At 40.2% G+C, this 72,089-nt stretch overlaps 2 protein-coding genes across 2 annotated transcripts; one reads left to right on the forward strand and one right to left on the reverse strand.

Annotated features, from left to right (window-relative positions):
- The first annotated feature begins 555 nt into the window (after positions 1-555).
- On the forward strand, positions 556-7,987 carry LOC109209347 (protein ECERIFERUM 1-like). Its single transcript, XM_019372605.1, has 10 exons — positions 556-644; positions 1,172-1,395; positions 1,485-1,717; positions 1,836-2,055; positions 2,547-2,922; positions 3,015-3,122; positions 3,430-3,630; positions 4,872-4,964; positions 6,176-6,349; positions 7,688-7,987. Exons 1-10 carry the CDS (start codon positions 585-587, stop codon positions 7,850-7,852), a joined length of 1,854 nt encoding a protein of 617 aa, XP_019228150.1. The 5' UTR covers positions 556-584; the 3' UTR covers positions 7,853-7,987.
- Positions 7,988-41,254: 33,267 nt separating this feature from the next.
- Positions 41,255-42,301, reverse strand: LOC109209350 (RING-H2 finger protein ATL2-like). The gene has a single exon (XM_019372608.1). It carries the CDS (start codon positions 42,159-42,161, stop codon positions 41,721-41,723), a length of 441 nt encoding a protein of 146 aa, XP_019228153.1. The 5' UTR covers positions 42,162-42,301; the 3' UTR covers positions 41,255-41,720.
- Positions 42,302-72,089: the final 29,788 nt, after the last annotated feature.

Genomic DNA, 72,089 nt, shown 5'->3' on the forward strand with positions numbered 1-72,089 from the left:
AAAGAGAAATTATATATAGAGCAGACTTGAAGCGATAAGGATAAAATATTAAAAGACAAAACGTATTCTAAATGAGTTGTAATTTTTCTTCATTCATTATAAAGAACGACAACTCCCTATATTTTTTATACATTACTTCTTGTAAAATATTAACTCAACATTGACGGAGGCAAACGAGAAAACAATAATAATAAGATTTGTGGACTTATGTGATGGTAGATTACTTTTCCTAATTTTTATTTTACAATTCAAACACATTATGTAGTATATATAAGAAAGATAGAGATTTTCTCAAAATCGTATATTCATGAATATAGGATAAAACGCGCAAAGCGCGTACCTATGACTTATATATATCACAAAAATTGGTAAGAATTAAGAAGTTTCACAAGACTGGTAAAATTGAGAACAATGTTGAGAAGAAAGATTAGCTTTCCTTTTTCTTGTATTAGTCAAAGTTTGTGGAAAAGCTGACACCTAGTATACCAAATAGTTTTGTCATTTAATTTTAAGCGTCTATATATTTGCCCATTTTGCATTAAGCTAACCATTTCAGTCACAAGGAGTTGCAAGCCAGAGAAAATATGGCTACTACTCCTGGATTTCTCACTGATTGGCCTTGGAAGCACCTCGGAAGCTTTAAGGTACCAATCATTCATGAATTTCTTTCACTGGTTCTGCTATTGTACTCTGTTGGGCTAAACTGATTCAAATATATTGTAATATTATTAGTTAGTTTCGATCAAACTTACATGGTTTTTCCAAAATGTCTCACATCATTAAAAGTATCCGATACCTTATAAATTGCTTGTTGTTTTATTTATGTTTTCACTTTTCATGTAAGAATTTATTCACAAATATCCAACATACTCCTTCAAATGGTATAGATTGAATTTTACGCAAATAGTATCGACTTATTATCTCAACTCGACTATTAAAATTTGGGTCTTGGAATCGTGACTCTTTAAATAGATTTTTCTTTTTCATTATTTTCAAGTGATATCTGCTTAGCGTATATATGCATTTTATCATTAAATTCAGCTACCATGTCAATACATAGAAGTTAAACTCTTAAACAATTATAACTTTTTATTATTACAATATCATATTAATTTATTTGAATATTAACATGTATAATTTCTTCTTTGTTTGTGATGGGGGATGATTAAAGTACGTGATTTTGGCTCCATGGATAGCTCACAGCGTTTATTGTTTAGCAACGAAAGAGCAAGATGAGAGAGATTCCACCAATTTGCTCATAGTTCCTTTTCTACTCTCAAGGATGGTTCACAACCAGCTGTGGATTAGCTTCTCTCGTTATCGAACAGCCAAAGGCAACAACCGCATTGTTGACAAAGGCATCGAGTTTGATCAAGTCGACAGAGAAAGCAACTGGTCTTTTCTCTCTCTCTCTCTCTCTTCCATTTTTTTAGAGAATGATCGATTTGTGTAATACTAACTGATCATGATATTAATTCTGGCAGGGACGATCAGATAATATTGAACGGGATTGTACTTTATGTGTTTAATACGATGACTTCAGCAGCTACAAACTTGCCATTGTGGAGATCAGACGGTGTAATCATGTCAATTTTCCTTCATGCCGGACCTGTTGAATTTCTCTATTATTGGCTCCACATAGCCTTGCATCATCATTATCTCTACTCTCGTTATCATTCTCATCATCACTCTTCTATTGTAACTGAGCCCATCACATGTAAGAAAATGACTTATTTTCTGAAAAATATTTTCGCCCTACCCTACTAGATCTGGCATAAATTCTTGAAATGGGGTTTTAATTTCATGTTTCTTTGTTTCTTGTTTGATGTTTTCAGCTGTGATTCATCCGTTTGCTGAGCATATAGCATATTTCCTGCTATTTGGTATTCCAACATTATCAACAGTGTTCACGGGGACTGCTTCCCTGGCTTCTCTCTTTGGCTACATTACTTATATTGATCTCATGAATAATATGGGGCACTGCAACTTTGAGTTCATTCCCAAGTGGATTTTCTCCATCTTTCCCCCTCTCAAATACTTGATGTATACGCCCTCGTAAGTCCTTTTTCATTCAACCCCAATATTATTCCATATATTTTGGCATGCCACGAGCACAACCGGAGGCCGGCAGAGCTTATATGCTATTGGTTCAATTAAATTCCGTATTTTTCACGATATATATATATATATATATATATATATATATATATATATATATATATATATATATATATATATATATGTGTGTGTGTGTGTGTGTGTGTGTGTGTGTGTGTGTGAAAATTTATTAAAATTTCATCAAATATGAAAATTCTTGTGAGCTTGCGGCATGGCAAAACTAAGGTCTCTAGAAAACTTGTTTTGATTGAAATTATTTGCTAACTACGTCGTTTGTTCGATCCTCGAACATATTATTGCATCCGTGTCAGATCCTTCATTATAATATATTTTTAAAAGATCCAACATTAGTGTGGATCAGAGCAACGTAGTTTGCTAGCTAGTCCATCTTATGATTGACAATTACATTGTTGACATTGATTTATCAGGTTTCACTCCCTGCACCATACTCAATTCCGAACAAATTATTCGCTCTTTATGCCATTCTATGACTACATCTATGGGACCCTGGACAAGTCTACCGATTCACTATATGAAAAATCACTAAAAAGGCAAGAAGATTCAACAGATGTGGTACATTTGACACATTTGACAACCCCAGAATCCATTTACCATCTCAGGCTAGGATTTTCCTCACTGGCCTCAATGCCTCAAAACAAAAAATGGTACATTTGGTTCATGTGGCCAGTCACTTTGTGGACTATGATCACCAACTGTTTCTATGGACGCACTTTCATTTTGGAGAGAAATAACTTGGAAAAGTTTAAATTTCAATCTTGGTCCATACCAAGATACAATTTACAGGTTATAATACATAATGGAATAATTTTCAATTTCAGATTATAGGTTTTTGTTTTTATTTCTTCTAAGATAGTGCTAATTTTTTTAATGGGCAGTACTTATTGAATTGGCAATCACAAGCTATTAACAGCTTGATAGAGGATGCTATATTACAAGCAGAAGAAAAAGGTGCCAAGGTCTTAAGTCTTGGCCTTCTAAACCAGGCAAGTCAAAGTGCACCTAGTTTTTCTCTTTAATAGAGGTATTGCTTGACGCGAGTTGATTTCTTGAATGAATTTAACTTATATACACAAACAAGGTAAATAGTTTTTATATTATTTGAGTACTTTAATTTATTATAGCAGTTACCCTATCTTATTTTTCAAGATTGCTGATCCTTTAGACGGTTACTTATTACTATTTTTTAAGTGACATGATAGTACAAAAACTCTTTTAGTGTATAGAAGCTAAACTCTGATTGAATTTGTTATACAAATTTTTTTGCTTAATAAGCATGATCTTAATTTACAGGGCGAGGAACTTAACAGAAATGGAGAAATTTACATAGAAAGACACCCTAAAATAAAGATCAAGGTGGTGGATGGAAGTAGCCTGGCAGTTGCTGTTGTGCTAAACAGCATCCCTAAAGGAACAACAAAAGTGCTTCTCAGAGGAAACCTCACTAAAGTTGCCATTTCTATTGCTTCTTCTCTGTGTCAAAGGGGCATCCAGGTATGCTTACCCTTTTCACTATTTGCTCTTTGCTTCCTTCATTATATTGAAAAATAAGTTTACCTTATATACATTGTTAGCATATATAAAGAATGTATAGACTATTAATGTATTTTAAATTATTCTTTATTGTCAGTAGGTAATTTGCCTTACTTTAAGCTAATAATTCCAACTTCTGAAGTTGTGGTTTAATTTAAGTGATTTTTTATACTATCAATGTATAAAAGAAAACTAAAAGAGAAAATATCTTCTTTTTTTTTTTTGGGTAATAGAGATATTTATCAAGAAACATGTATTAAGAGTCATTACAAATTGGGATAATTCTACACATAATTCCTAGTTTGTTCTTTCTAAAAGTAGAAACAACAAAAGGAGGTGGAGCAAGATAATGTATTAGGCTCCTAAAAATATCTAAATTACATCTATTTTTAGCTCCATTTGCTTCTCTAAACATATACTTTAATGGTTGGTTGCCTGCTTCATTTAATAGGTATCTGCAATCGTCAATCAAATTTTGATGAAGGCTAACATTGTTAGATGTGGTTTGCGTATCCTTAGTAATTCTACTATATCCTCAAATGGATATAGTTATCATTAGTAACAACTAATCTTTAAATTGGCTGGCACGACTCACTTAAACGCTCATGAATTGGCTAAACAATTCTTGATTGAAGAAGTTTTATATTAATGTGTTGAGTTGTCCTACATCGGAGGGATTTGAGGTCCTTGGTCTCCTTATATGGCTTGGGCAATCCTCACCTTACAAACTAGCTTTTGGGGTTGAGTTAGGCCCAATGTCCATTCTTATCATAATGATTACGTAGCTTTCTCAAGCATGTATTGTCATTCTTCAAACTGGTTGTGCCAACTCACTTAAACTCTCGTTCTACTGGTCATGCCATGTGGTGAAAACTTTCTGTATTCTATGACCTATAAAATGTTAATCAATTCTTGCTTGACGAATTTATTTGATATTACCTCATTCATGAATTGGATAACCTAATTCTTGTTTGGTTAGGAACTGAAATTCCGATTACATTAGTGCGGCCAAATTTTATTTATATAATATTGATGATCACCAACTATAATCCGTCATACACGCACCATATTTAAAGAGTGGAGAGATGATAGGCTGACATTTTGGTTGATTTTTTAAATTGTACAGTTCTTCCAATTAAATTATCATGTTCTTCGACTTTTTAATTTCTTTTGTTAATCGATCTTACTATTCTTAATATCAGGTGGCTACTTTCTACAAAACTGACTACGAGAAACTTAAACTTGCTACTAGCTGTCAGGGTAATTTCGTGCTGTCAAAGACATTTGATCAGAAGGTAAAATTTTCCGAGTCCATTATTCAAATGGTCACTCAATTATCCCAAATTATCTCCTAAAGTCATTTTTCTTTCGTTTATAATAATAAAATCACTGAACTTTGCCTATTGCACTCAGAAGGTCACTCAACTAGATTTTTCCAATTTTGGATTGCCAAATACCTATTTTACCCTCTAAATTATAAACATTTATCTTCTTTTTCTTTTTTAAAACTTTTTAATATTATAATTTTTTTTCTTTTTAATTTACATTATGGACTTACCTATAATGTATATAATGATGGAATAACAAGATAATGAGCATAGTAAAAATAATAATTAGAATAATTTGTTAGTAATAAAAATTTTAGTATTAACAAAAAAAATTCAAAAATTTATTTACACAATCCAGAATGAATGAAAATAAAGGTTGTAAAATATATATTCTATGTACGTAATATAAAATAATTATTCAAATAAAGGTATTTTTATAATATATATTATATATTCTGAAAATTATGCTCAATTATATTATCGTGTATATATATATATATATATATATATATATATATATATATATATATATATATTCCACGTACGACTTAACATAGCATATTTTACCCTACACAGATAGTCCCCCTGCTTTCCGGTGACAGAACTTGTGTCGTCGGATAGAAACATAATAATATAATTGAGCATAATTTTCAAGAATATATAATGTATATTATAAAAATATATTTATTTAAATAATTATTCTTATATTACATGCATGGAATATATATATATTTTACAACCTTTATTTTTTTTTCATTCTGAATTGTGTAAATAAATTTTTGAATTTTTGTTGTTAATACTAAAAAGTTTTAAAAAAATAAAAAGAAGATAAATCTCTATAATTTAGAGGGTAAAATAGGTATTTGGTAATCCAAAATTTGAAAAATCTAGTTGAGTGACCTTCTGAGTGCAATAGGAATAGTTCAGTGACTTTGTTATTACAAACGAAAGAAAAGTGACTTTAGGAGATAATTTGGGATAGTTGAATAACCATTTGAGTAATTGACTCAAAATTTCCCTCTGCATCTCTTTTCAAAGTTCTTGTTTCCTTTTCTTCTTATTATTCTTTATAAGTATGCAAAGTAATTAATTTTTGCGTGGGAAAAAAACGACTAGTACGAATATTTGACGCTAATATTTTCCGATTTACATATTAAGGGTTATTAACGTGTTAATAGATATGGGTAGTTGGAGATGGATTAACAGAGGAAGAGCAAATGAAGGCAGCAAAAAGGACACTTTTCTTCCCATTCTCGCAGCTGCCTCCTAAAAAAGCTCGCCACGACTGTTTCTATCACCACCCTCCTGCAATGCTAGCTCCCTCTTCTCTACAAAATTTGCATGCTTGTGAGGTTTGTGAAGATTAACTTTTGTGTTCTTTCTATTTACATTTTATAAATGGATTTAAGTTTAAAAAATTATATTATCCATGTACATTTACTTGTTGTAGCAGGCAACCAACTTATCTTTCACGTTATTAGTTACAATCATTATAGACAGATTACCTGTAGTTAATCTAATGATGTGTAAGCATTCTTTTACTCAATATATAAAGTTGATGTCTCTAAAAAATAAGACAGGTTACTTATTATAACATATTTAGATGTACTACGGCCATCTCCCAGGCTGCACCAAATTTTGCACCAAATTCAAATTTGGTGTAAAATTTGGTATTTTTTTGTTCCAATGGAACACCAATTCTTGCACCATTATAGTGCATGAATAGTGTTGCATCATCACATCAAATTTGATTTATTATTATTTTATTCATTTTTTTTATTTTTTGGACTTTTAATTTATCATATATTGTGTATGTAATTAATTTTTATATTAAGATCTTTATAATTTTAATTTTATATCCTATTTTTTTGATATATTAATTTTTGTATATATTATATTTATATAAAATCGTAAGTTAATTTTATTATTATTATTATAATTATATAAAAAGATGCACGTGAATGTCCAGCTCCTACGGTAGAAATGGCAGTAGATGAAGATCACCGATTTGAACAATTTTTAGCTCGACACAAAAAAATTAAGGATAAAGATGCGCATTTCGCACTTCGTAATGCATTAATCAAGCATTTATGGGAGAATAGAGGCGAAAGTTGAATATTTATGTGGTACTTAAATTAAATTGACTATGATGTAATATTTATTTAATTATCTTTTATCAATGATTTCACTTAAAGTTGATTTATCCTTTAAAATAATTTTATAATTAATGATTATATAAGTGCTGAATGTGAATTATATATAATGAATATGGAAAAAAGAAAAAAGATAGTATTTGTTTGAAGGAAATAAAAAATGAAATTTAAATAGAAGATAATAATATAATATAGAAGAGAGAGAAGAAATATTATTTTTTGGTGTAAAAAATGGTGTAATGGTTGGAGTAAATTTGGTGTTACACCATTTTTGTGTGAAATTTGGTGTTAGGATTGGAGATGGTCTAACACTATAAAATTTTAAAAGAAGCGAGGTTACTTACGATAATATATTAAAATGAATTGATATTTATTAAGTAAATTTATAATGTCACTTCTTTTATACATTTCTTCTTCTATATCATCATCAAAAGCTTNTTCTTCTATATCATCATTCAAAAGCTTTACAGGCTTGCTTTCTCTATTTTTTTTTTTTTTTTTAAAACATATAACATTTTGAAGTATGGGAACTTGCAGAATTGGCTACCAAGAAGAGCAATGAGTGCGCCAAGAGTGGCTGGAATTGTGCATGCCTTAGAAGGATGGGACGTACATGAGTGTGGAGACAAGATGATTGACGTTGACAAGATTTGGGAAGCAAGCCTCAAGCATGGATTCAAACCTTTGGCTTTTGCTGAATGAGATAAAACAAGAAATTTATCATCTTTAACTATAAATTAAATAATCTAAAACTGCGATCGAGCTTATGCCTTATCTATTTCTTGTACTCTATATGGTTTTTTGTCAACTAAACAATACAAATGAAAGTTACTTTGAGGCCCTCCTTTTTTATTACAGCTGCATTATCAAGTTGTAATTAAGTTCCATATGGACGATAACTTCTTTGTTTTCCCCTCAATTCGTTGGTGTTACGTCAACTCGTCTAATAATTAGACAGCCAATATTTGAACTCTTGGGGCAAAAAATATTGTGGTTTTCCGTTGGGAAATTTTCATAAAGCACTGTCTTTTAGTAGTAATTAGTCATCTATAGATACCATTTGCTATATTACGGATTATAGATACCTTTTCTGTGGTTATAAGATGTATTTGATGTATTTAAGCTATTGTATTCATGAATACAGTAGCAAAAATAGGCGTGAATCAGGGAATTCTAGCTAATCAGTTGTTGTATTCGAGTTTATTCGACTGTATTCATGGAGTAAAACATGGGATTACAGCCGGACAGACTATTGTATTCGACTGTATTCACGGCGTGAAATAGGGGATTACACTGTTTCAAAATGAAAAGTGAATCAATTAACATAATAGACTCCTAATATAACTCAACAAACTCAATTATAACACACAAAAATTATATTTTCAGTTATAAAAAAGATTCTCAACCGAAAAATACCTCAAAAATATAGCGATCTTCAGAGAAATTATATAATACATCTGAATACATAAATTATATTAATTAAAAAACATATGAATACATTCATGGCATATAGCGAGATAGTGAATACAATAAAATACATAGAATACAGCGGGATACATTGAAATACAATGGAAAAAAAAGACAGTGAATACAATGAAATACATGGAATACAATGAGATACATTGGATTACAATGGAAAAAAGACAGTGAATACAATGAAATACATGAAAATACATTGAAATATATTAACAGAAAATCAAGTTGTTCAGCCCCAAACTCCGTCGTCTTTGTTCAAGAACAAACCCTAATTTCCGGCGAGTCCGCTGTCGAGCAATGGTGGCCAAGGAAAAGCCCAAGTTTCTCTTGTCTGGGCCAAAGAACAAATTGCGGCATCAATGCTCCAGTAATCAAATGTTAATGACAAGGAAATTAAGCTTCAATTTTCATTTTCTCGTGTAAGCTTAGCATAGCAATCTTGGATCGCAAATTTGGATGAAGAACAAATTGGACTCACATTCTACTATACGAAGAAGATCGTCCTCGTTCGACAAATCGAGCAGAGGGCAATTCTTTATATATAAAAACTCAAGGGAAGCCTGAGATCTCCTGAAATTCCATGGTCGAAATCAACATCTCTGAAGTTGGCTTTGCACAAATCCGGTGGAAGGAGGAGGAGATCGGAAATTTTAATGGGATGGGGGAAGAGATTGAGATGTATCAAAGTAGGGAGAGAAAGAAAATAGTGTAACTGATTAGCGTATTTAGTGGCTTAGGATTAGGAGGTAACCAAAATTAAATATTTTGCTATAAACCTTAAAAGGTATCTATAGAATATAATTTTTTTAAATGGTATTGTTTTAAAATAAATAAGGTGTTAGCCTTTGCTATAGAAGATAAAAATTCCTTTTCCGTTTACCATTAATGCGGGTAATGTTATCAAGTCAAACGTTAAAAGCTGAATACACATGCGACCCCCCCTTTTTTTTGAACACCTAAATTAAGGGATTTGCCAATACCTAAACTCAAATGGAAATGTGTCTATTAGCTGGACACAAAACTAACAATCTTCTCGGCCAAATATAATGTGTGACTCTCACACGCGATGTCGTGGCAAATATAACAAATCGATACACGACACATGGGAAGTATAAAATACTCCCCCTCGTTCCAATTTATATGAAAATGTTTGACTAGGCACGAAGTTTAAGAAAAAAAGAAGACTTTTGGAATTTGTGGTCCTAAATAAAAAATAGGGTGCCCAGAACATTTGTGTGGTTATAAAAGCTTTTCATTAAGGGTAGAATTTTAAGTTTAAGCTAAATTGTTATCAAATTTAGAAAGGGGTTATTCTTTTTGGAACGGACCAAAAAGAAAATAGGTTCACATAAATTGGAACAGAAGGAGTATATTTCTTGCCAAAAAAAAAAAAAAATTCCAGATCGCCTCCTTCTCTCCTATTATTCACTGCCCACTTCCCCGTCCCCCGACTGCCCCAGACCTGGTCTTCCTCTTCTCCAATTCAATTTTTTGATCTTTGTAAAATTTTGTGCAGTCATTCTTGTCGAGAAGATTCAGTTTCTTATGCAATTTGGCCGTCTAGGTTTTTTCTCTAAGAGCGTGTTTGGAAAGCCACCTTGAAAATGGATTTGGATGTAATTGGGTGTAATTACACAGTTTGGCATGTTTGTTTGGCCAAGTAATTACTTGATCAGCATGGAATTTGGTGTAATTGGAGGGGTGTAATTACACTCTCCAATTCTCAAGGGGGAGGTGAGAATTGGTGGTAATTACACTCTGTAATTACAAGGTTGCATTTTAGTTTCTTTCTTTTTGTTTTCATTTTTATTTATTTTCTTTATAACTTTTTATTTCTATTATTTTAATTTTTTAATTTTATTTTTACTTTTTAATTTCTTTTAAAATTTTAAATATATTTTTCTTTGTATATTATTTATTTCATCTCACACGGCTCCTAAGTGATAAAAGAAAGAAGAACCCATTTTTTTTTCTTTTTTGATTACATTCTCGCGTATGTATAAGACCGAATCCATTAGAAATAATGAGTAATTAATAACTTGGCATATCATGAATGATGCAATTAAAGTGGAATTCTGTTGTTGAATATGGTTATAAGCTTATTATGTTTCCTACTCTTAAGTTGCAGTGGGACTTACTATTATTATGTTGTAATTTGACATATTAAACTATTTTTTTTATTTTTGGAATCGCGTTATATTCATGGTTCCAATTTACTTGTTTTAGTAGTATTAGCTCACATTGCATGTTGTTCATGTTTTAGTTAGAATTGATAGATTAGTTTTGCCAAATATTTGAATAATGTTATGACACTATATTTATAAATATTAATTTATTTTATCAATCATGAATTCCATGATATTCTTACAAAGCGTATATTTTTAGTTTTTGTAAGTATCTAAACTAAATATTATTAATTTAAAAATATATATATATATATATATATATATATATATATATTATTTTAACAATATTAGTTATAAATATATGATTATTAATTAATGTATAATCACGAAAAAATATACATNCTACTAATTAATGTATATTCACGAAAAAATATACATCTTAAATACCAAATATAATATCATTTATACTTATAAAAATTTATAGGCATATGTTTATTATATTAATTTGTATGTTTTGATAATTACTTAATTTAAAATTTAATCTAACTGTGTAATTACACTTGTGCAACCAAACAGTATACTTGTAATTACACTATGACAAACAAACATGTCGTCGTAATTACACAACCGTGTAATTTCTAGGCTGTGTAATTACTACCCTAGTAATTACACCAATTCCAATTACAAGGTGGCTTTCCAAACAGACTCTAAAGGTCACGTCTACCCCGTCAAACCTCGATGAAAGGTAGTGAAGACCTTCTCTAAATTTTTTGAAGAGGTGATGAATAGAGTCATATGAAGCCAAAGAGCTGTAACATTTTCAGTAATAGAGTACTAATATATATAATAAAGAAGGAATCCGGTTGAGACCACTATATACGGTCAAAATCAAGGAGCCCGATTTCGAAGTCTTAAATTGGGCTATGAGTCCGAGTCCGGGCAACTCGAAGTGGAGGCCGGAACGGACCAAAAAGGAAATAGGTTCACATAAATTGGAACAGAAGGAATATATCTTTTGCCAAAAAACACCCGGTATAGCCAACGTAACTGTCTTAGCATGACAGTCCAGAATAGCATGGCACGGAGATAACCAATCCATGCCCAGAATAACGCCGAAATCAACCATGCTCAACAGTAACAGATCAACTCGGGTCTCTAGATCCCCAATAGTCACTAGGCAAGACTGATACACATGGTCTACAATAATAGTATCACCCACCGGGGTAGATACATGCACAGGTAAGGCAAGGCACCCACGGGTCGTACCCAGGTGATGAGCAAAATATGAAGACACATAGGAATAGGTAGAACCGGGATCAAATAAGACAGAGGCATCCCTGTGGCAGACTGAGATAATACCCGTGATAACAGCATCTGATACAATAGCGTCTCTCCTGTCTGGAAGAGCATAGAATCGTGCCTGGCCACCACTCGATCGGCCTCCCCCTCTGGGGCGACCCCTAGCTGCCTGACTCTCACCCCTAGCTGGCGGGGCGGGAGTCCACATGTGCCCAACCTCCCCGCACTCATAGCAGCTCCCGAGTGTTGGGGAGTGGGACTGAAGGTAACCCCGCGCATCAGGGTGACTGGCTGACGCACTCGGTCTGGAGGAACCCTGAACAGATGGAGCTCGTGATGAACCCTGAGCTGGAAGAGCGCCGAGGGATGGCTGACTCTGCTGATAACCATGATGACCTCTGCCGGAAGATGACCCACGATACTCAAAGCGATCTGACTGAGGAGGCCTAAATGAACGACCTCTGCTCTGCTGGAACTGACCCCTAGACGGAGTACCACTGAAGCTACCAGAACCTCGAGGCCTCTTGGCCTCCTTCTCCTCTCTGTCCTAACGGCGAGCCATCTCAATATCACGAGCAATATCAACTGCATCCTCAAAGGAAATACCCAGAACTCTCTCTCGAGTCATCAGAACACGCAGGTGATAGTTAAGTCCATGTACAAACCTCTTGATCCTCTCTCTGTCGGTCGGAACTATCCACGAGGCATGACGGGCCAACTCAGAAAATCTCGCCTCATACTGGGTCACAGTCATGTCTCCCTGTCGAAGCCACTCGAACTGTCTACGCAGCTCCTCCCTCCGAGACTGCGGTACCCACTTCTCCAGGAAGATAGTGGAGAACTCCTGCCATGATAAAGGCGCTGCACCTGCCGGCCTACGCCGCTTATACGACTCCCACCATGTGAAGGCAGCCCCAGTGGACTGAAATGCGGTGAATGCTACCCCGCTGGTCTCCAAAATCCCTGTTGTCCGAAGCATACGCTGACAAATGTCCAGAAATCCCTGGGCATCCTCGCCCTGAGCACCACTAAAAAATAGAGGCTGGAGCCTACTGAACCTCTCAAGACGACGTTGCTCGTCGTCTGGCATAGCCGGGACCACAAAGTCCTGAACTGGTGCGACTGGTGTTGCTGGTGCAACCGGCTGAGCTGGAGCTGCTCCCTGTGTCTGTAAACCCTGCATAACCTGCTCCGGTCTGTGAGCGGCGGGGGTCTGACTGCCTCCCCCGTCCTGAGAGGTAGCCGCTGTAGCAGTGGCTGAAACTACCTGGGCTAGGCCAGTGTAAACTGATAGTATCTGAGCCAAGGTCTCCTGGAGACCCGGAATCATAATGGGCACTGCCGGTGCCTGTACAGGTGCTGCTGGAATGTCTGCAGTTGGGGCCTGATCCTGAGCCGGAGCAACTGGTGGAGCAACAGGTGCTGCCCTCGCGGCTCTGCCCCTACCACGACCACGACCGCGTCCACGGCCTCTTGTGCCCTCAGTAGGTGGTACCGGGGGGCGTTCGTCTCGTCCTGTAGCCCCTCGCCATCTGCGAGAGGATAAAACACAGAAATTTAGTTCCCGGATCAACAAAATCGCACGACAAGAATTTCAAGAATGTGAAGTTTCCTAACGGTTTTGCAGCCTCTCGAGGATAAATATAGACGTCTCCGTACCGATCCGCGAGACTCTACTAAACCTGCTCATGACTCGTGAGACCTAGTAACCTAGGCTCTGATACCAACTTGTCACGACCCAATTCCCACCCGGTCGTGATGGCGCCTCTCGTGAAGACAAGGCCAGCCAACACGAACAATCAACACTACTTTTAACAATTTCTTAGCATAAACAGGTTTAAACCATAGATAGTGATTAATCACAAGTGCGGAAATAAACGTAACATAACGGGGAAAAACCATCCCAAACTCAGCCCGATGATCGGGGTGTCACAAGCCACGAGCTACTACGGAGTTGATGGAACTACTACAAGTCTGAAAACATAGTCTGGAGATGATTAAAAATATGCAAAAGATAAGGAAGAAACGGGGCTGTGGACGTCGACAGCTACCTCGTCCCTCCTAGTCCGCCTGGTCTGGAAGGAAATCAGCGCTCAGGTACGAACTCATCTGTGCCTGTCTCTGCACACATGGTGCAGGAAGTAATGTGAGTACTCCGACCCAGTGAGTAATAAAAATAAATAACGACTGAGAACATAAAATCCCACAATGGCACAAATAATGCTATCTCAAGCAGCAACATCAGATAAACAGTAGAAAACAGTGAAATATAGTAAGAAAAATCTTTTTGAAAACAATCAATAAAACAAGTATGCTCAAGTATGGTCAGCCATTGTTACCTGACCGGTCAGCCACTGTTACCTGACTGGTCAGTCATTGTTACCTGACCACACACGTATAATAGTATCATTGTTACCACTGTTCAATATTTAATCACTCTAGATGGGTACCCGCGCTCACTGTGGGTGTGCAGACTCCGGAGGGGCTCCTACAGCCCAAGCGCTATCAACAAGGCCTGAAAGCCTGAACAATATCAATACGAGGCCTGAAAGCCTCCTCACAATGCACTCGAGTCCTGAAAGCCTCCTCACGTCACTCAACATATCTTCACATATGGCCCTCGGCCTCAATCAGTCCAAAAAAATCAACAGCCCCTCGGGCAACAGTAAAGCAATTCAGCTCAAACAATAGTTCAAATATCAGTTTAAAACTCCAAGTTTGAGTAAATATGGCTGAGTTCAAGAAACAGCGTGAATCACATGGACTGAGTTCAAATAATATTTCAAACCGTGAGAAAAACAGTGATGATAGTTCATAAAGAGTTCAAACAGTCGGCAATAAGCCCCAAATATGGCAATAAGCCCAAATCATAGTGAAAACAACAAGTCATTGCTAATACGCGGTAAAATATCATCCGGACTGGACCAGGTCACAGTCCCCAATAGTAAATGACCCCGCGCTCGTCATGGAGCGCGTGTCTCATCTCAACATAGCACCAAGTCGTGCAAGTCCGGGGTTTCAAACCCTCAGAACATCATTTAAAATCATTACTCACCTCTAGCCGGCCAAAAGTCTAGATCTCTATGCCTTTTCCCCTCGAATCGACCTCCTCGTGCGTCGAATCTGATCAAAAGCACAAGGAATACATCACAATAGTCAAATGGGTCATAACCCAATCGAAAAGACTCGAAAAATATCTAAAATCACGAAGTTGGCAAAACCCGAGCCCCGGGCCCACTTCTCGAAAAATTACGAAATTCACATCACCGGATTCCTTGTCTCGCCACGAGTCTGTACATATAAAATTCATCAAAATCGGAGTTCAAATGCCTCTTCAAATTCCAATTTTTCATTTCAAAAACCAAGCCCTAGTTCTTCCAATTTTTACCCAAGTTTCTAAGAATTAAAGGTTGATTCTCCAACAAAATGATGTTTCTAAGTCACGAGACTTACCTCCAATCAATTCCGTCAAAATCCCCTTCAAACTCTACCAAAAAGCTCTCAAGGTGGTTCAAAAATGGTGGAAAATGGCTAACCTTCGCGGAACAAAATGATTTAAAAGCCCTACTGACCAGCAGTTATTTACTCTATGCGAACGCGGTCAAACCTCCGCGTTCACGATGAAGAAAATTAATTTGACCAAAAATTACTCTACGCGAACGCGGTACCCAATCCGCGATCGCGATGCTCCAGGACTTATAACTACGCGAACGCGTTTCACAAACCACTCCTCTTACGCGAACGCTGTCAGCTCCTCGCGAACGCATTGAACAACTTAGGCAGGGCCCCTGGCCCCTTCTACGCGAACGCGATGACACCCACGAGAACGCGATGTACTGGCAACCCATCTCTCCGCGAACGCGTTCTACCCCTGCGAACGCGATGACCAAATCTGGGCTGCACCTGCTGTGAATTTTCTGCAGCAAAACTTAAGTCCAAACTTCCCGTTTAATCATCCGAAATCACCCCGAGGCCCCCGGGACCTCGACCAAAAACACCAACCTACCCCAAAACATCATACGAACTTGTTCCAATCATCAAAACACGTCCAACAACACAAAATCATCAATTCACCACGGATTAAAGCCTAAGTTTATCAAATTCTTCCGAAACTCACATTCGATCAAAAACCCAACCAAACGACGTCCAAATGACCTGAAATTTTACCCGCACATCCAAAATCACCTAACGAAGCTACTGCAACTCTCGGAATTCCATTCCGACCCCCGGATCAAAATCTCACCTACCAACCGGAATTCGCCAANAAATGCTAAGTTTGCTGAATTTTTGCATGCTACATCATAAATAGTTGCATGACTAGACCTCTTGTTAAGAAGATTCCCTATGAGTCACTTAAAGGGAGAAAGCTAAATATATCCCATCTTAGGGCATTTATATGCAAGTGCTTTGTGCACAATAATGGCAAAGACTCCCTAGGTAAGTATGATCCCAGAAGTGGTGAGGGAGTATTCTTGGGATATTCTTCACATAGTAAAGCTTATAAGATATACAATAAACGAACTATGTGTGTAGAAAAAATGTATATGTTATTTAAAACTAACATTCTTTCTGAGAATCAGGAACAAGATAATGAAGAGATTGGGCTGATAAGAAATTCAAATGGTGAAACCATAGCCCAGACTGAAGCTGCAACAGAAGAAGGAACATGTGATGGAACAGGTTCTTCCACCGAGGGCAACATGACAGGGGGAACTGACTACAGAAGAACTGATCCTCAAACCTCGAGAGAACCTGTCCATGAACCTATTCCTTAGTAACAAAACCAGGAAGAAACATCTAAAGAAATTGACACTCCTATGCAACATCCACAAAATTGGATATAGATGAACCTGGTTCATCTGTTGATCAGAAGTTGTATAGGGGAATGATTGGTTCTCTTTTGTATCTTACTGCTAGTAGACCTGACATTGTTTTCAGTATAGGTCTTTGTGCTCGATTTCAGGCAAATCCAAAGAAGTCCCACTTGACTGCTGTCAAGAGAATATTGAGATACTTGAAAGGCACCACTGACCTTTGCCTTTGGTATCCAAAAGGTAGGAATTTTAACCTAGTGGGATATGTTGACGCTGATTATGCAGGTTTCCTTGTGGATAGGAAGAGCACCTCAGGTATGGCACACTTCCTTGGTTCATGTCTTGTGTCATGGGCTACCGAAAAGCAAAATTCAATGGCCTTATCTACTGCTGAAGCTGAGTATGTTGCTGCTGCTTCATGTTGTGCTCAATTGTTGTGGATAAAACAACCATTATTGAACTTTGGAATTGATGTTGGTTGCATCCCTATTTTTTTGTGATAACACTAGTGCTATTAGTATGACAAAGAACCCGATTCATCATAAGAGAACTAAGCACATAGTTGTTAGGCACCATTTTTTAGGGACAACTATGAGAAAAGCTTGATCACTGTGGAGTTTTGTGCTACTAACAAGCAAATTGCTGACATCTTCACAAAAGCCTTAAGTAGAGATCACTTTGAGAGGAACAGGTTGGAATTAGGGATGATTAAGATCACCTAAAAGGACCAGTTCAAGGTTAAACGAAAAAAAATGAAAAAAAAAATTGGTTAGAAAGTCTGTGAATTGTGTATAAGTAGATTAAATCTTGCTCAGTCTCATACTTTACATAGTATACTCTTGTGCCATGTGTTAAAATGACTCATTAATCTCTAACGATATTTTCTCTATTTTTGGCAAATTTAGACTCACACAAGAGAATTATCAGTGAAGAACCTGGTTCATCAAGATAACATGGTACGTTTTCTACACCTTGCATAGTTTGAAATAACTATATTTGGATCATGAGAAGAGTCCTACCAAATACCAAACTCCTTTTGGACTTATCAGTTACAAGTGAACCAGTCTCGTTCAAAAGAGTCACAACCGAATGGAAGTACCTAGATTCTAGGGATACACTCCGACATCTCTTCAAAACTGAATTTCAGTTTGATTAAACTTCTAAGAGTCTGAAAAGCTGTAGTTACCCCATCAATTATTCCTCTATATATTTAACAGCTTTAGTGTATTTCTTACTTCATCTCTCTCAAGCCGTCAAAAACTCTCATTCTTCTTTCATCTTCCAAACACAATCTAATTCTCTTCTCTTCCATACCCTAGCCTAGATATGTCAAACACCTCTGAAAATCCTTCATCACCACCACAGGAAACCACTTTCACACTTTCTACCACTGCTTCAACCACGCCAATCTCTAAGAAGAGTAGAGTAAAGATGTTGACTCGTAAGATTGTCGCTGAAGGAGAGCAGATCAAGAAAATAAACAAGCAATTGAAAGCATGTAGGGAAGAAGAATCCTAGAAATGTGAAGATTCATTTAAGTCTGCTACTAAGGGAGAAGAGATTAGTTCTTCCGAAATTGAACAGGTATCTTCTGATTCTAAAATTACTCTTGAGATAATTTCTGAAGTTTCTGCAAATTTGGAGAATAGATTTGTACTGGTAGGATCTATAGAAGGTGTTGAGACTACAGAATCTGGAGAAGTTGGTGGTAAAAATAAAAAGGGAAAATAAAAATAGAGCAAGGGTGCTAGGAGTACTGTGAGGGGAAAGGATACAAGAGTGGTTGATTCTTCACCCACTCATGTTGGTCTAACAAAAGAAACAGGTGCAATGGTTGTTTGGGGAGAGGAATTTACTGAAATAGAAGAGAGTGTGAGCAAAACAGGGGGAAGTGGGTCTGGCAAAGCTGCTGAGGGGTTAGTTCAACTTGGGAAAAATATAGATGAACCTGTTCCATCTGAACAGGAAACCCTCTTGGACCTACTAATAGGGTTATCAATGGTACCAAAACTCATGCAAGTCCCTATGGTTTCATTCTCACAACTGTACTTGCACATTTCAAGGTACAAGCAAGGATCGTTTCGGGGTTAATACTCTGCTTGCTTGCGATTATGAAGTCAATGTCATTCCTAATGAACCTGGTTCATCTAAAAGGACACCTATCAATAGCAAGGTCAGAGCTCTATTACAGGAGAGTGAGGCAAAGGATGCTGAGATAACAAGGCTGAAGACACGATTGGTTGAGGTACAATCTGAGAGAGATGTTCTCAGAACTGAACTTGCAAGGGAAAAGGAGAAGAATGATGGAAATCTTCAAGACATGCTGAAACTTCTCCTAGCAAATAACCCAGCCCCTACCTCTTCCAAACCTTAAATCCTAGCCTAGTGTAGATCAACCAGTGACCCAATTCGAGACTTTTTGTTTCTTTTGCTCATGTTTTCAGTATTTTTATTTCTTCTTATGCTTTGTGGTAGAATCTTATCAATCATCAATGAAATTCACTGTTTTTGCTTAACTGTTTGTTTATATTTCTTTGATGGTTTAAATTCTTAGCTTGATCTATGATGATTAATTCATGATTGCATTTGAAGTAGCCCCAGTGGCCATGAGTAAGTTTTAAAATCTGGTTATCTCACATTTTATGCAACTTTTCGATGATGCCAAAAGGGGGAAAAAGGTTGTGCTTTACACTTTGAACAGTGATGTTTATAACCTAATGTACACGGTCCTTGATGATAACTGATAAAAAGGAAAAATGTTTCTAATATTGTATTGATGTTGAGCTGAGTTGAAGCAGGGCCTGAGCTTATGAAAAGCACAGAGTTTGTCATCATCAAAAAGGGGCAATTTGTTGGCCCAAGTAAAGGTTAGTTTTGAAGATTGACAAAGGAACTCAGGATGAACCAGGTCCATCACTCAGGTGCACAAAAACGGGCAGATTCGAGCATGTGGGATGCACGTGAAGGAGATAAGCTTAACTTGGTGTATTTAATATCTCCTGATCGAAAAGGTTGCATAATTGATAAGGAAAAGGACTCCTTAATCAAAGAGAACACTATCCAAGATAGGGAAGGAGTTAGAAGTTGAAATCAACTAGAACTCTTCCACCAAGGAAGAGTTGCATCAGAACTCTAGTTATTTCTTCATCTACTAACTCTATAAATTGTAGGATGTTCTCACATTAATGTGTTGCACAAAAACGTAGAAGTTAAACGTGAATTGAGAGCAAAATAGCAAGGCTTTTGCAAGCAGTTCGTGTGTGATTCAAGTGTGCAAACCTGAAGCTACATGAACCAGATTGAAGAACTAGCTCCATAAAGAGTTTTATGTATCTTTCTTTATTTCTAGTTCAATTGTAGTAGGTGTTTTCATATTGTACCTTTCAGCTTTATCTAGAAGCGATTGTAATAGGTACTTTAAGTATTCAAGTTAGAGTTAACTTGAAGGTGTCGCAACAGTTGAGGCTGTTTGCTACACTGGGATTAGAGTTTAATCCTTAGGTTTACAAGAGTTTTGTAAATGCTGTTTTGGCTCAGTGATTATAGTGGAAGTTTGGGAAAATCCTACTGAGTAGTAGGTCGTGGTTTTTTCACCTTTTGAGCCAGGTGTTTTCCACGTAAAAATCTATGTGTTCTTTATTTTATGTACTCTTAGTTCCGCAAACAAACGTAGTAAGTACACCTAGAAGAACCAGGTTCTTCTAGAGTGAAAATTGGTTACCACAAAAGTTACCCCCCCTCTTGTGTGGTATTGACGTTAAGAACATCACATTCTTGCCGAGAAGATTCGATTTCATATGCAATTTGACTGTCCAAGTTTTTTCTCTAAAGGTCACGTCTACCCCGTCAAACCTCGATTAAAGGTAGTGAAGACCTTCTCGATTTTTTTTGAAGAGGTGATGAATAGAGTCATATGAAGCCAAAGAGCTGCAACATTTTTCAGTAATAGGGTACTGATATATACAATAAAGAAGGAATCCGGTTGAGACCACTGTATACGGTCAAAATCAAGGAGCCCGATTTCGAAGTCTTAAATTGGGCTATGAGTCCGAGTCCGGGCAACTCGAAGTGGAGGTCGGAATGGACCAAAAAGGAAATAGGTTCACATAAATTAGAATAGAGGGAGTATATCTTTTGCCAAAAAAAAAAAATTCCAGATCGCCTCCTTCTCTCCTATTATTCACTTCCCACTTCCTCGTCGCCCGACTCCCCCAGACCTGGTCTTCCTCTTCTCCAATTCAATTTTTTGATCTTTGTAAAATTTTGTGCAGTCATTCTTGTCGAGAAGATTCGGTTTCTTATGCAATTTGACCGTCTAGATTTTTTTCTAAAGGTCACGTCTACCCCATCAAACCTCGATGAAAGGTAGTGAAGACCTTCTCTAAATTATTTGAAGAGGTGATGAATAGAGTCATATGAAGCCAAAGAGCTATAACATTTTTCAGTAATCGAGTACTAATATATACAATAAAGAAGGAATCCGGTTGAGACCACTGTATACGGTCAAAATCAAGGAGCCCGATTTCGAAGTCTTAAATTGGGCTATGAGTCCGAGTCCGGGCAACTCGCAGTGGAGGTCAGACCCGGCTGAGGGACACATACCTTGGGGAAGCTGATCGAAGGCCTGGCATGACCTACATCGACGACAGCACAATGTCGAAGCCATTCAAGAAAGAGCGAGAATTTTTCAAGGACACGTGGATCAGGGCGTAAATTAGAGGATAAGATTTGTACGAAATGGTACAGGACCGTACTAGGTTGTTATACACCTGTACCAATAGAATTCTTTACCACAATTAAGAATGTACCATATTGGGGTTTTATCCTCCTATATAAAGGGGACCCCAATCATTTGTAAAGACACATTATTCAGTGAAATAGAACATTCTACTCTGCTCTCCTTGTTTAACGTGCTCAACAATTGTTCTTCAGCTTTATTGTCTTTACTCTATTGTTCATACTCTATTGTTCTTAGCTGACCTCGAGGTCCCTGGGATCGCCAAGCTCGAGGACCTTATTGCTCCAACAACACTGATTTGGTTCACCATTTCTTCTTACTTAAGCTTTATATTACTTATATAATCACTAGTATTAGAATATATCACATATCTTTAAAATCACAAATTATCTTCAATTGTTACTCACATTTTTCGAGGTAAACAGTTTGGCTCCTACCGTGGGGATAAAGATAATAATGATTATTTTAGTGCTAATTTTCGGATAACACACGTTATTCTTCACACTTTTTCTTGTCAAAGGTTTTTTGATTTCAGGCCAAAATATGTCTAGCACACAAAACGCACCTGCTCATGACAGTGAGGGACTCGGAGAAAATAGCGGTATAGGGGTCGGTGTACCACCCATAAACCCTGAGGGAGTGCCAAACGTGGAGCCAGTTGATATCAGTTCACACAACGCTCTGAATACGGACGCAGGCACAGACCCCATAAGGAATGCACACGGGGAAGCCCGAGCTGAAGGCCAGGAAACACGAGGATTGGAAGAAGGAGGAGTCAGCCTCCAAGTGATATTCGAGATGCTGCAAGCTCAGCAAGTCGCCATCGCTCAACTTCAGAGTCAGAACAGAACTCCTAAACCGTCGAACCAGTGAACGCCCGGCGCGAACCAGCGCTAGAAAGGCCCGATGAAAGTGCCTCGAGGACTGACCCCACAATCATGAAAATGCTCGAGGAACTGACTAAAAGGATCGAGTCGGGGGAAAAGAAGATAGAAGACAACGATAAAAAGGTGGAAACTTACAACTCCCGGGTAGATCAGATACCGGGAGCACCTCTAATTTTGAAAAGTCTAGATGCCAAAAAATTCATACAAAAACCTTTCCCCCCAAGTGCGGCTCCGATGTCCATTCCCAAGAAGTTTCGCATGCCCGATATACTGAAATATAACAGAACAACTGACCCTAACGAACATATTACTTCATACACTTGTGGAATCAAAGGAAATGACTTGAATGATGATAAAACCGAGTCAGTTTTATTGAAAAAGTTTGGGGAAACACTATCAAAAGGAGATATGATCTGGTATCACAACTTAGCTCCTAACTCCATTGATTCATTTGCTACGTTGGCGGATGCCTTCGTGAAAGCACACGCTGGGGCCATAAAGGTGGCCACAAGAAAATCGGACGTCTTCAAAATAAAACAAAGGGATGACGAGATGATGAGGGAGTTCGTGTACCGGTTTCAGATAGAAAGGATGGAATTACCACCAGTCTCGATGACTGGGCAGTTCAGGCCTTCATGCAAGGCTTGAATGAAAGGAGCTCGATTGCATCTCGACAGTTAAAATAGAACATGATTGAATATCCAGATGTGACATGGTCGGATGTGCACAATCGTTATCAGTCAAAAATTAGAGTCGAGGACGACCAGTTGGGAGCCCCCTCGAGCTCAGTTCATCCTAACATATTCGCAGCCAAGCCCCTGAGGGACACAGACCGGGGATCAAGATTCAACAAAGAACTGTATCAACCATATGCCGATCGAAGAAACAATGATCCGAGCCACAACTTCTCTCGGAGAGATCGAAGGAGTGACCAAAGTCAAGGTTCTCGGGGACTCATGAGCAAGAACTGGTTCGATAAGCATGTCGAACCCGCCGAGGTCCCCCGATTATCAGAATACAATTTCAGCATAGATGCATCAGGGATCATCTCGGCTATTGGGAGAATCAAAGATACTAAGTGGCCCAGGCCAATACAGACCAATCCCACCCAAAGGAACCCGAACCTGACGTGCAAGTATCATGGCACGCATGGTCATAGAATGGAGGATTGCAGGCAGCTAAGGGAGCAAGTGGCTAGGTTATTCAATGAGGGCCACCTTCGAGAATTCCTAAGTGATCGGGCTAAGAATCAATTCAGGGAGAGGGATGCAGGCAGAGAGAATGAACCTGAAGAACTTCAACATGTCATCCACATGATCATCGGTTGAGTCGACGTCCCACAGGGAGCAATATTCAAATGTACCAAAGTATCCATCACAAGGGAGAAACGGACTCAGGATTACTTGCCCGAGGACACCCTCACATTCAGCGAGGAAGACGTCGAGGCTCTATCTCAACCACACAACGATGCACTGGTAATTTCTATCCTTTTAAATAAAGTTCAAGTTAAACATGTTCTCGTGGATCCAGGTAGTTCGGAAAATATAATCAGGACATGGGTCGTGGAGCAGCTCGGGCTGCTCGATCAAATCATACCGGCATCTCGGGTCTTAAATGGCTTTAACATGGCAAGTAAAACAACAAGGGAAGAAATCATCCTCCCAGTCAACGTGGCCGGAGCGCTCAAGACACCAAATTTCATGTCATCGAAGTTGACATGAGGTGTAATGCTTTGCTCAGAATGCCATGGCTCCATAGCATGAGGGCGGTGCCATCGACCCTTCATCAGATGATCAAGTTCCCAACGAAGGATGGCGTGCAAACAGTATATGGAGAGCAGCATGCTACTAAGGACATGTTTACAGTACACGACTTGGCACCGATATCGGCGCCATCCACATCGGAAAAGTCGAAGGACGAACAAGTGGCCAAATAGTAGTCATAGCCCGTGCCCTCGGTTGAGCCCGAGGGACAAATGTTCGATAAATAGGAGGCCGAGGATGAAGAAGAAGATTTCCTCATCCCCAGAACCTTCATTGCCCTCGAGGAATCAGATGCGACGAAATCCACGGTCGAAGAACTCGAACATGCCATATTAATCGAGCATCTTCCAGAACGAAAGGTATACCTGGGGACGGGGTTAACCCCCGAAGTCAGGAAAAAACTCATTCAGTTTCTCATCGATAATATTGATTGCTTCGCTTGGTCCCACTTAGATATGACGGGGATCCTACCAGAGATAACTACCCATTGACTAAGTGTCGATCCCAGATTTAAGCCAGTGAAGCAGAAGAGGTGACCTCAGTCCGAGGTAAAGCATGCATTCATCAAAGAAGAGTTAACCAAACTTCAAAATAGGATCCATCAGGGAAGTAAAATATCCCGAGTGGCTAGCTAACGTAGTGGTAGTCCCTAAAAAGGAGAATAAACTTAGAATGTGTGTAGACTACAAAGATTTGAACAAAGCATGCCCTAAAGACTCTTTCCCATTACCCAACATTGATCGTTTGATCGATGCTATGGCTGGCCACGAGATTCTTACCTTTCTCGACGACTAATCCGGGTACAACCAAATTCAAATGAACCCGGAAGATCGGGAAAAAACTTCATTCATCACAACATATGGTACGTATCGTTATAATGTAATGCCCTTCGGGCTAAAAAATGCAGGAGCCACATATCAACGTCTAGTTAATAAGATGTTCGAACATCAAATAGGCAAATCCATGGAAGTTTATATTGATGATATGCTAGTTGAGTACCTGCGTGCAGATGACCATTTGACCCATTTGCAGGAGACATTCGACAACCTTAGAAAGTACAACATGAAGCTCAACCCCGAGAAATAGACTTTTGGAGTCGGCTCGGGAAAGTTCTTGAGCTTCATGGTATCGAACAGAGGTATTGAGATCAACCCTGATAAAATCAAAGGCATTGAGAAAATCACCCTGGTGAACAATGTGAAAGTCGTGCAATGGCTGACCGGACGGATAACTGCCTTAGGTCGATTTATCTCAAGGTCATCAGATCGGAGCCATCACTTCTTTTCCCTACTCAAAAAGTTGAACAACTTCGCATGGACCCCGGAGTGCCAGCAAGCCTTGGAAGAATTAAAATGGTATCTCTCGAGCCCACCCATGCTCCATACTCCAAAAGAGGATGAAACACTCTACTTGTATCTTTCTGTGTCCAAGGTAGCGGTAAGTGGCGTGTTGGTTCGAGAAGAGCAAGGTACGCAATTTCCTGTCTATTATGTGAGTCGGACCCTAGGAGATGCTGAAACTAGTTAACCACATTTGGAAAAATTAGCTCTTGCATTAATAAGCGCATCTAGGAAATTAAAACAATATTTTCAATGCAATCCTATATGTGTACTGACTACATACCCGCTTCGAAATGTCATGCATAAGCTCGAATTATCGGGCAAGTTGGCCAAATGGGCCATCCAACTTGGAGGATATGATATCGAATATCAGCCTCGAACGGCTATCAAGTCTCAAATTTTGGCAGACTTCGTGGCCGACTTCGTGCCTGCCCTCGTACCTGAAGTAGAAAAGGAACTCCTGCTAAAACGGGTACGCCATCGGGAGTTTGGACCCTCTTCACAGACGGTGCCTCAAACGTGAAAGGATCCGGGCTCGGCATCATTTTGAAACCGCCTACGGGCAGTGTTATTAGGCAATCTATCAAAACTTCTAAATAGACTGACAATGAGGCCGAGTATGAAGCCATGATTGCAGGTCTTGAACTAGCCAAGAGCCTTTGAGCAGAGGTCATCGAGGCAAAGTGTGATTCCCTTTTGGTAGTAAACCATGTAAACGGAAGCTTTGAAGTTCGAGACGATCGAATGCAAAGGTACTTAGACAAACTTCAAATGACATTGCATCGCTTCAAGGAATGGACACTGGACCATGTACCTCGAGAACAGAATAGCGAGGCAGATGCGCTTGCAAACTTGGGGTCATTGGTCGAAGAAGTCGATATCGTCCCGGGGGCTGTCGTCCAGCTATCGAAGTCAGTGGTCGAAGAAGGCCATGAAGAGATTAATTCAACAAGTTTAACGTGGAATTGGAGGAATAAGTACGCAGATTACTTGAAGCATGGGAAGCTCCCCACAGACCCAAAAGAGTCAAGATCACTTCGAGCCAAAGCAGCTCGATTTTTGCTCGATGAAAATGGAACATTGTACAGAAGAACCTTCGATGGACCACTGGAAGTATGCTTGGGACCCGGGGACACTGATTATTTACTACGGGAAATCCACAAGGACACCTGTGGGAACCATTCCGGTGCAGACTCTCTGGTTCGCAAGGTGATCAGAGCAGGGTATTATTGGGATAGCATGGAAAAGGATACCAAGGAGTTCGTTCGGAAGTGTGACAAATGCCAGAGATTTGCACCAATAATTCATCAACCCGGTGAAAAACTCCACTCGGTCTTATCCCCGTGGTCATTTATGAAATGGGGGATGGACATCGTCGACCCCCTACTAACGATGCCAGGTAAAGCTAGATTTATTTTGTTTATGATTGACTACTTCTCAAAATGGGTTGAAGACCGGCCTTCGAGAAGGTTAGAGAATAAGAAGTCATCGACTTCATATGGGACCACATCATATGTCGGTTCGGGATACCCGCCGAAATAACATGTGACAATGGGAAACAATTCATCGGCAGCAAAGTGACTAAATTCCTTGAGGACCATAAAATCAAAAGGATTCTATCACCACCTTACCACCCAAGTGCAAATGGTCAGGCTGAGTCCACAAACAAAACCATCATTCGAAACTTAAAGAAAAGGTTAGATGATGCTAAGGGGAAACGGAGAGAAGTATTGCCCGAGGTGCTATGGGCATACCGAACAACTTCGAAGTCGAGCACGGGGGAGACCCCGTTTTATTTGGTATACGGATCCGAAGCATTGATCCCAGCCGATGTCGGGGAACCTAGCGTCAGGTTTCAGCATGCCACCGAGGACTCAAATCACGAAGCTATGAACACTTTTCTTTAACTACTCGATGAAAAACGTGAGGCCGCTTTAATTCGAATGGCCGTGCAAAAATAGAGGATTGAAAGGTATTACAACAGAAAGACGAACCTTTGATATTTCAAAGTCGGGGACTTAGTCCTAAGGAAAGTCACTCTCAACACTCGAGATCCAAACGAAGGGAAGCTAGGTTCCAATTGGGAAGGACCGTACCGTGTCCTTGAAGTCGTAGGGAAAGGATCCTAAAAACTTAGCACAATGGAAAGCGAGCAACTACGAAACAATCGGAAGGTATTGATGCTCAAGCGATATTAGTGCTGAAGTATGACCTTCTCCCCTTTCCCATTTTGTATTTAAAACTAACTCTGTGCAGATGTTCGATTGGAGACATCGAGGCATCTCCCAGCTCGAAGACCTTGGGTTTGAAAGCATGCGTTGTACTCTTTTTCCCTTAGATCGGGTTTTATCCCAAATGGGTTTTACCAGCAAGATTTTTAACGAGGCAACACCTATATGCTACCTAAGGAACATTCTACAAGTATTTAAGGCTTCTTCCCAACGGCAAAAACATGTACGTATGTATCAACTATTTAAAGAAGGATTTTGGTTATATCAAAAACACTTTGTATCTCATACGAGTTCTACACTTACAATCCTACGGGAAGCGGCTCAAGGGCCAATGCACCCCGAAATACCCGGGGACTGTCACTAACAGTCAATACACCCGAGTCATCGAAAATTCGGACTCATAAGACCTCAAAGAGGCACCCCCTCAAAACAAAGGCCAAGGTCAATTAACTCGTGGACTAACCTTTCGAATAAGTTCGGAAAGTTATTGGGAAACAAGTTCAAGTGACAAACCCGAAGGCTACGGCCGTACTAAAGACTACGGTCACATAAAGGCTACGACCAAAATAGTGCGATTCGGAGACGTCCGATTTTTCGCTATAAAATTAAAGGACTTCAAACATTGAAAAACCGGTTAAGTCAGGCTACCCCCGGCAAAAGCAAAATATAAGGGGCCTCGATAAATTTGGCCCCCGAAAAATCTAAGGGCTTCGATAAATTAGCCCTCGAATAATCCAAAGGCTTCGACAACACTAGCCTTCGGAAAACCCTTAAGAGATATCCGATTATGACTACACAAATGAAATGACTAATATGGTTCCGTTACGTCGAGCCTTCGAAAAAGCCAACGGGTACAAAAACACATGCTAAGGCATAACTAAAATTTCACTAAGTCTTTTAGCCAAAATGAGGGAAAAATTATATAGCCATTTAGAGGCCGAAACGGCCAAATTAAAAGAGCCTAAGGGCCAATTCTAAAAAAGAGCCTAAGGGACAATTCTAAAAAAGAGCCTAAGGGCCGATATACAAGAGCCTAAGGATCAGCTTAAAAGAGATATAGGGCCAAAAAGCTTATGGGAGTTCGAGACTCCGTTCTCATTCAACTCGGACCCAAAGTCCCCATTACCCCGAGCTCGCATTAAATTGATTTTAAGATCGGCTCGGGGATCATCTAAGACCTTAAGGGGTATGACCTTGAGCAATAAAAGCCTAAGGGCCTATTACAAGTCTAAATCGATACTCGAGCTTAGTATTTGAATCATCGTAGTTTTCTCATAAACTGGGACAAAATAAAAGTTAACAAAAATCAAGGATAGAGCAAAAAGTTTCTTTATATTCATTAAGGAAATTTACAATGCCCTTGTACAAAAAAGGAGCCTAATCTATTTTCGGGGCCACGCCCCCGGGAGTGTCGTCTTCGTCTTTAGTTGCTTTATCTTCAGGAGACTCTTCCCCTTCGGGAGCATCTTCTTCGCCTTCCTCGTCCCCAGAGCCACTCACCACATCCTCATCAGCGATGGAGACATGAAATCTAGCATCGGTTTCCCGCGCCTTTGCTTCGGCTATCTCCTCGGCGAGGTCGAACCCTCTGGCATGGACTTCTTCGAGAGTCTCCCTCCGGGCTTGGCACTTGGCCAGTTCATTGCTCCGTCTCCCCCGGTCGGAGGTCTCTCTCAGCTCAGCTTGAACGGTCGTGGCTTCCCTCCTGTATATAGCAATGGATTTATGTGCCGCAGCCTTCGTCTTCTCAGCTACGGCCTTAGCCTATACAGCTTCAGCCTTAGCCTGTGCAGCTTCGGCCCGGGCTTTATCCAGCTTGGCCTCTAACCCCTCGATCCTCCTGGCCTGAGCTAAATCCTTCGCTTCAACGCCTCGGAGCTGAGCTTTAGCCGAGGCCAGTTGGGCTGTAACTGCTTCCTTTTAGGCGGCAAGTTGATCCATATTCTTCTTCCACTGATGACAATCAGCCCGAACTCGATCTACCTCGCCTCGGAGCTGCCCAATCATATCCAACTTTTGCTGCAGCTGAGATATCGAAGTATTAGCCTCCGAAGTAAGGCCAAGAAGGCCAAACTTTGTTAAAATCACTATTACCTGCTCATCTAGCTCGGATTTGCTTTTTCGAGCTTTAGCCAATGCTGTTCGGAGATCCTTAAGCTCCTCTTCTTTCTGGCTACAAAGGAGCCTCAAGGCCTTTTCTTCGCCCGAAACCTTCTTGAGCTCAGCCTCACATTGGCTCAGATCAACTTTAAACTTTGCAATGGCCCGTGCATGAAATTGAGACATATCAGTCGAAAGAAGACAAAGGAAGAAAAATTTGCAATAGAAAGGGCAGGTTTTTACCCGGGAAAGGAGACGCTGAGCCTCTTCCAAAATGGAGGATGCATCATTGAGGTCGTCGGCATCCTCGATCCCATCGTATCAAGCCTGAAAAGGATCGTCCTCGATGACCTTATTTGGGTCGGGCATATGCAAAGCGTGATCTTCCTCGATTGCCCCTCCAGAATAAGTTGGCAATGAAAGGGAGTGACCTATTGTCGGCGTTCTCATTAGCATCGGGGGTCCCAATATTAACCCCCACTAGTTTAGTTGTTGAAAGCGGAGGGACAATCTCGACCTCCGGAGATGTAGGGGCTTTGCCCGTCTTTTCCTCCAGTGCATCCTCACCACAGGATGGGGTTTCCAGTTCGGAAGGCTTGGCGACCTCGACCGGCTTCCTGGTCCATGTCACCAGTGCCGACTGTTCATCATCTTTTTCTTCGTCATCCGGGCAGTCATAGGCCGAGTCTGAGCCCGTTTGAGCAAACCTTTTCTGCAACCTTCGAGCAGAGGTTTCCTTGTCCTGAGGGTCTTCGGGTTTCGAGACCCTTTTTCTTTTGTTGTCCTTCTCGGACTTTAGATTTGAAGGCTTGGTTGTTTCCCCAGGCAGAGCCGCCTCATCTCGGATGCATCTCCAAGTCCTGCATTAGCAAGCATCAGTAAGTAAAAATGCCGCCAAATGTATGGAAAATGTTGAAACTATAGAAAGGCACTTACCGTGGTTCTTGGCCTCCCACTGGCCCTTCACTAATTCGCGCCACTTACGCTCATCGTAGGAAGAAGTGGCTGCTAACTTTCTGACCCAATCCTCGAGGTCGGGCACCGCTAGGGGCGCCCAAGCATTGGCTGCCAAAAGAAAGATAAGAGCGTTATGGAATATGAAAGAATATGAATAGAATACAAGATATACGGACTCCACTTACGGTTAAAATTCCAGCTCTCCGGGAACGGCATTTTTCCCTCGGGGATGATGTACTATGTTCTTACTCTAACATATCGGCTCATCCAACCCCGATCTTTGGTTTCGTTGGTACTGGCAAAGAAGGAATTTGTAATCGAAGGTGATATGAGATAAAACGCGCTGCTCGAGAGACCTTGGATCGTAATATGAGGGTGATACCATCAACGCTTCATCAAGTCTTGAAATTCCCAACACCGGAAGGATAACTAGCATCCAAAGAGATATTTGCAATTGATGAGGTGATACTAGTATCGACTCAAACATCAACATAGGAACTGGGATCGAAGGAAAAGCAAGAAGTCAAATAGCAACCACATTTGCCGGCCTTGACCAGATCGGAACAGCAGGAAACCATCGTGGATGATGATTATATGATACCTCGAACCTTCATAATCCCCGATGATTTCGATGCCACAAAGTAAACGGTTGAAGAGCTGGAACAAGTCATACTGATCGAGCACCTGCCCAATCGAAAGGTATTCATGGGCACGGGATTAACTCCCGAGCTAAGGGAAAGACTCATTAAATTCCTTATTAAAAATATGGATTTCTTTGCTTGGTCCCACCTTCACATAACAGGGATCCCACCGGAGATTACCACTCATCGACTGAGCTTGGACCCGAAGTTCAGACCGGTAAAGTAAAAGAGAAGGCCACAGTCCAAATTTAAGCATGCATTCATCAAGCTGAGGTAACCAAACTTCTCAAAATAGGGTCCATTCGGGAAGTAAAATTTCCCGATTGGCCAGCAAACGTAGTCGTAGTCCCTAAGAAAGGGAATAAACTCAGAATGTGCGTAGACTACAAAGACTTAACAAAGCATGCCCTAAAGATTCTTTTCTTTTGCTGAATATCGATTGCATGATCAATGCCACAGCCGGCCACGAGATCCTCAGCTTTCTCGATGCCTACTCCGGGTACAACCAAATACAAATGAACCCGGAGGATCAGGAAAAGACTTCATTTATCACTAAGTATGGTACTTATTGCTATAATGTAATGTCGTTTGGGCTAAAAATGCTGGTGCTACTTACCAACGCCTAGTAAACTGGATGTTCGAAGAACAAATAGGTAAATCGATGGAGGTTTATATTGATGACATGCTAGTTAAGTCCCTATGCGAAGAGGACCATTTGACACACTTGTAGGAAACCATCGACATATTGAAAAAATACAACATGAAGCTTAACCCCGAAAAATGTGCATTCAGGGTCGGATCAGGCAAGTTCCTCGGCTTTATGGTGTCAAATCGGGAAATCGAGATAAACCCCGATAAAATCAAGGCAATCGAAAACATCACAATCGTGGACAGCGTTAAGGTCGTGCAGAGGTTAACAGGACGGATAGCCGCTTTAGGCTGGTTCATCTCGAGGTCTTCGGATTGAAGTCACATGTTCTTCTCGCTGCTCAAAAAGAATAACAATTTCACTTGGGCCCCGGAATGCTAACGGGCTTTGGAAGAGTTAAAACGATATCTTTCGATCCCCCTATTGCTTCATACTCCAAAAGTGGACGAACAACTCTACTTATATTTGGCAGTCTCGGAGGTGGAGGTAAGTGGTGTCTTAGTTCGAGAAGAGCAAGGTATGCAATTTCCTGTTTACTATGTTAGCTGGACATTAGGTGAGGCCGAAACCCGGTACCCACACTTATTAAAATTAGCGCTCGCCCTAATAAGCGCCTCTAGGAATTAAAACCTTATTTTAAATGTCACCCTATCTATGTTGTAACTACATACCCCCCTTCGCAACATTCTGCACAAGCCCAGACTCTTGGGCCGACTGGCCAAATGGGCCGTTGAGATTAGCGGGTACGATATTGAATATCAACCCCGAACAGCCATCAAGTCTCAAATCTTGGCCGACTTCATGGCCGACTTCACACCAGCCCTCGTACCCGAGGTCGAAAAGGAATTATTGCTAAAGTCTGATACATCCTTGGGGGTGTGGACCCTTTTCACAGATGGTGCTTCAAATGTGAAGGGGTCCGGGCTAGGCATCATTTTGAAGTCGCCCACAGGGAATACAATTAGACAATCTATTAAAACTTCGAAATTGACTAACAATGAGGCCGAGTATGAGGCCATGATTGGAGGTCTCGAACTAGCTAAGAGCTTAGGAGCAGAGGTCATCGAGGCTAAGTGTGACTCCCAACTTGTGGTAAATCAGGTCAACAGAACTTTCAAGGTTCGTGAAGATCATATGCAGAGGTACTTAGAAAAATTACAAGTGTCTCTACATCGATTTAGAGAATGGACGTTACAGCACATACCTCGGGAACAAAATAGCGAGGCCGGTGCCCTTGCAAATTTGGGGTCATTGATTGAAGATGATAAACTTAGCTCGAGAATGTCGTACAACTTTCAAGATTAGTGATTGAGGATGGGCATGCCGAGATAAACTCCACAAGTTTAACCTGGGATTGGCGAAATAAGCACATCGAATACTTAAAGAACGGGAAGCTGCCATCGGATCCTATAGAATCAAGGACTCTACGCACTATAGCTGCACGATTCACTTTGGCCGAAGATGGAACACTATACAGGAGAATGATCGATGGGCCATTAGCAAAATGTTTGGGACCAGAAGACACCGATTACGTTCTACGAGAAATCCACGAGGGCACTTGCGGGAATCATTCTGGTGCCGAGTCGTTGGTTTACAAAGTCATCATAGAAGGATACTATTGGGTCGATATGGAGAAAGATACTAAATAATTTGTTTGAAAATGTGATAAATGCCAAAGGCATGCGCCGATGATCAACCAACCCCGAGAGCAACTTCATTCAGTCTTATCCCTTGGCCATTCATGAAATGGGGGATGGACATTATTGGTCCTCCGCCATCGGTCCCAGGTAAAGCTAAATTTATTTTATTTATGACTGACTATTTCTCTAAGAGGGTTAATGCACAATCTTTCGAGAAAGTCAGAGAAAAAAAAGTTATAGACTTCATCTGGGATCACATCATATGCCGATTCGAAATACCCGCCGAGATAGCATGTGATAATGGAAAGCAATTTATCGGCAGCAAAATAACAAAGTTCCTCGAAGATCACAAAATAAAAAGGATATTATCGACGTCGTATCATCCTAGTGGGAACGGACAGGCCGAATCAACAAACAAGACCATCATTCAAAACTTAAAGAAAAGATTGAACGACGCTAAGGAAAAATGGAGAGAAATTTTGCCCAAAGTCCTTTGGGCATATCGAACGACGTCAAAATCTAGTACGGGGGAAACACCTTTCTCCCTAGTATATTGGGCCGAAGCTCTGATCCCGGTCGAGGTCAGAGAGCCGGGGGTTAGGGTTCGATACATGACGGAAGAGTCGAATAACGAGGCTATGAACACAATCCTCGAACTGTTAGATGAAAAACGGGAAGCCGCCCTCGTTAGAATGGCAGCACAAAAGCAACGCATCGAAAGATACTGCAACCAAAGAGCCAATCTTTGCCGCTTTCGAATCGGGGACTTAATTCTAAGAAAAGTCACCCTCAATACTCGAGACCCAAACGAAGGATAACTCGACCCAATTGGGAAGGGCCATAATAGGTCATAGGTGTCATCGGAAAAGGATTTTACAAACTCGGCACAATAGACGACGAACAATTGCAAAATAATCGGGACATATCACTCCTCAAACAATATTATTGCTAAGGTATGATTTTCTCCCTTTTCATTTGTATTTAATACTAACTTATCGCAGGTGCTCGATCAAAGACATCGAGAAGTTCTTCAACACGAAGACCTTAGATTTTAAAGCACGCGTTGCACTCTTTTTCCCTTAGATCGGTTTTTATGCCAAATGGGTTTTTCCGGAGAGGTTTTTAACGAGGCAACAATTATATGTGCTACCTGGGGACAATTCAATAGGATCCAAGGCTTCTTTACAGTCAACCTCGAATACTAGGGGAACTGATCACCCTTGGATGTTATGTTTTCAAGGAAGATGCTTCGCGTCAACAGGGTCTCAATAGGAAAATTTTGTAAAGGGCCGAACGGTCAAGTGAACCATGCCCGTGTAGATTGCTCGAGCCCTAATGACAAAACATGTACGCATGAATGATATATTGAAAGAAGCACTTTTCCTTATCAGATGTTCAATGCCTTAGTGAAATTTTTACTGTACAACTTTGTACTTACGATATATTACGGAATCCGATTCAAGAGCCTAAGAGCCATTACATTGTTGAGATTAAGGACCCGCCCTCGCTTAACCAAAACCTAAGAAGTTTTTCTACTCCGAGTTCGAGCAAGTACTCACTCAATTATATAGACTATAGAAATCCAATTCCAACCAAATTTTCACAAAGCAACGAAGTGAGTCAAATTTCTCACAAGACCTAAAATATATCAGACGTATCATAAGGCAAAAGTAAAACAGAGTTTCTACGAAACAAAAATCAGAAACAAATCGGAAAGAAAAAAGGATCTTTCATATATGCAAAAGTATTTACAAAGACCGCTCAGGGTCTAACACAAAAATCCAAAAAAGAAGAAAAAATTCTAAGAGCCTAATCTTTCCCGGGAGCTTCATCTTCACCTTCTCTGCTCCCGGCGCGCTCCCGGAGTCATCATCATCAGAGAGCAAAGCTTTGGCTTCGTCCTCTAGAACTTTCATGTTCTCGATTTCGACAGTAAGGTCAAAGCCACGAGCATCTCCTCGAGAGTCTCTCTCCGAGACTGGCATTTGGCATGCTCAGAAACATAGAATGATCGAACCTAGGCAGCATCGGAAATCTCCTTTGCTCGAGCATGAGCAGCTTCAACATCAACTCGGTAGATGGCCACGACCGCTTCCACGTCGGCCTTTACTCTTTCTGCCTCAGATGTAGCCTTCGCAAGCTCAGCGGCCAACTGAGTCTCGAGCTCTTCAATTTTCTTGGCTCGAGCCAAGCTCTCCTCCTTCATGCTTTGGTATTGACGCTCAGCCGAAGATAGCTGGGCTCGACCAGTATCTTTCTCCGAGGCGACGCGGTCCATGTTCTGCTTCTACCCTAAAGTCTCTGCCTCTTTCATCTTAGCCTCCTCGCAAAGCTGCTCGACCTTTTCGGCCTTCTGCTGAACTTGCATGATCAAAGTATTAGTCGCCGTCCCCAGATCGACACACCAAACTTCTAAAAAAATTCTTCATTACCTGTTCGATCAAGTCAGTCTGCTCTTTGTGAGCTTTGGCCAGTTCAGTTCGAAGGTCCTTGATCTCCCATTCTTTTCGCCCACTGAAGAGTTTGAGGGCATCTCTCTCCTTCATGAGCCTTTTAAGATCAACCTCAAATCGGTTCAGCTAGGGTTAGGATTTGGAATATACTTTCCGATGAAGAGTCACAACCTATGAAGAAAGGAAGAAAATCAGGCAAAAGGAAATGAAGGTAAATGTAAAACTAATAACGGGGGATGAAGTCTACCTGGTTCAGGAGTCGCTGAGCCTCATCAAAAATGATCGATGCATCCAAATCGGAAACATCATTGACCCTCGTGAAGCAGCCACGTAATAAGTCATCCCCTTCGTGGGTCGTTCCTACGTCGGGGTTCTCTATAGCCTAGGACTCTTGAAATTGCCCCTAAAAATTTACGGAGGGGTAGCGAATCATCAATGTTGATTGCCCCAAGCAAGACACATGGGTCGCTCTCTCCTTTTCGGAGGGCCTCGGAACTGGACCCTTCAGGCACATCCGCCTACTGTTCATCACGGTGGACGGGCACACTCGCCGATTGTTCGTCACGACGGGAGACATCTTCAGCCTACGTTGACTTGGGGACTTTGGTCGAACCATCTTCCGAGATCTCCTCGGTCCGAAGATGAGCCTCCTCGACCATCACCGGCTCAGCTGCCTTTGAAGCTTCGGTGCTCACCCTCTTTCGAGCCACTAGCTCATAGTCTGCATCTTCTTTCTCCTCTTCTTCATCTCATAGTTTCTAGACTACGTCGGCAGGCATAGCGGCAGTGTATTTCTTCGACTTACGAGCCTTGCTCTTTTTAGGCTTTGGAGTATCGGAAGGCGAGCCCCTATTTCTCTTCTTATCCTTAGTCGGTTTCGGGGCCTCCTCCTCCCCAAGTGGGGGTGGCCTCATGACAGCTTTGTCTCCGAGACCTGTATGGGAGGAAATCAAGTAAAAATAAACAAGAAACATTTCACAGAAGAGCATCAAACAGGGATAGAGAAGTTTACCATGATTTTTGGCCTCCCATCGGCCCCTTGCCAAATCGCTCCACAAGCGCTCAGTGTATGAAGAGGTCGAGGCCAGTTTCCAAACCCAGCCTTGAAGGTTCGGGATTGCACCGGGAACCCAAGAAACCGCTGCATCATAGGAAGGAACATCAATGAGAAAAAAGCAAAAAGAACGAAACAATAAATGGAGGTCAAGGGTGGGGTTTGTACTTACGCTCCATGTTCCATTCTTCGGGGAATGGTATCTTCTCGGCCGGGATTATGTCGAAAGTCCTCACTCGGACAAACCGGCCCATCCATCCTCGATCTTTGTCCTCGTCTATGTTCGAGAACAACACCTTAGTGGCCCGGCGCTGAAGCCTTATTAATCCGCCACGATAGAAACGAGGGTTGTATAGTCTAATGAGATGGTCGAGGGTGAAAGACATCCCTTCGACCTTGCTCACGAAGAATCGAAGTAAAGTAACGATGCGCCAAAAAGAGGGGTGGATTTGTGCGTAGGGTTATTCGGTACTAGCGACAGAAGTCAAGGATAATCGGATCGACGGGACCCAGTGTAAAAGGGTAATTGTAAATACTTAAGAACCCTTCTACGTAAGTAGTGATGTCCTCTTCAGGGGTCGGAATCACCATCTCCTTGTTTTCCCAATGGCCATATTTTTTCACCTGCTTAAATATCGTCTTCAGTTATCGAGCATATGTATCTCGACAATGGCTCACATCGGTCGGGTACCGACGAGGTTTTCTCAACTTTAAAGTCAGAAGTAAGATCGCATGACTTAGGAACACACTCTTCGATGCGTGGCTCCACTGGCGTTTTATCGCCAGCCGGCACGAAGAAGAGCTTTATCCTTCTGAGGAACGGTTTTCGATGTTTTCACCATTTTTACACGAGTTCAGAGAAAGAAAAAGATAAAACTTGTTGTTTGAAGAGAAGGTTGGCGAACGGGATTTGTAGATTTGGAAAACTTGAAGGGAGACGAGGTGCTTTGAAGATTAGAAGAGATTTTGGAAGTGAAGTTTGAGAAAATTATGAAGATGATCTATTTATAATATTTGATATGAAGGTTCAAAGGCATTAGTGGCCGACCATCAAATAGCACTAATTAATGATCTTGAAAACTGTGCAGAAACGACGCTTCAGTTGGTTCCGTCGCTTACATCACGAGGATGATGTCATGATTGGTCGAGGTACAAAATCGAAGGCTCAGTTCGTTTCTTCTCATTACACTCTAAGAAACGAGGGGACTATCTGTATACGGTTAAAATCGGGCTTGCTCGATTTTGCTATTTAATCGAGACCAGGAGACCACATCAAGGGCCAGCCTCGTAGTGGATCGGGCTATAACACGAAGACGAGGTGTCGAATTCAAGAATCGAGATGTCCATCGAGACCGAGGCAGCATCAATTGAGACTAAGTATGACCGACTTCAAGTGAACTGTAACAACGAAAAAGCGAGATATCCGTAACCGATTGGAGATCACGGCGGAAATTCCAGAACAGATCGAATCGAGGGCGGTTATTTGTACCAATCATGGGGTTTACTTCCATAATAGAATTATACCATAATTAGGATTTGTCTAGTATAAAAAGGGGAGTCCCCATCATTTGCAGACACCTTACATTCATAAAGATCAAAGCAATATAATATTCTCTCTTTAACTCACGTTCTTTTGTTTGTCAACTTGCTGCCCTTTAATTGTTCTTGTTTTACTAAGCTCGAGGCTACATCAGCTCGAGGGCACCATCCTCGCATTGGTTTGTTTTACATTCTTATCAATTCCTATCACTTATCTTTAAGTTAATCAATTGGTATTGGGTGGAATCACGTATCCTTAAAATCACATTGCAAGTTTAATTGTTACTCAATTTTTAGGGTAAACAAAGGGGTTCCGACAATTTTTTTTTTTATTAATTTACAAGAAGAAATGATGTATATATGAAGTATCAGAATAGGCAAAGGAGGACAAATAAAATTATCGTTCAACACTATGTTGCATTTCTTTTTCTTTTCTTTTCTTTTCTTTTTTAAATTTTACGAAAAAGGGCCAAAACTGCCCCTAGACTATTCACTTAAGTTTAAAAATACCCTCCGTCCACCTATTTTGTAAAAATTGGCCTCACCGTTAAAAATCTGACCCATTCATGCCCCTAACGTCAACTTTTTGGCACACTCATACCCTAAAAACTAACAGCCCTATTTTGATTAAGAAAAAAATTTATTATTTATTATGTGTTAATTTTCTATTGGCTTAAATTAAAACATCACCCCATATCCACTTATTAACCTACTCCGCCTGAGATTTTCACCCTTCAACACCCACGGATCTCCCTCTTCATCTCAGATTTTTCGGCCTTAATTTAATTTTTAAATTAATATTTTTTATTAAAGAAATTTTCTGAGTGAAATCAGGTACTCTTTGAAATTAATTCTTCATTGTAAGATTTTATGGTTTAATAAATTATTTTTCTGCCAATAGTAATGATCATTGAGCATTTGCAATATTTTTTGTTGTATATTTCCTGACAAATCTGCATCCAATTTTGATTATACCAATGATTTATTTGGTCTCTGCTCGGACCTCGATCTTTTTTTCTTCATTGTCTTACCATAGTCTGAACATCCGACCATGTCCATAAATTAAGCCATTGTACGAGGATGCTCTTCAAGTTATATCAACACCGCCAATTTTAAAAAAAGAGACGGTTAAATCAAGAGAAATATTTGAGATCATATGCCTGAGAATATGAGAGAATACGATTTATTGGTGAATGTGACTGTAATAAACACTTGATTGAGTTTATTGTATGAAGCAGTAAAGTTTAGTAAGAAAAATTGATGATGAATGATATTTCTGTGATGAAAAGAAATAGGAGTATTGATGTGTACATTTAATATACAAAGAAATAGGAAGAGGAAGGTGATTAACTATACGAGAGAGTTTTGTTTGCTTAGGGAAAAATGGGTGTATGAGAGTTCTAGTTGGTGGAATAATTTTTAAAAGAAAGAGGAGAAAGAAACGGAGGAAAAGGGTCTTAGAATGTGGGTGAGTTTATTTTAATTTAGGTGAGTCTTAAGTTAGACCAATGGGACGATGACACATGGGAATTAATTAATTTTTTTTTTTGCCTAACAGGGTCTTTTAAAGTTGTATGACGTAAAGTATTGGTGACAAAAAATTTTGGTTGTCTGAAAATAAAACTTTAATGATGTTTGTAGTGATTATTCAAATAGAGTGCAAGGTCAAAAAAAGGATGAGAAGAACAAGAAAAATATGAACGCACACACGCTAGAGGGGGGAGGTTGGAGGGGGTGGGGGGAGAGATTTTTTGAGATGAAGGGTATTATTGTACCGACTCCAATAGTCTAGGGGTAGTTTTGACCTTTTTTCCGTTATGACACGTGAAAATTAATTAAATTTTTTTTATCTAACATGACCGTTAGTCGTAAGGGCATTCTTGAGCCGAAAAGATAACGGTGAGGGCAATTTTTTCAAAATAGATGGACGGAAGGCATTACTGTACCAACTCTAATAGTCTAGGGGAAGTTTTGACCCTTTTCCGTAAATTTTATGCCGCCTGAATAACTATAAAGAAATTAAAAATGGTGCTTTATACCAAAACATGTAGGAGGAGTAAGATGTAAATTGTGACCCTGTCCAACTTGGGTGAACCAGTCTAAGAATTCATAGGTATCTAATGTGAGATATATATAACAGTGTCCCGATTTGCTAAAGGAGACAATCTGATGTTTTTTGGGTAATTAAATCCGTTTTAAATTGTAAAGGAAACGAAGCAGAGAGAATGTGAGCTCCCGAGATTTGGTGACTCACAAAAACAAGTCTAAATAAACAAAAAAAGTCTAAACAATTCAACACTTAGAATAATCTGAAACTTCTTTCAAAGTAGTAATATATATTCCAACGCAAATTACAATATCCACTTTTACACATGAACAACAACGAAAGTACTCTTTTAGCTCTACACATATTAGATAAGAAATGTTATAATTAGTTAAAATAATCAAGGAAAAGGGTCAAAAGCAAACATTTATTATATTTGAGGTCATTCATACTCTTTCTTATTATCAAAATATATTGTATTTGCCGTGAATGTTGGTAAAGCTTCAATATGAAGTATAATGAGAATAATTTTAAACCTAATTGAAAGTAGAGATACGTAGATTTTGACATTTTTCATGAAGTATTTTGATACATAAAATTCACTCGATTCATACTGGATCTCCATTAAAATAAAAACAAATACGAGCCAGTCTACTAATGCTAAGAGTATGAATGATCATTACTCCAAAGTATAACATGAGGTAAACTGAAATATATCGTATAGAATTAAGATAGGTAAATTAGGATTTTATTTCGAAAAATCAATAAATAATCTGCCAACAACTAAATAACAGAATTTCCAAAAGAATATTTTTACCATCAGGGACTTGCAAATGCGTTTTCAAACAACATCCTCATGAGCTCTTCATTAAGAGGACTGCAAATCTTGATCAAAAAATCCTCAGAACGCGAAATCAGATAAGAAAATACTCCGATTTCACTTTGCCGCCGGGCGGGAAGATGATCGGAGACTTTCCTTCTACAAAGAGGACACGTCCAATGAGACTGTAACCAAATATCAACACAATTAACGTGAAAAACGTGGCCGCATTTCGGCAGTTTCCGGCACTTCTCGCCGCAATGCACGTCGTGGAGGCAGACGGCACAGTAGTAATGTGCCTCGCCTCCATTGTCCGCCACGGTGAACGGTGGCGGTAGGCGGTGGTCGTCACGGCAGAACCACCGGAATTTAATGCTGCAAATTATGAAGACGGCTACTGTAGTTGTGGCTGTGGCTATTAATTCAACTTGATATGCCATGGCCTAATTGGTAAAATGAAGATAAATTTGTTAAGGATCTGTTTGGTAAGGTTGATGCTAGTTGAGTTTATAGGCTTCATTTCCGTGTATTATGATTCATGAACAATCAACCAATCTAAGCTTCAAGGACAAAATCAATAAAGTTTATATTATTTTATTTCTTTATTTTGTAACGAGGAGTTCAACGTTTGACTATTTATAGAAGTACCTAAAAATTGTAGATTTACCTCATATTTGAGATTCATGATTTCACTTCTCTTGCTTTGTCAATTTCAAATTCACGTTAAGAGGTTCATATTTGACTATACCAATAGTGTACACCAATTTTTGTGTTAGCAGCGTGTATTTTTTATATCATATTTGTAGAGATTTTTTTGGCAAAGTGATCAGATTGAAATATATATATATATATATATATATATATATATATATATATATATATATATATAAGGACTAGTTTTATAATTACTAAGATTAGAGAAAGTAATAATACAATTATGAAAAAGTTGGAGGGTCTAAATGAAATGAATCTAATCTCTAGCTAGTTTGACACAAGACTTGATTATACTTCATTCAACTACAGGCATTAAAAGACGATGGTAAAGTTTAGAAGTCACAGGTCGAATCATTAATAATTCCTTTTTAATGGCCAAATCATAATTTAACAATGAACAAATATTTCTTAACTATAAATTAATATTGCGTGCAAATAAACATAAGGATAATTCAATCATATGAACTGATCGGGTAGACATAATTACAGAAGCAATAATATGTATTAAATCATTTAAAGTGGTTGCTATGTCAAAAACTTCTAAGAGTCAAGGTCAAAATTTTAAGAAGTTCAATTAATTGATGGACATTAATGGAACCCACCCATGTGGCTTTACATTGAGAGGATCCAACTTGTTTGGGAAGATAGAAACAGGTCAGCCAATTTAGACAGTAATTTCATGTACCATCTGGTAGTGGTGGGATTGATAGGACTCTATCCTTCATAAGAGGTTAAGGATTAGAGCCTCAAAATGAAGAAAATTCTAGTAAAAAGCCCTTTCTCCTTTAAATGGCGTTATGCAATGTGAATCCAGCTTAATCCGGATCCCTATATGCATACCCAACATTAGATGGAAAATTATTTTTAAAAAAAAAAAAAAAGAAAAAGAAAAAAGGAGTAAATTTTCTGCTTTGCTTTTTGATATGTCCATTTACCTGTAGCTAATATTGAAAGCATAAGTAATTTCCTTACGTACTCTAACAAGTACCTATCCCTCCTTCCAAAGTTATGTGGTGTCATCTTCTACGTTATACCCTCCTTACCTAAATTCTGAGTTATATTATGCTACATCGACAAAGAAAGTTTCAAACTTATCTATATTTTCCTGTATTATTTTGTACTTTAAAATGTCTTCCATTTGACAAATTTATTCACATTTATTTTACTTCGATAAAACCTATGTGTCTATTGATCTAAAAGGAGTATAGAATAACTCTGCATCTGGGGGCATCAACATTATTATCATTAAAGTCAATAAACAACACGTGTCTTACGCACGTAAGAAGCACGTCTTCTTCAGTGAATTTTACGTGACGCAAATTAATAGAATCCCAAAACTGAGTATCGGGTGCGATGGGAACCAAAAAATTGAACAAGTGAATGGCTACACATTCTTTTGATGTAGAATATGGAAATTTATAACATTTATTATGTTCAAATGAGTGGAATTAGATCTTTCCTGTTTTTCATCTGTTTAAGCTCGACTGGTTTTTATCTCCTCCTCTTTTGTAAGAAATGTTGGTTTTACTTTATAGTCTACGGACGACAGGATACTTGTAAATGATTGTCGAACTAACAAGAAGGAAATTTATCGAAAGTTTTTAATTGGTGCACCCGTGTGAAATTTTTTGAACAATTTTGTTTCTGTAAAATTTGAATATTCTTAGCAAAATTTCTGACTACGTTACTAGGATGGAGCCATATTGAATATTATCAAGAACTTATGGCAATATATTTTAAGAAGATATAATCGAAGTCCGAATTTAATTTACTTTTGAAGAGCTGCTGATAACATTAGCAGACATGTCAAAAGACATTTATTTTAAAGAAAAGGAAGGCTTCGCAAGTATAATAGGTTGTTGGATTAACGTTCATCCCAGTTCAATTGGAGTCTAAGAATCCTACTAGTAGTCTTTGAGTAACTACAAGTTGACTATATTTACGGCTAAAAGTGAATTAAACACGTAATTGCCGTACAGAATTGGCATTATATAACCCAACCTTTTCTTAATGGCAATACAAAACTTTATGCAGTGCATAGCAAGTTTGTATAGGATAAAACTGATTTATATTATAAATGATTGAATGATGGCGTGATAAGTGGAACCGAAGACAGGTAGAAGGTAAATCGAGTAACAACCAGTACCGGGAACAACAACTGATTTTGGCATCGAATATGCCCTGAAGGGAACATGGTCAACGTGGGTAGATCGAATGATTGCCATCGGACAACATTCAATGAAGAATATTTCTTTGCATTAAATGGGGAGCCGTTGCAGAGAACGTTTGCATTCATGGCCTACCGTTATATATTCATCAGTGGCCCATTTATTGTCATTTGAGAAAGGCTTGATCCTAGGATCTTGTTTCCCTAGGTATAGCTATAAATAGTAGGCTTAACAGCCATTGTAAAAGACTAAATTCTTGCCAAAGCTTATGCCACATTCTATTCTCAAGCTCAATCAAATAACTTTCTTTATCGTTTTACACTGTTCTTATTTCCGTCCTCAGAGGCATTGCTCCCAAAGCCAGGATTGTCATTTCTTTTGATGTTAACCACTAAATCTTGTTTCTCATCTACTTTATTTATCATTTTTGCATCAAATTAGTTTGCTTGTCTATAAACCACGAAACAAATTCAAATATATCGTTTTACGAGTAAACAGTTTGGCGCCCACCGTGGGGCTTAAACAGTTGCGTAATTGAGTTGATTCTTGCATTTATTACTAACTTGTCTGATTCTTTGTTCCTTAGAAAGAAATCGAAAAATGGCAGCTAACGATGTCAACATCGCACACAATGTTAAGGCACATGAAAATCTGTTTCAACATGAGGATTCAATCAGTGATACCCACAATGAGGGGGGCAAGGCAACTCCGGTCCAGGGAGGACAGTACACCCCCGACATGTACGGGAGCCAACTCTCGATGGCGCAGAGGATGAGCACGATGCGGAAACAGTAAGGATCCCAAGAGAGCAGTAGAAAGCCATCATGGCCCACCTCTCAAGGTAGGATCAAGTCATGAAGAAATTGAACCAGGCATAATCAGGCACTTCCAACAACGCAAACGGAAGGGGTTAGGTGTCACGACTCGAAATCCAACTAGTCGTGATGGCACCTAACCCAACGCGCTAGGTAAACCAATTAACAATTATCCAATTTAATGAGATTTATTGAGAGAAGAAATGATAATACATCTGTTTTTATACACAGAATTTCCCAAGGACTGGTAGTACGAATCATGAGCTTCTAAGATTTTTGAATTTACAAGTTGGTATGAAATAAAGTACATCCTCTGTTTGAAACATACATGAACAGATTAAAATTCTAAAGCTACCAAGATCAAGAGACAGCTATGACTGGAACGCAGGTGCATATTCAAATCTAGCTCTCTCCGTACTCAGCAACATTAGCATCCAACATATGCACACAAGGTGCAGAAGTGTAGTATGAGTACAACCGACCCCGTGTACTCAATAAGTAACAAACCTAACCTTAGGTTGAAAGTAGTGACGAGCTAGAACATGGGTCAGGGTCCAACTCCAATAACCAGCCACAGTTCATAACAATATAATAAGAATGATACAAGAAAATAACTCAGGGATAAGATGCTTAGCTCGTTCACAGTTACGGAAAGTAGGCATACTTTTCAAGTATAACAGTAAGTCCCAAATCTTCCACCGAAGCACCAAAAACATAAGAATAAGTTCAAAAACTATAATTTTTCCCAAAATCCTTTCAACAATAAATAAGATGTTTTATTTTTCAGATAGCATGAGGAAAGTACATCTCTATGCCTACATGTCACTATGCAGGTGAAATTATGTATGTTGCCAAAACCGGTTAGCATGAGGAAATGCATCTCTATGCCTATATCTCAAATACACACGCCAAACATAATGCATCTAAGTGATGAACTCATGTACTCATACTCTCAGAGTACTCAATCTCATGGTCTCTCTCTCTCTCACTCATGTCAATACTCAGTATTGTACAGGGCAGATCCAGCCCAACCAAATATAAATAAAACCTCATGTGTAGTACTGTATATGGCCAATCCAGCACATAGAAGATCCATCCCATATATATATATCAACCGACAGTCAGTTACTCAGTGCCGTATAAGGCCATCTAGCCTAGGGAAAATCCATCCCGAAATATAAATGACTCGGGCAAGATCCATGTCCAGGGAAGATCCATCCCTCAATAATAATGTCAACTGCGCTCACTGGGGCTGTACAGACTCCGGAGGGGGCTCCTTCAGTCCAAGCGTTATAATAAGCTAGATCCATGCATTAGTAAATAAAACATGCTGCGACGTGCAGCCCAATCCCATAAATATGACTCACAATCAAGCCCTCGGCCTCACTCAGTCATCAACCTCTCCAGTCTCTCGGGCAGAAAGTCATGAAATTAGCCCAAAAATGATGATATGATGCATCGAAAAATAGCAACAGAGACTGAGATATGATATGCAATGAATAAATATGACTGAGTACAAAATTTCAATTTTAACATATAATTCAACAACAGAAACGACCTCAGTGGGTCTCAATAATACCAACATATTCCTAAGCATGAGTCACATCTCAGTTTCTCTAACACATGGAAAATACAAGTTAATTGACTATACAGCTTTACGGAATCGATTAAGTCACAATTACTACGGTGCACGCCCACATGCTCGTCACTTAGCATGTGCGTCACCTCTAAACAAATCACATAACACATATAATCATGGTTCATACCCTTAACTCCATGTTTAGAAGTGTTACAACCTCGAACAAGCCAAATCCAATACTGAGCAAGCCAAACGATGCTCCAAAAATGCCACCCCACGTACCGACCTCAGAATGGATCGAAACTAGCCAAAAGCAACTCAAATACATCACATAATGCCAAAGGAAACAAACACAATCGATAAAGGTCGAATCTTTAATCAAAAGCCCAAAATTATCCCAAAAGTCAAACCTGGGCCCACACCTCGGAACATAACAAAACTCACTAAATCCGACAACCCATTCGATTATGAGTCAAACCATACTAGTTTCACTCAAATACGACTCCAAATCGATGTTCAAAACTCAAAATTCACTCGATAAAACTTAGACAAAAAAAACCCCAATTTCTCTCTTGAAACCGTCGGTCAAATGCCAAAAACGAAGATAGATTCATGATAAAAAATCAAAAATGAGTAGAGAACAGTTACCCCAATCCACATGGTGAAAATTGCTTCAAAATCGCTCCAATCCGAGCTCCATAGCTCCAAATATGCAAAAATAGCTGAAACCTCCGAAATAGAGTACTTTATATTCACTGGACATAAATACTCTATGCGATCGCGGGACATCCTTAGCGATCGCCAAGAACAAACTCAGTAGCCTCTCAAAATACACTACGGAATCGCAAGATAGCTCATGCGAACACGAACAACACTGCCTCAAACCTTCCCGAATGCGTCCAACATTACGCGAACGCGTTGAAGAGAATCTCTAGCCCTAGCTCGGTCCAAACCACTACGGAACGCGTGCTCACCAGCGCGAGCGTGTTGCTCAATCTGCCACAACCTATGCGAACGCGGACCATTACTCGCGAATGCGTAGAAGAAGAATTACTCTGCTCCAATTTTCCCTTACATGATCACACCTTTATGTCCACGATCGCGATGAAGAACTGTGACACCAGAAATCAGCAGAACACAACAGTGCCAAAATGATCCGAAACCCATCTAAAACTCACCGAGCCCCCTCGGGACCCCATCGGAATGTACCAACAAGTCCCGAAACACAAAACGGACATACTCGAGGCCTCATATCACACATAACAATATCAAAATGATGAACCGCACCTCAAATCAAACTTAAATAAACTTTCAACTTTCAACTTCCCAAACTCGCGCCGAAATATATCAAATCAACTCGGAATGGACTCAAATTTGGCACACAAGTCCCAAATGATATAACCAAGCTATTCCAATTCCCGAAACTACAATCTGAATCTGATATCCTCAAAGTCAACTCTTGGTCAAACTTATGAACTATCCAAACCTTCAAATTTCCAACTTTCGCCAATTAGGGCTAAATCATTCTAGAAATTTCCAAATGCAAATCCGGGCATACGCCTGAGTCCAAATCACCATCCGGACCTAACGGAACCATCAAAACTCCAATCCGAGGTCAAATACTAAAAAGTCAACCTTGGTCAACTCTTCCAACTTAAGCCTTCAATCATGAAATTCATTCTTTAAAATCAATTTCGAATAACCTGGAAATCAAAACCGACGATTCACACAAGTCATAATACATCATACAATGCTAATGCTCAAAATGACTGGTCGGGTCGTTACATTCTCCCCCACTTAAACATATGTTCATCCTCGAACATGCCCTGAGTCGTTCCAAAGCCATCAAACCGCCATATAACCTTACCATGTACATACCCGGGAGTGACCCACGTCACCATATTTCATATAAGCCTGACGACACAACCAAACTGAAGATCTCTAATTCAACCTTAGCCCATAACCCTTGGAACCCAATTTCCAACATCTAGAATTCCCTACAAGACTCGAATCTCGCACCCACACACTGTATAAGTTTGAACAAGTTGTATCAAGCCATAACCATAGCCCAAGATACAATCACATGATATACCACATAACTTAAATACTTATAGCGATAATTCTCGATCATAATACTGCTCGAAACAAACCCGGTACCAGTAATAAACCTCATATCGAACAAAACCTCGTTCTAAAACCTTTGTACATTGCCAATGATGAAAGAAACACGTAGAAAGTCATAACCACTTATCAGATCACCAAGTAATGGAGCTCCTTCTCCTTCGACAAGAACTATAGCAAATTTTTAAGCCGATCAGCGACATTATCCTTTCAAATATACCACAATCTAATCTGATAGCACTAATTCTAGATTCGACGACCTCATCTTATCAAATACAAGCTACTTTACTGACATGCCATACCAAAATACCCAGAGCTACAAATCGTGCAATTCATGCACTGATACGCAATACTGCAAAAGTACTCAAACATAGAAAATGACTCAAATGAGAGAACCGTCCCGCAAGCTCAACAAGTACCGCCACAACATAATGCTAAAAGCAAATCACACACCGTAGAACCATAACACACGAATCTAACACACTGGACCATATCTTCACAAAACTCTGCTGCAATGCGTGACCCCGTGCAAACACTGGTCCATTTGAAATACCTCAAGCCACCACGCTCAAAATCAATAACCACGCGCAATTCGGCATCCGGTGCCCCAGGTGCATGACCATAACCACGAAGGAACTAATAACACAACACCACTATCCGGAAAGAACATAACCAAATGCACAATCTCAATCATCCAACACCTTAATACCCCTCTCGCTCAAATTCCTCTATAAGGCCCTAATAGAATACTGCCAGGTGTGCATATAACCAACAAATCACAACCCATAGTAGCATAACGGAGTAACTCATAGAACAACTCAGAACACGAAGAGATTCAACTCTAACCGAATGGCACATCCCTCAACTACAGCAGTACGGAGTCAACCAATTCGATCCGATATAGAATATACATCCTCAAACCAATAGGCCCCAAATCAACTCTGGTCACCCACAAATGGATACATAACCCTACGAAGGTCCACAATGATTGAACCATAAAGCATACTATCATCTAGCTAGCTTTGGCCATATTTTCACAGTCCATAAACACGAAACAATCTGATTTCGGGAACTCCCGGTCTCCAAATTCATAGATCGAAGAATCACCATATCTGATCCCAACTCCACCGCCCAAATGTTTAAATAATCTCTCACACATGACCATCCCACGAGGAATACTTCCATAATTATCTTCCGTGCCACATAGTAAAATCTGAGTATCAGTAGTCGATCAACCAGGCGAGTACCGCAATATCAATGAAGCGTCCGTAAGTCAAAACACGATGCACCTTATGAAATGTACACTCCTCTCGAGCAATACCAAATAGTAATAGCATTCACCTAGTCATCTAAAAACATCTGTGTTGTCTAAGAATTCATGACCTTCCCTTCAAAACTGACCCGTGACCTTGCACATGCAAATCTTAATCCCACACAACACACTGCATCATCATGCCATCATCTCAAAATTATTAGAATCTCATAATCAACTCTGAGTCACAAGCAAACTATATACTCAATTAGCCAGGAACCTTCCGTTTGATCTCATCCAGCAGAAAATCACAATACACAACATGTTCCTCACACCAGTAGGAAATATACACCTCGAAGCGTGGTAGAAACCATTGAGAACACTTTGAAATCCATTTGCACATAACCCAACTATTAGAACCGAATCCTTATAACTCAACCAAGCCACGTAGGTTGCCGAAACCCAAGAACATTGCCACGAAACACCTGTAGAGACTCACCACATCATAAGTACCCAAAGAACCAACTATACCCATTACCGTGCCGATCCAGCCTACTATCAAACTCTCCTATTTCTTCGAGTTCCTTTCGAATTACCATCAAGGTGACACTTCTCCTTTCCAGAACACCATGATCCTTAACCAAAACTCTCCCCACGAGATCCTAGAATAAAATCACTACCCTAAGGCCCGTAGGTTGTCGTGTTCCGCCTTAAGCACCCTAAAAGTACCACAACCGAGACACCCATTCAGAAAAGACCTTCTATTAACCTAAAGTCGTTAACTCCACCTTCTTGATGCTGAAATGTAAAATCCATAGCGATACAGGAACACTGCGAGTCCCGACACCATCCAATGCAAACCCTAGATCTTAGCCATATACAAATCCGAATAAATTCTCAATTATTACATATAAATCTTGAATCCATTAGAACCTTCTCGAGAGTCATCTACTCTACTCAAATCTCAATTGCACTAAACAAACGGGCCGAACGACCTGTGCCCCATTAGCACAATAACACCAAAAGAAGTAAACCACACCTCTAAACAACCAAGTGAATCCCTACTCCATGTACACCGCGACCCTCACGAATAACCACTCAATCATTCCATGTTTCACATATACCCATAAAGTAAAATACACCATGCGTCCAAAAATTTCCTTGCTTAAGTCATCCTTAAAACCACCCTCTACAAGTCACATCTGATTCACAAGTTTGCCCCAAACCGAAACCAGTACCACATAACCATGCAATAAAATCAATGATAGCAAACTCCCCCACCTGGCTCAAAGCCATAGATCAAAACACTTGATAACTCACAATGCGCATACTCCGTTACAGTCATAATACCACAGTGAGATGCAACTAAATCCATCATAAACCCATGTAATATAGACCACATAATACCTCAAATCATTTGATAAGCTCGCATTCATTCTAGTGTCGGCCAGGTCAACTATTACAACCGATCCAAACTCAAATAGCACAAATATACCCATTGGCAAAAAAGAAAGTCTCCACACAATATCATAAATATCACACACTCATAGATGACCTTGCAGGTTATAGTCCACCTGTTTAGCCTCAAATTGACATCTCTCTATACCCTTTCACAACCACAACTACTACGCAATCACTTAATCTTCCTGAGTCTGAACTCATCAATAAGACATGAGAATCTAATTTGTTCCACCATTAAGAACCATGAAAGATCCGTCAATACACTCATAACTCGAGACTATATGTAACATCAAGACAGAGATCAAGCACCTAATAGTCCTTTTTACATTTCAAACAAACTCCTATCGTCATATCCAATGCATCTAAACACATCCCGCAGTCATATCATGCCTATCATATAGCGACCCAACCACTCATCGAGCCATAAATTCCACTAATAGGGGCACACTAGACTTATAAGTCCAAAAGCATGTGCTCACATGACCGAAATCCCTGTCCTCAAGCTACAGCCAAAACCCGGTCTCAAGTCCTCCAGATTGGCCATCATCACACATAAATCACATCTCACACCACATCTATTGAATCACAAGCCGCCGATGCACAGATGATATCGAGCGCTCACATGCGCATAAGAAGCGTGGAAGGAATTCAAAGAGTTACGCTTCAAGCTGAATCAATACTGCACAATAAGGAAAAAAAGATAGGAAGTTTATCCTAAATGCCCTGTAGCCTCTCAAAGATAGGTATGCACGTCATCATACCGATCCGCAAGACTCTACTAGACACTTGCTCATGACTTGTAGAACCTATGAACCTGTAGCTCTGATACTAACTTGTCACGACCCGAAATCTAACTACTTGTGATGGAACCTAACCTAACCCGCTAGGCAACCCAATTAACAACTATCCAATTTAATGAGATTTATTAAGAAAATAAATTATAATACATATGTTTTTATACAAAAATATTTCCATGGATTGGTAGTACAAATCATGAACTTCTAAGATTTTTGAATTTACATGCTGGTATGAAATAAAGTACATCATCTGTTTGAAATATACATGAACATTTTAAAATTCAAAAGCTACCAAGATCAAGAGGCAGCTATGACTGGAACGCAGGTACATCTTGAAATCCAGCTCCCGCCATACTCAGCAACATCAACATCCAACATAAGCAGGCAAGGTGCAGAAGTGTAGTATGAGTACAACCGACCCCATGTACTCAATAAGTAACAAACCTAACCTTAGGTTGAATGTAGTGACGAGCGAGGACATGTGTTAGGGTCCAACTCCAATAATCATCCACAGTTCATAACAATATAATAAGAATGATACAAGAAAATAACTCAGGGATAAGATGCTCAGCTCGTTCATAGTTACAGAAAGTAGGCATGCTTTTCTAGTATAATTGTAAGTCCCAAATCTTCCACTAAAACACCAGAAACATAAGAATACGTTCGAAAACCATGATTTTTCCAAAAATCCTTTCAACAATAAATAAGATATTTTATTTTCTAGATAGCATGAGGAAAGTACATCTCTATGCCTACATTGTTTAGAGTCGCCACTTGGAATTGATTTTTGGGTGTTCCAAGTCACCTTTTATTTGAATCCCTTATTCAAAGGAAAATTTAACTCTTTTATTATTGGTCTGGAAAAATAATGTCCGGGTAAGGAATTCTGTTGACCGGGGAGAAGGTGCAAGGCATTCCTCGAGTCCCGTGGTTCTAGCACGATCGCTTTATTGACTTAAAACATGGCTTGAATTTATTTTGGACAAAACTGTGATTACATGTTTTACCTATCCGCTTTTATCTCTGGATTATTAGAAAAATTAAAGAGTATTTTTGAATAATAAGATTAACCACACAGTGCAAGCGAATGCGTGATCGACGAAATTTATTATTTAGTCATAACAGCGCTACGCAAGCGAATCCGCATTCATGACAAACGATCATTAGCACGTTATTTACTTTTGAAAAAATTATTACAATTGAGCTTTGAGGAAAAATTAACTTTATGGAAATTTATTAAATGTCACTACCGCGCTACGCAAGCGAATCCACGGTTGAAAATGATAAAACGCACCTATTAGCTGCCTAACGTTTAAAATAATTTATTTGTGAAAACTAATTTCATCAGTGGAGCCTCACATTTAAAAGATTAGGTCGATACTCAATTGAAAGAAAAATAGGCCGACGGCTTATCCATCTTTATTGTGAAAGAATATAATCTTTTGTAAATAGCAACAAACACCATCCAATATAATCCCACAAGTGGATACTCTTTTGTAAACTAAAAATAGTAAAATAACATATGGATATTTTATTGACATTGGACCTTATTATTATTGCTATTACTAGCGTAACTAGTATAGGCCAAACATTTTATAGAGAGAAAAATAAAAATGATATCTTAATGTTCATGCCTAAGACAAGCAATTTGTCGACAATTTTATGATTTAACTTTAAGGCCATGTAAAGGCAATAAGAAATGGTAATTCAAAAGAAACAACATGATGAATTCTAGAAAAAAACTACGGCCAAGAGCCCTTTTAAATGTTAATGTTTCAATTAATTCTTTCATTAAACTATGTTTTGAATTACTACACCATGTAACATATCAACACCTCAAATAACACATGTAACCACATGACAACAAAAGATATTAAAAAAAAGTTAGTGATATGGCTAAAAGTAAAATACTTTGCTCAAATACCACTGTTCTTCTCTTGAAGCACCATGGTGGTTCACTTATTTGATGCCTCGCTATTTTTGATATCTCCATTTTTTTCAGCATATAAAACTACTCTAAGTTAATAACTTTATGCAAATTCTATAATCAAAATCAAAATACTAGTTTCTGGTACGGACATCGTAAATACCTAACACAACTTACAAATCTAATAACTTGACAAAGAAATAATAAAACTAGAACTATTACATCACATATTTCAATACATGTATCAAAATAGTCAAAAGGAGCACAACATATTCATGGCATGAAACAGAATATAGAAGCTCAAATCATCTCTTTCTATTTCTCATTCATCATTGGATCCAGAATTATAACATCAGTTGAGGGAGTTACTTGAAACGGAAGAACACCAAAATACAGCAAAATGAAGTGAAATTCCAGCACAAATGACAGCGAAAACAGCAACAACCAGCAACAAATCAGCAACTTTTAAACCGAGAAACAGCCCAGAAACGACCCTTAAACTTAGTAACTTCAAAAGAAAAAGGTTCCTTGCAATCAACTTCAATACTCTTATGCTTTTGAAAGGTTTTGGTCACAGAGAATGCACTCATAATGCTCACCACTTTTAGCTTACTATTAAATGTTTAGATCCTATTTTTACTCTCAAAGTTGCCTCTTTTTAGTGTATAAGAGATGTCTTTTTCAAGTGTGTTCAAGCAAACTTCAATGATGTTATCAAAGTCTCTCCTTTTTTTAGAGTGAAATATGTTCTTTTTATAGGGGGAGGAAAGGCCTTGGGACAGATTTTTATTTGGCTAAAAATCTGTCCAAAATGATAGATTTTTGACCAAAAATCTGTCCAAAACCAGAATTTTGGTCAATGAACAGTTTTTCTTACCAATTGTGGACAGAATTTTGGAGTATTGTACTCCAAAACAGTCCGCAACAGTAAAAGCAACCAAACCAAGAACCCTACACTCAAGTATTCTCTTTTCTTTCCCTTTCCTCTTAATTTTCCAAACAAGATTCTATGTTTAAACCAAACTCATGACTCATATTACTCAAATCTTACTAAAAATACACTCATAACTGTTGAAGTGATAATACACTAAGTATTTCAACACAGACTATCATAAGCATTCAACCTATAGATTATCACTTCATTAGAACAACTGAACTCTTGTCTTGAAAAGATCAATGACTCTACTAAACAAATTAACCATTTCATAATGAATCAAGATCATTGATGCCTTTGAACGATGATCAATTAACACAAATAAACAAGCTAACTGAACTTCATAACCTATATCAATCAGTTAACAGAAGAACTAATAAACAAAACTAGGAGCAAATCATTCTGACTGTCAAACGATGGTCCAGAAGCAACATGAAACAACCATCAACTGCTAATCCTAAACCAAAACACGATTTGAATCTAGCAAATACCATCTAGTTAAACATGAAAGGATAAAACAAGGTAAACTAACAGAATTGATCATGTTTCCCATGATATGCCAATCAAAACGGATAACACAACTAATACAAACAATACCAAACGAGTGCATATTAACCAAAAGATTTAAACTTTGAAACAAAATGCATAATTCAAACTAATATACATGAGTCGAAACCAACACTTAAAACTACCTATAAATGATATAAACAAAATGAATCAAAACTGAAACTAATTGAAAAATACTACCCAATTACTTGAGATTTAAACAAGACGGAAACTAAAATACGATCCTAGTCTTAATAATAGAACCAAAAATTAGAAAAAATAAAGAAAAGGGATAGGGTTATACCAAACGAGTGAAGTCGATGCCAAATCGAACGAGGAGATTCCAAGGACAACGAGCCGTGACTGCCCGACCTTGAACGGGCATTTCTTTCGAGCACACGCCAAAACAAATGAGTTCTAGCATTGTGCTAAAGAGAAACGAGCATTTTTGGTCGGGAATAGTCTCAAATGAAGGGCCACTGATGGTCGGGGCGATCGAGGCAGTGGCGAGCGATGGTGTGGCACTACATATGTCTGCAAACTAAGAGTACAAAATTCCTATCTACGTGTCTTCTAGAGTCAAATCTTGATTCTTGACTTGCTCGCTTGTGTTGACCTTAGATTGGATCTTGATTCTCTTTGAAGAAACGATTATGAATCAATCTCGATTGCTTGCTTTCTGGATCAGAATTTGAGAAAACAAAACTTGAGAAGCTGTGTTGCCGAGACATTGTCAAAGTTAACTCCAAACTATCTTGTGATCGCCCTTCTGATGATAATTGAAACTGCAAGCTTCGATCGGCATAACCTATGCTCTGCGGTGAGGCCTGCAAAGCCATCAAAACGAACAAAAATTTTCTGCCCCAGTTTGGACTAGGAAAATTTTGTTAGTGATCAGCGAAAGCGATAAACTATCTAATTTATTGAAAGCAAAAGAATTAAAGGTGGTACCTTGTATTACTAGGAAGGAAATGGAATCAGGTGTTAGCACCATGTATTATTGATAAAGTGTTGAATCACTCTAGGTGAAAAAGGTTCTACCTGAGTTAAATTGTATTAAACAAACTGAGCGTAGATTACTTCTACCCGGAACTATGAGCTGGATCCCTCTAAGCGAAACAATTCTACGTGAGTTAAGCTGCGTAAAACACCCTGAGCGAAGAGTACTTCTACCCGGAAATATGAGTTGGATCCCCCTAGGCGAAAGGATTCTACCTGAGTTAAGCTGCGTAAAACACCCTGAGCGAAGAGTACTTCTACTCGGAACTATGAGCTGGATCCCCCTAGGCGAAAGGATTCTACCTGAGTTAAGCTGCGTAAAACACCCTGAGCGAAGAGTACTTCTACTCGGAACTATGAGCTGGATCCCCCTAGGCGAAAGGACTCTACCTGAGTTAAGCTGCGTAAAACACCCTGAGCGAAGAGTACTTCTACCCGGAAACATGAGCTGGATCCCCCTAGGCGAAAGGATTCTACCTGAGTTAAGCTGCGTGAAACAGCCTGAGCGAAGAGTACTTCTACCCGGAAGTATGAGCTGGATCCCCCTAGGCGAAATGGTTCAACCTGAGTTAAACAACCTGAGCGAAGAGTACTTCTACTCGAAACTATGAGCTGGATCCCCCTAGGCGAAAGGATTCTACCTGAGTTAAGCTGCGTAAAACACCCTGCGCGAAGAGTACTTCTACTCGGAACTATGAGCTAGATCCCCCTAGGCGAAAGGACTCTACCTGAGTTAAGCTGCGTAAAACACCATGAGTGAAGAGTACTTCTACTCGGAACTATGAGCTGGATCCCCCTAGGCGAAAGGATTCTACCTGAGTTAAGCTACGTAAAACACCCTGAGCGAAGAGTACTTCTACTCGGAAATATGAGCGAGATCCCCCTAGGCGAAACAGTTCTGCCTGAGTTAAGCTGCGTAAAACAACCTGTGCGAAGACTACTTCTACTCGAAAATATGAGCTGGATCCCCCTTGTAACGACCCGACCGGTCGTTTTTCCTTTTAGAACACGTTCCCCTAAATAAAGCCTCCCGTACTTGCTTTAACTAATTTACGACTTGCGGGGGCGATTGGTTCGTGGATTGGAAGGGTTTTGAGTAAAAATATGCCCATTTGCTTCTTTAGGATTTCTTTAAAAGACCATGTTTGACATCGGCCAGATTTGTGATTCGACAATTTCTGAGGGTCCGTGGGAAAATATGGGACCTGGAAAGTGTGTCCGGAATCGAATTCTGCGGTCCCTAGCCCGAGTAATGAATTTTTATCTAAAATTATTTAATTGAAGCTTTAAGGAATTAAAGAAACTAAGTAATCATTGATTCCCTAGGTATCGGATCGGATTTTGGTTCCGAAACTTGGTACAGGTCCGTAATGTCGTTTAAGACTTGCCCATAAAATTTGGTGTCAATCCGAGTAGTTTAAGGGCATTTGGACCCGTTAAAGGAGAATTAAGAACTTGAAGATTCAATAGTTTGATTCATTTGGTTTTAGGGGGTGATTCTGAGATTTAGCGTTGTTTTGGGAGTTCCAAGGGTTCGAGTAGGTCCGCCTCGTGATTTCAGACTTTTCGGTATGTTCGGGCGGGGCTCGGGAGCCCCGAGTGTCAAACGATCGAGGCTCGAGTGAAGATAAAAATTGAAGAAGAGGCTGAACTGCTACTTCTGTCATAACCGCATCTGCGGTTCTAGGGCCGCAGAAGCGGGACCGCAGATGCGATCAGGCCTTCGCAGAAGCGGCCAAGGGCAGGCCCAGGGAAAACCGCAGAAGCGGTCATGAAACCGCAGAAGCGGTTCCGCTTTAGCGGAAATTCGACCGCAGAAACGGTCCAGCCAAATTGGGCCAGAACCGCAGAAGCGGCCCAAACTGCGGATGCGGTCCAGTCGCTTAAAGCCCAGAGCTGCAGATGCGGCCTCCTTTCCGCAGGAGCGGGACCGCAGATGCGGTCCCCAAACAGCAGAAGCGGAAACCGCTAGGCAGTGAGCTCTTTTAGTTCGAGCTCAAGGTCATTTATTTCACTCACAAATCCACACTAGGGCAATTTTGGTGCTTCCAAAGAGAGGGTTTCAGCATAGCATTGTAAGGTAAGTAATCCCCATTCATCCTTAGTTTAAATACATGTATATTAGGTAGATTAAACACTAAAAATTAGGTAAAATCAAAGGGTTAGAGATAGACCTAGGGTTTTAATAAAACTAAGATTTAATCATGTAATTTGTTATGAAATGGGCTAGAATTTATATATTATTGATCCTTAGGTTGTAGAGAACAATTTCCTTCGAAAAATATCGGAATCCGGGCACGTGAGCGCGGGGTCGGAATTTAGGAAACTTGTGGGAAAGGTTGGGAAATTACTTAAATAGTTTGAATTCGGCCTTTTAAGCCTTTATTGACTAGTTCTTACCTATTTTAACTAGTTTGCGATCGTTCGGCTTCGAATTAAGAGCTTAGGCTTGTTCTTGATATTGGGAGCGTGCTTTGGAGCGAGGTGAGTCTCCATTCTAACCTTGTGAGAGGGAACTGTCCCCCTAGGATTAATAATTTTAGTATTTGTTGCTAAATGCGGGGGCTACGCACGTGCTAGGTGACGAGAGTCCGTGCGTAGCTACTACTATGTTAATGGTCAGGGTAGTTTAGGACCCACATCATGCTTATTTNTTTTATCTGAACGTTTGTGAGTATCAAGTCGACCTCTCGTTCTCTACTTCTTGGGAGATTTAGGCGGGATACTCACTGGGTACATATTGTTTATGTACTCATGCTACGCTTCTTGACTTTAAATGTACAGGGTCTGGAGGTAGGTGGATCAGGTTATTTCTCTGGTGCGCATTCGTGAGCAGACTTGGGACTTCTACGGTGAGCTGCTTTCCATCCATGTCGATCCGCAGCCGAAGAAGTCTTTCTTTTGTATTGTTATTTTCTGTCTATTCTGATCCAGACAGTAGGGTAGTGTGGTATTCTTTTTGGGTTGTATATTCTACTAGTTTCTCGTAGCTTTGACACCAGGTTCTGGCACACACTTTGGTAGACGATTATTTTGGGGTTGTGTAACTATTTTGTTATAGTATTTATCTCTCCTGGTTTTGAATTCCAAGTTGAGTCTTTATTCCACTTATTCTAATTAAAAACAGTATGATTATTTTAGTAATATTTCCGCAATGGCTTGCCTAACAAGGGTGTGAGGCGCCCTCATGACCTATTGTGAAAATGGGTCGTGACACCCCTAGGCGAAAAGGTTCTATCTGAGTTAAACTATATTAAACAACCTGAGCGAAGAGTACTTCTACCCAGAAACATGAGCTGGATCCCCCTAGGCGAAAGGATTCTACCTGAGTTAAGCTACGTAAAACACCCTGAGGGAAAAGTACTTCTACTCGGAAATATGAGCGAGATCCCCCTAGGCGAAACAGTTATGCCTTAGTTAAGCTGCGTAAAACAACCTGAGCGAAGACTACTTCTACCCGGAAATATGAGCTGGATCCCCCTAGGCGAAACGGTTCTACCTAAGTTAAGCTACGTAAAACAACCTGAGCGAAGACTACATCTACCCGGAACTATGAGCTTGATCCCCCTAGGCAAAAGGATTCTACCTGAGTTAAGCTACGTAAAACACCCTGAGCGAAAAGTACTTCTACTCGGAACTATGAGCTAGATCCCCCTAGGCAAAAAGGTTCTACCCGGGTTAAGCTACGTAAAACACCCTGAGCGAAGAGTACTTCTACTCAAAAATATGAGCGAGATCCCCCTAGGCGAAACAGTTCTGCCTGAGTTAAGCTGCGTAAAACAACCTGAGCGAGAACTACTTCTACCCGAAAATATGAGCTGGATTCCCCTAGGCGAAAAGGTTCTATCTGAGTTAAACTATATTAAACAACCTGAGCGAAGAGTACTTCTACCCAGAAACATGAGCTGGATCCCCCTAGGCGAAAGGATTCTACCTGAGTTAAGCTGCGTGAAACAACCTGAGCGAAGAGTACTTCTACCCGGAAATATGAGCTGGATCCCCCTAGGCGAAATGGTTCTACCTGAGTTAAACTGCGTAAAACACCCTGAGCGAAGAGTACTTCTACTCGGAACTATGAGCTGGATCCCCCTAGGCGAAATCGTTCTACCTGAGTTAAGCTACGTAAAACACCCTGAGCGAAGAGTACTTCTACTCGGAACTATGAGCTGGATCCCCCTAGGCGAAAGGACTCTACCTGAGTTAAGCTGCGTAAAACACCATGAGCGAAGAGTACTTCTACTCGGAACTATGAGCTGGATCCCCCTAGGCGAAAGGATTCTACCTGAGTTAAGCTGCGTAAAACACCCTGAGCGAAGAGTACTTCTACTCGAAACTATGAGCGAGATCCCCCTAGGCGAAACAGTTCTGCCTGAGTTAAGCTGCGTAAAACACCCTGAGCGAAAAATGCTTCTACTCGAAACTATGAGCTGGACCCCCTAGGCGAAAGGATTCTGCCTGAGTTGAGCTACGTAAAACACCCTGAGCGAAGAGTACTTCTACTCGAAACTATGAGCTGGATCCCCCTAGGCGAAAGGACTCTACTTGAGTTAAGCTGCGTAAAACACCCTGAGCGAAGAGTACTTCTACTCGGAACTATGAGCTGGATCCCCCTAGGCGAAAGGATTCTACCTGAGTTAAGCTACGTAAAACACCCTGAGCGAAAAGTACTTCTACTCGGAAATATGAGCGAGATCCCCCTAGGCGAAAAGGTTCTACCCGGGTTAAGCTACGTAAAACAACCTGAGCGAAGATTACTTCTACTCGGAACTATGAGCTGGATCCCCCTAGGCGAAACGGTTCTACCTGAGTTAAGCTGCGTAAAACAACCTGAGCGAAGAGTGCTTCTACCCAGAACTGTGAGCTGGATCCCCCTAGGCGAAAGGATTCTACCTGAGTTAAGCTACGAAAATGGGAGGTATGAACAGTAGTGATGCATGCTGAAAAATTAAAGAAAAATGGAGATTTTAAGGAGCTTACGTTTGGTGAAATTCGTTCTTTTAGGATTGCCATTCTTCACTGCTTTGTTCCTGCTTCCAACAAAGAAAAATTTATGAGTTTTCAAAGTGGTGGTTGGTTTGTGGTCTTGATGCCTTGAGTAGTTTGATTCACGGCCACTTCTGTCGAATAACCGATTCTTTCAGTGTAATACCGAGTTGCTCGACCGCTTTTTATCATTTTCTGTAGGGCTTGGCTATCCAGTGTTGCCCCCAACTGTTTCATACCCAGATGTCCATGGTGCCGCTACCCTTGTCTTTAAGGCAACACAATTTTTCTTTAAAATCGAACTCAGTTGTTTTGCACCCAGTATCAGTTTGTATCCGTAGTGCTTATCAACTTTTCTCATGAAGCGGGTCTTGCTCATGCGACTTTTCAGTTTCTTTGAAACACTTTGTTCGCTTTATCAAATGAGATCTCAGATGGATTCGTGCCTTCGTCAATGCCATATATGCCCCAAATTGTGCTCGATATTACGGGGGAATTGTAGCTAGTTTTGCAGCCATTTCTTTGCTTTGCTTTTGATGTAGGATTAGACCGAAAGGGATTCAAAGAAAAATTATGGGTAAAAATGGAATAATAATTAAAAGTAAAAAAGAACTGTGTTTAAACAAAAGGTGTCCCTTTTGGGGAAAGGAATAGGGAGACTTATCTAGAGGTATGTGCCGACTTCAATGAATCATGACATGCATTTTGGACTGGACGCCTAATCCGTCGGAGCTGTCTAATTCTCAAAATCCGCCGCAAACGTTCATCTTGAATTTGTCTTGGTTGTGCTCATGCCGGAGAATCAAAGACCCTCATTTGGCTAGTAGCGCCTTTTGCAGGTTTTCGCTAACTAACCTCTCTCATTTCTCTACTAACCGTCGCCTTATGGTGCCCATTTGCGTTTTCACCAGTAAGACTCTCTTATTTCTCTGCTCAGTGTCGCCTTATAGTGCCCGTACAGGTTTTCACTGATAAGACTCTCTCATTTTTATTTTTCCTTTTTTTTTTGAATAAGATACTGCAAGAGGGAGGTTACCCAACCCTTTGGCATGGGGACTTCAAACATTCTCAAAAAACATCGATCAAAAGTTCTTGAAAGGTAAAAAGGCGAAATGAACCTTGAACTGAATTACAACTTTTGGAACCGTTTTTACAGAAAAACCGTGAAATAAAACAAACTTCTGCCCCAGTTTTTAAGTATTGGGAATATGGATTTTTTGTTCTGATGGACCGAACCTAGGGTAAGGCTGCCTACGTATCCTTTGGGAATCAGGTCGGACGTAGTTCATGACTCAAAAATTTGTTGTTTGGCTTTTTTTTTTTACACGTACACAGGTTCCAATAAGTAAGAAACAAGGAAGACAAATACGGCTCAAAAGGGTTAACAGAAGGGTAACACCTATTTGGAATAGCAAGCAAATGATACCCTTTGTCACATCAATCTGAGGAAATCAATGCGTGAAAATTCTACAGTGGGTATATATCACACATAATATCTTTTGACTGTATCTACGTTAATTTTCATGTCTGGTACCCGTCCTTCTTCATCTACCAAGTGCAAGGCCCCTTTTGGTAACACTTTCTTGATGATGTAGGGTCCTTGCCAGTTCGGGGCGAACTTTCCATTAGCTTCTACCTGGTGCGGAAAAATGTGTTTCAAAACCAGCTGGCCTACTTCAAACTGCCTTGGGCGCACTTTCTTATTGTAAGCGCGTGCCATTCTTTGCTGGTATACTGGCCGACCGCTGCTAGCCGTTTTCATTGATCAACATCAGTTGTTCTAATCGGGTCTTGACCCACTCAGTGTCATCAATCTCTGATTCCACAATAATTCGGAGAGAGGGAATTTCGACTTCAGCGGGTATTACAGCTTCAGTTCCATATACAAGCAGATACGGAGTTGCACCAACAGATGTGCGAACAGTCGTGCGGCATCCCAAAAGAGCAAAAGGCAACTTTTCATGCCATTGCCTGGAACCTTGGATCATCTTCCTAAGAATCTTCTTGATGTTCTTGTTCGCCGCTTCAACGGCTCCATTAGCTTTTGGCCGGTAAGGGGTAGAATGGCGATGCATGATTTTAAATTATTCGCATACCTCCTTCATCAAATGACTATTTAGATTGGGTGCATTGTCAGTGATAATGGTCTTTGGGATACCAAAGCGACAAATGATGTTGGAATGAACAAAGTCTACCACTTCTTTCTTGGTGACTGGTTTGAAAGTGACGGCCTCCACCCACTTGGTGAAGTAATCAATTGCAACCAAAATGAATCCATGCCCATTTGAAGCCTTTGGCTCGATCGGCCCAATGACATCCATTCCCCAAGCAACGAAAGGCCAAGGAGAGGACATGGGATGTAACTCCGAATGAGGTGAGTGAATCAGGTCGCCATGAATCTGGCATTAGTGACACTTGGGAACAAATCTGAAGCAATCTCGCTCCATAGTATGCCAATAATACCCTGCCCGTAGAATCTTCTTCGCCAAAACATATCCATTCATGTGAGGTCCTCATACCCCGAATGCACTTCACTCATGATCCGCTCTGCTTCTGTAGCATCTATGCATCTCAACAAGTTTAAATCTGGGGTCCTCTTGTACAGAATTTCCCCATTCAGGAAGAAACCACCGGCGAGCCACCTTATAGTTCTTTTTTGATCTCCTTTAGCATGCTCTGGATATTCTCTTATTTTCAGGAATCGTTTTATTTCATGATACCATGGTTCACCATCTGGTTCTATCTCAATTGTATTGCAGTAACCGTGTTGATTCCAAACTTGGATTTCTAGTGGATCAATATGAGTGTTTCCTCGATAAGAGAGCATCGAGGCTAAAGTAGTCAAGGCATCGGCTAGCTCGTTGTGAAACCTGGGAATGTACCTGAACTCGATGGATTTGAATCTTTTGCTCAAGTCTTGCACACATTGTCTGTACGGAATAAGCTTGATGTCTCGAGTCTCCCATTCGCCTTGGGCTTGTCGGATAAGCAAGTCAGAATCTCCCATAAGCAATAGTTCATGCACATCCAGATCGATGGCCATTTTCAAACCCATGATACAAGCTTCGTATTCTGCCGTATTATTGGTATAGAAGAACCGAAGTCGGGCCGTTGCAGGGTAATGATGTCCAATAAGTGAAATGAGGATTGCCCCGATCCCAACTCCGTTGATATTGACAGCCCCATCAAAATACATTTTCCATACAGGGTGATCATCAGGAACCACTTCCTCTATTGAGTTGACCTCTTCGTCTGGGAAGTATGTGCTAAGTGGCATGTACTCATCATCAACTGGATTCTCTCCCAAATGATCTGCCAAAGCCTGTGCTTTCATCACGGTGCGAGTGACATAGACGATGTCGAACTTTGTGAGCAGGATTTGCCATTTTGCGAGCCTGCCAGTGGGCATTGGCCTTTGGAAGATGTACTTCAAAGGATCCATTCTGGATATGAGGTAAGTAGTGTAGGCCAAAAGATAATGTCTTAGCTTCTGAGCGACCCAAGTCAAGGCACAACATGTCCTTTCTAAAAGGGTGTACTTAACCTCATAATTGGTGAACATCTTGCTCAAATAATAGATTGTCTGTTCCTTTTTGCCTGTTGCATCATGTTGCCCCAGAACGCATCCTAAGGAATTATCCATCACCGATAGATATAAAAACAAAGGCCTACCAGGTTCAGGCGGGACCAGTACATGGGGTTTTGACAGATAATCTTTGATCCTGTCAAAAGTTTTTTGGCAATCGTCTGTCCACCTGATAGCGGCATCCTTTTTCAGCAACTTAAAGATGGGATCGCACGTGGTTGTGAGCTGAGCAATGAACCTACTGATGTAATTCAACCTCCCGAGCAAACTCATGACTTCCTTTTTGTTCTTCGGGGGTGGCAAATCTCGACTGGACTTTAACTTAGATGGATCCAATTCGATGCCTCTCCGGCTGACTATAAAACCGAGGAGCTTCCCATATGGAACCCCAAATGCACACTTGGCTGGATTAAGCTTAAGGTCATACCTTCGAAGCCGTTCGAAGAACTTTTTCAGATCACACACGTGGCTTGTGTCTTTGATTTTATGATGACATTGTCGACATATACTTCAATCTCTTTGTGCATCATGTCGTGAAAAATGGTGGTCATGGCCCTCATGTAAGTTGCCCCTGCATTCTTTAAACCGAATGGCATGACCCTGTAACAATGAGTACCCCATGGCGTGGTTAAAGCGGTCTTTCTGCATCATCCTCATCCATTAGAATTTGGTGGTACCCAACATAGCAATCTACGAACGATTGGATCTCATGCTTTGCGCAATTATCTACAAGAATGTGGATGTTTGGCAAAGGAAAATTATCCTTTGGACTAGCTTTGTTCAGGTCCCTATAGTCAACAAAAACTCTAGTTTTTCCATCCTTCTTTGGCACAGGCACAACATTTGCCACCCAGGTGGTGTATCGGATAGCTCTGACCACATTGGCGCTTAGTTGCTTCATTATTTCCTCTTTGATTTTGTCACTCATGGATGTTTTAAATTTTCGTTGCTTTTGTTGGACTGGTGGAAAACCAGGATACGTAGGAAGCTTATGAACCACCAGATCAGCACTTAAACCCGGCATATCATCGTAAGACCAAGCAATCTCTGTATTCAAATAAAAGTTGAATCAAGGCATCTCTGGTTTTTTGTTCGGTGTGAATGCTTATCTTCGTCTCTCTAACTTCTTCAGGACTTCCGATATTAATCGGCTCAGTTTCATTGAGGTTTGGCTTAGGCTTGTTTTCAAATTGTTCCAACTCTTTTTTTATATCCTCAACAACCTCATCTTCATCATATTCAACCTCTTGATGCATTATTTCGCTATTAGACAACTTTTTAAGATCTGGGCGTGAATTCCGCATGCATGTCATGTTATTAAAGTCAGCATTAACAAAACTAAAATGGAAATAAAATGACAGGAATTAGAAAAAGGAAAAGATACAAAACATAATACGAAACTAAACTGCATTTCATTGAATTCAAAAGGATAGAAGGGTTAACATCAAAACAAAACGATCACACTGAGATGTTTGGATTACAACCCTGAAAGTAACCCAAAATACAAAAAAAAAAAAGAAGCTGCAAAAGCAAACTACCAAGAGTCCTTCCTTGTGGGGAGAGGAGTTGCTTCCCAGTTGGTGAGCATGGTGTCTGGGTCAATTAGTTGCATATCAGCACGACTAGTGCCTTCACCAGCCTAGATCATATTCACTTCAGAAAACATCTGGCTGAGGCCATGGAAAATTTCATCAATGTTTGCATGCGCCGAGGGATTTTGACCCTCTTGGAGTCGTGGCTTGACAAAAGTGTAGAAAATGTGAGGGATAGGTTGTTGCAAGACCCATCCATACTTTTTGCAGTGCCTGGCTTTGTTTTCATCTACTTGTGTCGGCCTAAAACCTAATCCAAAAGTACCCAAGTTACCGAACGGAGAAATAGGCTCCGAAATTCCTTGCAATGATGCCCCCAAGCCTTTTCCTGGTTCATAACCTTGTCTCATCATAACTGCAGCCACCATTACAGATGTGGCGGAAAGACGAGGATGTAGAATGGGCTTTCCTTCCCCGACATGGTCTACAGCAACCACTTCAAAAGCCTAATAGACAATGGACTCAGACCCTTCCTTGGCCTCAATACAGGGGATTAACGGGTCTTTATAAATGGAAGACTCATCTTCCCCGTGAACAATAATTTCTTGCCTGTCATGTTCAAATTTGAGCATCTGATGCAAGGTGGATGGCACAGCTCGGGCCGTATGGATCCATGGCCTTCCAAGAAGAAAGTTATAAGAAGTAGCCATGTCTACTACTTGGAAGACAATCTCAAAGTCAAGCGGCCCAATCGTCATGGTGAGGTTGATCTCCCCAATGGTATCTCTTGCTGAGCCATCAAAAGCCCGGATGCGAACATTGCTGGGTAGGATTCTGTCTATATTTATCTTCATGCTTTGCAAGGTAGAGAGAGGGCATACATCTACACTTGAGCCTCCATCAACCATGACTCGCTTTACATAATGCCCCTCACATTTGACCATCAAGTTCAAAGCCCTATTGTACCCGGCTCCCTCCTCGGGAAGTTCATCATCAGTAAAGGAGATTCTGTTCACCTTAAAAAATCTGTTGGCCATTTTCTATAACTGATTCACTGTGGTCTCCTCTGAGATATGTGCCTCGTTTAGGACCTTGATTAGTACACGGGCATGCTCTTTGGAATGTATGAGCAGAGATAGTAGAGAGATTTGGCTAGGAGTCTTTCTTAGCTGGTCAATGATTGAGTAATCCTGAACTTTCATCTTTTTCAAAAACTCTTCTGCCTCTGCTTCAGTGACTGGTTTCTTTATTGGCAATTGACCTTCTCTGATTTGCTTGGCCTTCCTCAACTCTTCTGGAGAGTAACATCTCCCCGATCGAGTCAAACCTCCAGTTTCCCCCACTTTCTCTATGATTTCCTTACCTTTGTAGGTCATCACAGTTTTGTTGTAGTTCCAAAGAGTGGTTTTTGTGTTTGTCGTAGGGGTTGCACGGCAGGTTTGATTATGATCGGCTCTGTTATGCCACTCGTACCACCCTGATTCTGCTTTGTATTGGGGTGGCCTCCAAGGACATAAAACCTTGGACTTGGAACATTGGAGCAAACCTCCAACCTTGATACCTTAGGCACACATAGAGTTACCTTTTCTGAGTTCGAGGCGCCTTTCACAATCAACGGCACATCTTGGCTTGGACTTACTACCAAACTTGTTCCTTCTTGAATTGCTCCCACTGTCATTTTCGCTTGACCGACTGGCTTGTATTCTTGATCTTGGCCAATCATTCCCACAAAATGAAGATAATTGTGTGCTGGCAATGGGTTGTTTGTCACATTAGGAGGGTCCTCGCCATTTGTCACTACAATCAATTTTTCAGAAATAAGCCTCTTTATGGCTCTTTTCAAAGTCCAACAGTCATTAGTGTTATGCCCCGGGGCACCTGAATGATATTCACATCTAGCATTTGCATGAAATCCATGTGAATCAGGATCCATATGGTGGGGAGCGATGGGTCCAATCACACCCATTTGCTTCAGTTTCTGGAATAGACTAGAGTACGATTCAGCCAATGGAGTGAATTTTTCTACTGGCCTCTACTCTCGACCATAATCTTGCCTGGGACGAGCGTTGTAAGGTGCTCGGAAATTTTGCCGTTGAGGTCAGTGGGCCCTTGGAGCTGGTGCCCGTACCTGCTGATTGGGAGGCCGAGCATAGGATTAAGCATCAAACACTGCATACTGTGGTGGGCCCATGGAGTATTGAGGAATTAGCGGGGGATAGTAATGTTGAGGGTAGCTGGATTACCCCTGCTGAACTTGCACATAAGGGTGTGATGCCCCTCTTTGAACTTCCCTAGATCCCGAAGCCATCATAGACCCTTCATCTCTCTTCTTTCTATTTGCCAAACCTCCCGACCCATTTTGGATAGCTTGGGTGGTAGCTTTGAGAGCAGCTTGACTTACAATTCTGCCAGTCTTGAGGCCATTTTCTACCATCTCCCCTATTTTGATTGCTTCTGCAAAAGGTCTACCCATGCGGACATCATGTTCTGAAATAATCAGGCTCTTGAGCTTCCAGAAAAATAGTCATCAACTCGTGGTTATCCATGGGTGTCTTAACTCTAGCCGCTTGCTCCCTCCACTTGATGACATACTCCCTAAAACTTTCGGTCAGCTTTTTCTTCATATTGGACAAGGAATTACGATCCGGCGCAATATCAATGTTGTACTGAAATTGTTTGACGAAGGCTTGGGCCATGTCATCCCAAACATGCCAATGAGAGAAGTCTTGGTCAGTGAACCATTCGGAAGCTACACCCACAAGGCCTTCCCCAAAATAAGCCATCAGCAGCTGTTCCTTTCCTCATGCACCCCTCAGCTGGTTGCAGTACTTTTTCAAGTGGGCGATAGGGTCGCCGTGTCCATCATATTTCTCAAATTTTAGGGTCTTGAACCCTCATGGAAAATGGATGTGAGGGAACATGCATAAATCAATGAATGAAACACTTTTGTGACCAAGTAGTCCCTGTATGTTCTTTATATTCTGTTCAAGACTTTTCATTTTCCTGGACATCTCATCCGGCTCAACCGTCGTGGCGGGCTTTTTATTTTCCACTGGTGACTCGTACTGAGGAGTCTGATTGTATGGAGCCGAGACCCCGAAAGCCATATTTGGAGAATAGTATTGGCCATCATAAGCATGAGATGGTGGCTCATTGTTTGGCCTCGTCACAGGAAGTGGTGGCGGGATTGTATATACCAGTGCGCTAGACACAACGAGAGGGGTGTTCCTGACTGGTGCGATTGGAGGTTGCATGTTAGAGGTACCGGGGGCAGCATGGAGGCTGTAGTTTGGCACATACCCTGGTGGTAGAATGTGATCGCTCATTGCATGAAGTGGTGTTTGAGTAGCCTGGGGTATGGTGGAAGTTACCTCGGAAGGACCCTGGGGTGGAGGTCGACCGGAGACCCATGCTTGATATACATCTGACAGTTGCTGTCTCAATTTTCTTATCTCCTCCGACGCTTGCTCAACTGACTGACCTTGCGGATTGTCACTGACCAACTCGATTTCGTCACTGTTATCCATTACCACTGCTCCGTTAGATCTTGTGAAGTAATGATATATTGCCAGTTTCACCACAAACCAACCACTTTAAGCTTACTATATAAGAGGTAACAAACGTGTTCGGGTTAAGCAATTTACAGATAGGAATCGCACGTAGATATGCTATGCTCCTAAAATATCACCATCTCTAACATGCTTTTGGAAGGCTTCATGTTTCATTCCGGCTTATCAGCTTGTTGCTTATTGACACTGTTATTTCCTTCTCTTTTTTTTCATTTTTTTTTCCACTTTTGCTTTATTTTGATTCCCTTACTTTGGAGTCACTAAAAAACATTTGATCGAACCTTTTGTGGGTTGCCTACGCATCATGTCGCCGCATGAATCAGATCATTACGTAGTTTAGGACATGACAATTTTTTTTTTAAAAAAAAAAGAAAAAAACAAACATCTTTTTGGTTCATTTTCGAATTTTTCTAAACAAAATTCTTTTTCATTGATTTTCAATATATATAATTTTTTTTGTTTTTGATACAAGACTCAAAAGCAAGAATTACATAGAGATAAACAAGACCAAACCTGACTCAAACAGACTTTCTAGGATAAAAGGCAAGACTCAAAACACCAAAAGACTCCTACAGACTCAAAGACAACAAAAGCATAATGAAATAGGATTGATAACTAAAAGAAGACTTTAATCTCTGCAGTAGAATCCACCAGCATCACTGTAATCAAGGCTCTTGTTCCTGCGGCTGACCCCCAACATTGCGGTATATCCTCTCCAAGTCTGCAGATATATGACGAGCAACGTTCAATGATACTTCTGCAAACCGCTCGGGCGTCATTCCCTGGAAACTCCTGCATGCTCTTGAGGTATATGTGGGCTACCTCGAGGATCTTTCCCTTAATGTATTCCTGAGTCACATGCAACTCTTGATTTTGCTGACCACGGGTCTCAACTAGATCCAGCGCATCACGCTCGCGGTCCAAGGCCATATCTTTCTGGCACCAAACTTCTAGCAACTCCGCTTCTAACTGATTGATCATCTTTTGGTAGTGGTGTCTTTCTATTTCAAACGGATCTGGCTCTCCTTGCTTGACTCAACTCCCCTTATCTGATCCCTCAGACCTTGGATTAATGGAGCAAAACCTCTACGCTCATGATCATGGACTACCCTAAATTGGGCTTCTTTCTCTTCTTGTTGCTGAGCGGTTGGGACTATGTTCTTCTTTCGAATTTGGGCTTTGAGTGCTTGCTTCTCTCATGCCCACTGAGAAAATCAGCTACCATCTCGGCTAAATCAGAAAATCGACTACCAAACCAAACCTTTTGTGCATATGACTCCCTTGGAGGTTCCCCTCCCTTGAATTCCCACACGAACGGGCGCATGTCCTCAATCGGGGGCCTCTTTTGCTCTCTCCCTAGCTGGCGCATGACGCGTAGAGGCGCG

Source organism: Nicotiana attenuata, unplaced genomic scaffold (assembly GCF_001879085.1).
Source record: "Nicotiana attenuata strain UT unplaced genomic scaffold, NIATTr2, whole genome shotgun sequence".
In the NCBI taxonomy this organism is placed as follows: domain Eukaryota; kingdom Viridiplantae; phylum Streptophyta; class Magnoliopsida; order Solanales; family Solanaceae; genus Nicotiana; species Nicotiana attenuata.

Excerpts from the sequence above, each read along its gene's own strand:
- LOC109209350 (XM_019372608.1), bottom strand. The coding sequence starts at position 42,161 with ATGGCATATCAAGTTGAATTAATAGCCACAGCCACAACTACAGTAGCC.
- LOC109209347 (XM_019372605.1), top strand. The coding sequence starts at position 585 with ATGGCTACTACTCCTGGATTTCTCACTGATTGGCCTTGGAAGCACCTC. Across the intron at positions 1,718-1,835 it reads TGTAACTGAGCCCATCACAT|CTGTGATTCATCCGTTTGCT; the intron begins GTAAGAAAATGA and ends TGATGTTTTCAG. Across the intron at positions 4,965-6,175 it reads CAAAGACATTTGATCAGAAG|ATATGGGTAGTTGGAGATGG; the intron begins GTAAAATTTTCC and ends ACGTGTTAATAG.